The 72,089-nt window shown below is 39.3% G+C and overlaps 1 protein-coding gene and 1 non-coding gene across 2 annotated transcripts; both read left to right on the top strand.

Moving 5' to 3' along the window:
* Positions 1-2,541: 2,541 nt before the first annotated feature.
* DKK1 (dickkopf WNT signaling pathway inhibitor 1) lies at positions 2,542-5,884 on the top strand. The gene is made up of 4 exons (XM_069567248.1): positions 2,542-3,098; positions 3,330-3,486; positions 4,640-4,783; positions 4,901-5,884. The coding sequence occupies exons 1-4, from the start codon at positions 2,865-2,867 to the stop codon at positions 5,152-5,154; spliced, it is 789 nt and encodes a 262-aa protein (XP_069423349.1). The 5' UTR covers positions 2,542-2,864; the 3' UTR covers positions 5,155-5,884.
* Positions 5,885-29,294: 23,410 nt separating this feature from the next.
* Positions 29,295-29,366, top strand: TRNAW-CCA (transfer RNA tryptophan (anticodon CCA)). The gene has a single exon. It is a non-coding gene; the product is annotated as a tRNA-Trp (tRNA).
* Positions 29,367-72,089: the final 42,723 nt, after the last annotated feature.

Below are 72,089 nucleotides of genomic sequence, written 5' to 3'. Positions count from 1 at the left end.
TCATCTCTTTTCAACAGTGTCACATACAGTGCTCAGCTCATAGCAGGAACTCAGATATTGACCAGATCACTATTATTAGCTTTCAAATCATGATTACAGGAGGAATGTGGGAGGTAGGGAAGGATTTGATCATGAAACCGAACTCTTGACTTACCTCCCCAAACTCAACGAATCAGGCTCTGTCCAAGTTTAATGAGTATCAGACCATATCAGATGGACATGGTCAAGGATCAAGACTGAATTGATGAAACATGGCTTTTTGTTAAAGTTTTCCTTTTACTCATGAAACTGTTCCATGTTTTTCTTTCTTTCTTTCTTTTTTTGTCTCTAGACAATGGCTTCATTTGTGAATTCAAGCTCTTAATGGACTAAGTCCTTTAAATGGATTCACATGTACCATCTCTTCCAAAAAAAGAGGAAAAGAAAATTGGCTTTCAGTGTGGCAAAGCATATTTTGTATTTAAACATTTAAATAGGAGAATGGGTCTAGGAAGAAACATTTTAAACCCATCCCAAGGGCATGGGATTCTTTCTCCACATTTTTGCACTGTAAGAATTTAAGATAGACTCTAGATTTTCTACCACAAGGAAGGGCTCAACACACTGATTACTGGCATTATTGTCAATATTCTGCAAGTGATAATATAGCACCTAAAATCCCCTATGCCTTTACCTTTTTATGCTAGAATACCTCTCCACCTATAAACATGTAAACTGCATCTTGGCTGAGGGTGATCGTGTATCTGCCCAGGGGAGACCTGGTTCATTGCTGATTCTCAAAAGGTGTACTGACTTGTTCATTTCTTAAGCTTATTTTTCAAAAGCCAATATAAACAACCTCCCCTTTGTTTCCAAATTTCAATTTGTTCCAAAATTTTTTAGGGTAGTAGCCAAGTCTGGGTCATTGTACATGTTCTTAACAAAATCTGAAGAAATAGGTGAGAGTTAATCCATGTTGGAATCTTGAGGAAGAATTATCAGTAAGCCAGAGGAGATTTCATAGGATAGATAGAGTTTGGGATAGGAGGGAAGGGCACCAGTGGCAGTAGAGGCATTATTAAATAATTGTTTGGAAGATAATCTTAATATGACCTCTGAAACCCAAGGAATTAGAGCATAGACCACTGCAAACTTTTTAAAATCACCCCTTTCCCTCTCAACTTTTGGATTATTATACTACTTTAAGACCACTAAGGGTTACCCTTGGGAGTGGTCTCAGTAATGAATATTGTAGGTAATTATGCAAAGTGATTATAAATACCCTGGAGGTTAGGGAGCACAAAATAAATATATCCTAATCTTTTTTACTCAGCAGTGATTATTCAATCATCTTTTTCTAAATTCACATAGTAGTTGTCTATCTTCTGATACTTATAACATCAACCTGCTTTAAAAAGAACTGTGTACGTTTATTAACTTTCACTATTACTTTAGTCAGAGTATTGGTATTCAGTATACCTCCACCCCCTCCTCCAGAGGGCAACAAAGCGAAGTTCAGACCACTGCCAGGGCACTAGGCTTCCAATATGTTTTTGTTGAATCAATTACTTGCAATGCATCAGCAGGACGACATTCTTATACACTAGACTTGCTTTATTATTTTTAAAAACTGCTTTAAATGATGATAAATTCACTTTCAGCTTCCCCTTTCCTGAAGCTAGTCTCTTATCTCCCTAGAGCGGGTCCCAGGAACAGGCTGACTTGGGATCAAACACAGGCGTTCTCAAGCTTTGCAATATGAAACACTGCTGAAGGAAGTCAGGCGCTAAGCCTTAAGGGTTTCTTATCTCCTTGAGTTAACCCACCATTGAGAAGGGAGAATCAGGGAAGGACCACTGACCCAGTCGTTGGACCCTGTCCGCTTTCGCTCCGGCCACTTTGATCTTGCGTGTCTGCCTAATCAAGTTCATCTACAGCCGCGACTGCTCAGATTCAAAGGACATTAAATAGCTTGATTATCGGATGGTCATTTCCCTCTTCCCTCCGCCCCTGATCTAATTTCCAAACACCAGTCTCTCGCCTCCCTCTCTAAACTTCCCATCAAAAGAGCGTTCGTTCTTCTTCCTTCTCACCCTCGTTTGATGTGCAAATGCTCTTCTCTTTGCACATTTTTCTCGTGGGGGCGGGGGAAGGGGAAGGAGGAGGGAGGACTGGAATTAAACGAACTTAAAGCCAAAGGTCTCACCCCAAATCTGCAAATCGTGACTCTAAAGGGTTAATCAGCAACTCGCAGCAGCCACCTGGCCCTCTCGCTGAAACGTTTTCATAGGGACTTTCAATTACTGATTGGGTTGTATTTAATATTAAACATTACGTGCACAATAAAAAAATGGTACTAGCGTGATGAAGAGAGAAAAGTGGCTTTAGAGAGAATATCACAACGCCTGTCGGAAAGTGTTTCAGATCCCAGTACTCCTACTCCAAGGCAAGGGCACCCGAGCTCCCGAGGTTCCTCCCACTTCCCGCATTTATTAAAGTTGTCTCCTCTAGTGCTCGCTGATTACAGTCACCCCAAGGCGAGCTGGACAGGGGCAGGACTTCGCAAGGGAGGGGTGGGGTGAAGAGTGTCAAAGGCTCCCCTTCATGTACACAAACACACCTCCTTCCAGCCCCTCCCAACGCTTTGAAATCCCAATCCGGCTTTGTTGTCTTCTCCGGAGGGGCCGGAACGCTCGACGCCCGCAGTATAAAGGCAGCCGCGGCGGCGGTGGCGGCGCAGAGCCCTGCACTCAGGGTCAGGACTCTGGGACCGGTGGGGGCGCTCCGAGTCCTGTCTCTGCAGCGGCGCCAGCACAGCTCCGCGGGGACTAGGCGTGCAAAGCGACACTCCTCCTTTCTCTTTTTCTCCCTTGAGTCCTTCTGAGATGACGGCTCTGGGCACAGCGGGTGCTGCCCGGGTCTTGGTCGCCCTGGTGGCTGCGGCTCTTTGCGGTCACCCTCTGCTGGGAGTGAGCGCCACCTTGAACTTCGTTCTCAACTCCAACGCCATCAAGAACACCCCGCAGATGAGCGGCGCTGCCGGGCACCCAGGCTCCGCAGTCAGCGCGGCTCCCGGGATTCCGTTTGAGGGAGTCAACAAGTACCACGACAAACACCAGGTGAGAAGGGTCTTGCGGATCGGGAATGCTACGAGCCCAAACGGGTCCCATTTGGGGAAGAGGGCGCAGAACGGGCTGTGTAAGAGTAGTTCAAGGTGCGTTTGGCAACTGCCTTTGGGAGCAGTGAGCGGCAAGGTTTTGCAGAGGTGGGCTGAAAGGGACTGTGAGGCGTCCAGGAGTGCGGAACTGGGTGCCCAAGCGCCTCACCCTCTCCCGGCCCCCTTCCCGCAGCCATACCCGTGCGCTGAGGACGCGGAGTGCAGCGCGGACGAGTACTGCGCCAGTCCCACCCGCGGGGCCGGCGCGCAAATCTGCCAAGCCTGTCGGAAGCTGCGCAAACGCTGCATGCGTCACGCTATGTGCTGCCCTGGGAATCACTGCAAAAACGGTGAGTCGGGCAGCTCTCTTCGGACTCAAACCGTCCTCTGCTTCCGCGCCTACAGCTGAGAGCAAATCCTCTCAGCTGAGAACACTTTGGCACTACCTTGCCAATGGGAGTTCAACGTGCGAGGTTCCCCAGAAAAGATTTCAGGCTACTATTTAACCTGGGAGCAAAGATAAGTATGGAGGTCTTGGAGCTTCTTATATCCCTTTGTGCCCCTCGATTACTTAAGAGGGCGCCTTACCTCAGAGTGGACACTTCCATAAGAATTTGTCTAGAGAGCCTTGATACAATTTGAAAATGAAGATGGGCAGGGAGGTGGAACTTACAGAGACCCCAAGGACATCAGAACGGGCATGCAGTTGCCTGTTCCATTTTTCTTACCGTGCTTCTCCCAGCTCTGCCAGGTAGCCTCTTTCACGATCTGCGTGCAAGCTGCTGTCATTTCGAGCGATTTATCTGTGCAGATCATTCTTAAAGGAGATCTCGATGCCCTCACATCCTGGCTTCTCCATCTTTATCTGCTTCTACCTCCTGCTATCTTAAAATAAGTACTCTTCCCCTCAACCACAGATCTACGTAATTTTAATGTCTCAGAGAGGTAGATTCAGCCCAAGAAGGCTCCAGAAATAAACTTAAGCGTGGCGATCCTCCTTAGGACCCAATAATACTCTGGGATGAACTAACTCAATCTCTCTGTAATATAGACATTATACAGTAAAGTAATTGGTGGAAAAGATTGTAATCTTCCAGGCAGCAGGCATTGCATTTGCTTAACTTAGGCTGACAGAATCCTTATAGCACAGAGGGCAGGAAAGTTATTTTTAAATACAATTTTTTAAGTGACTGATTGATTTTATTTTTCTTACCCCAAGGGTGATATTAAAATGGGCAGAAATTTCACGGCCACTACCATGGCTGCTGAGAAAGTATTTTAAGTGTCTAGATTGGGGCTTTTATGTATGAGTGCGCAGTGCACACACTGATGCTTCTGTCCATTAGGGAGTTTTGCTTTAACACTAGGAAGTCTGGCTCCTGTTTAATGTCACTACAAGGAGGTAGCTCAAGTTGGCATAGGCATAGCAGACTGCCACAGTCACAGCTATTAGCAGGAACATATTACAGCTCTGGAGTTAATCACTATCTCCTGCTTCCTTAGGGATATGCATGCCTTCTGATCAAAATCATTTCCATCGAGGGGAAATCGAGGAAACCATTATTGAAAGCTTTGGTAATGAACACAGTACCTTGGATGGGTACTCGAGAAGAACTACACTGTCTTCAAGAACGTATCATACCAAAGGTAGGTGAAAGGATCTAAAGACGTTTTTGTTAGCACCTTTATAGTGTCTTTTGGATTACCTGAATGAAATAATGCAGGCTTAGCAGTGACCAAGTACTTTTCCTATTGTCTCCCTAGCACAAGAAGGTACTGTCTGTCTTCGCTCATCGGACTGCGCTGCAGGGTTGTGTTGTGCTAGACATTTCTGGTCCAAGATCTGTAAACCTGTTCTCAAGGAAGGTCAAGTGTGCACCAAGCACAGGAGAAAAGGCTCCCACGGGCTGGAGATATTCCAGCGTTGTTACTGTGGAGAAGGCCTGTCTTGCCGGATGCAGAAAGATCACCATCAAGCCAGCAATTCTTCCAGGCTTCACACCTGTCAGAGACACTAAGCCAGCTGTCCGAACACAGTGGACTCCGTTTACATAATATATGTTGTGAAAACCGTTTGTGACTTTTGTGAGCTCAGTCCTTAAGGATGTACAAATTCTGTGGTTACAGTTAAGCATTCCAATAATACCTTCCGAAAATCTGGGGTGTAAGAGCTTTGTTTCTTTGTGGAACTCTCCTGTCATTGATTGCAGTAAATTACTGTGTTGTAAATTTTCCATGTGGCACTTACCTGTAAATGCAACAAATCTTTTAATTATTTTTCTAAAGGTGCTACGTTGTCTATTGTTCCTCTTGTCATGTAAATTTTTGTACACATTGATTGTTATCTTGACTCTGATAAATACTCTATATTGAATTGAAATAAATACTTTCAGCTTATTCTATATTGAATTGAAATACTTTTAGCTTATACTTCCTAAATGTAAAACCTTTCCCCCTTTTAATTCTAGAATCTAGAGTATACGGAGCTTTTGGAATGATGATAGGTATGTAAGATTTATCATAAAAATATTATTTTCCAAAATGTATTATCTCAGTACTTGGATCCTATTTATCTCTAGGTTGTGACAGTCCTTGAAATAAAATTTAACTTAATACCACGAAATATTAAAAGTATAGATACATTTTGGCAGTGTGATCTTAGAGGGCTGTATGTACCAGGGTATGTGGGAGTGTGTTTGTGTGGGTGTATAAATACAGTTGACAAATACATGCAAATTTTGTACCAAATTAGCGCGTCTGAACTATCTTAAATACTACTTCATGCCAGGAAGACTTGTTTCAACTACTTTGCTTTGTAAATAATTATTACCTAAAAATCACAAATCCTCTCTCATTTTGTTCTTTGCTTCTCTTGCTAGGTGAATTGACTATTTCAATTTTTGTTCAACCAGACATCTGTTCACTGGAAAAGGATAGGCTATACTGTTTAAAAGAAAACCCACAGAAATGAAGCCTGAACTGGCTTTGTATTTTCATTTGCCAACTTTGATACTGACAAATCTGATACTCTCTCTGAAGAAGAGAGCAATTGCCCCAATTCACACCTATTCTGTAATATTCAAAAAGTCTACATCAAACCCACAAAATGTTGGGTCCAAGGCATTCCAAAGGAAAGTCACTGATCAATTTGTCTAAAAAGTTTCATTAAATAACACAGATGTCCTAGAATGTTTGTTGTTTTTGTATTCCTGGAAGTGGTTCAATTTCAAGGGGTTTTGCCAACAGGACACAAGGGTTGGTTGGTTCTTGCCTGAGAAGGGAACTGGCAGGATGTCTGCTATTACATTCCTTTTGTTTGGAAGCTTCGGTGTCCTTACCCTGGAGAAACTTTCTTTTTCTACCTGTTCTAGTTGGCTGATGTGCCAAGAAGGCCAAATCTAAGGCCTGCCATCTCCAATAAAGCACAGGAGAGGAAAGGAAACATGAAGCCCTTTCTTCAAAAAGAAGAAAGAAGGGCCTCTGTTTCCAGAAGGGAGAGGAGCAATCATTTAAAAGGCCTTGGTGATGGGATCCCTTCATTTATACAGGAACCAGCTGCAGCCAGACTTCACCTCTGCATGTATCAGCTCATCAGCCCTGGTTTTAGCCCTCCTTGCTTCCCATACCATAATGGGGATGGGAGAATGAGAAAGCCACCGAGGAGGCATGCCTCTTCCTTCTGCCCAACTGAGTACCTAGGAAGGGAATATCACAAAGAGACTCTGCACATTAAAAAATGTGAAAAAAGAATTTATCAAAACCATAGACACTTTTATTAGTAATGGAGACTAGAAACTGGAAGTCAGATACAATACAAAATCAAAAGGATCATTTAAAGAATCTCAAATATTTGAGACAATGGCTGCTGAAACTTGAATTTCTAAACAATTTATTTGAATGGAAAATACATGAACTTGGGAATGCATTTCCAAGGTATTTTATCAAATGAGTTTAGCGTACTGTACACTGCCCTGTACCTTGCACTTTTATTTAATGTGCCTTGCAGATTTTCCTGTGTAATTCATAGAGAGGTGTCTTATTCCTTTCAACAGTTGCCTTAAGAGTGTAGCCTATTGGAAAAGCTATACCTTAGAGTCATTATTGAGAGACATTGAAATTGTCTCCAGTGTTTTTGTTATGACAAATGTTGTGCCATCAGTATAGATTTTTTCTGTGCGTTTTCCTGTGCTGATATATTTGTAGGATAAGACAATGACTCATTTTTGAAGGAAAATTCAAATTTAAAAAGCATGCTTGCTGTAGCTACTCATAAGGTATGGTGTGGGCAAAATGACAAGATGTCTGCTTATCAAGGATCTAGTGATGATTAAACTCTTGCTAAACTGCATAAAGAGAGGAAGAGAGAAGAGGTGTATCTTATCAGTTTCTCAGTAAATGGTAATCTGTGACATTCAGTTAAAGGTAGCCTTGTTCTATTGCTTTGATTTTGAAATAATTATTAAATAAAAGTGCAAACAAGTCATTTCCCTATCCTCTTTTCTTATTTTGCTAGGAGAATTCAATAGTACAAATTTTGCTCTACTTGAAATCTATTGATAGGAATGAACATGGGAATATATTGTTTAAAAGAAAAATACAGACATGCAGGCTAAATATTGTTATTCATATTTGGCAGCAGATCAAAATGCTTTATGGACTCTTCCCATGGTAAATCAAATTGTACTAATTCAATCCTGGCATTAGAAACAAAATTATAGAATTAGAAACTGTGTCAGTTTCAGGATTTCTAATTGCATAGTCCTACTAGTACTCATTGCCACTTATGGAAATATCAGCTAAAATCATTAAAATTTCCTTCACTTCAAACCTGACTGTTGTACTTAACTTGATCATGTTACTAGCTTTTGGACTTCAAGGAGATCCAGCCAGTCCATTCTAAAGATCAGCCCTGGGTATTCTCTGGAAGGAATGATGCTAAAGCTGAAACTCCAGGACTTTGGCCACTTCATGCGAAGAGTTGACTCATTGGAAAAGATTCTGATGCTGGGAGGGATTGGGGGCAGGAGGAAAAGGGGACGACAGAGGATGAGATGGCTGGATGGCATCACTGACTCGATGGATGTGAGTTTGAGCGAACTCCAGGAGATGGTGATGGACAGGGAGGCCTGGCGTGCTGCGATTCATGGGGTTGCAAAGAGTCAGACACGACTGAGTGAGTGAACTGAATGAAAAATGGACATTGCTACCATTAGGTTTATTAAATATGTTCCACTGAGTTTTATATTACAATCTTCATACTTTCTAAAATACGACTGAGTACAGTATACAGTGTGAAAAAAAGTAGCTACTCTGAAGAAAGTACGGAAAAAAGGCCATGGCACCCCGCTCCAGTACTCTTGCCTGGAAAATCCCATGGACGGAGGAGCCTGAAAGGCTGCAGTCCATGGGGTCACTGAGGGTCAGACACGACTGAGCGACTTCACTTTCACTTTTCACATTTATGTATTGGAGAAGGAAATGGCAACCCACTCCAGTATTCTTGCCTGGAGAATCCCAGGGGCGGGGGCCCTGTGGGCTGACGTCTATGGGGTCGCATAGAGTCGGCCACAACTGAAGTGACTTAGCAGTAGCAGCAGGGAAAACCACTAGGTCATTAAGGTATGACTATATCAAATCCCTTACCATTTATACAGTGGAAGTGAAAATTAAATTCAAGAGATCAGATCTGGTAGATAGAGTGCCTGAAGAACTATGGATGGAGGTTTGTAACACTGTACAGGAGGTGGTGACCAAAACCATCCCCAAGAAAAAGAAACGCAACAAGGCAAAATGGTTGTTTGAGGAGGCCTTACAAACAGCTGAGAAAAGAGAAGTGAAAGGCAAAGGAGAAAGGAAAAGAAAATACCTATATGAATGCAGGGTTCCAAAGAATAGCAAGGAGAGATAAGAAAGTCTTCTTCAGTGAACAATGCAAAGGAATACAAGAAAATATAGAATGAGAAAAACGAGAGATCTCTTCAAGAAAATTAAAAACACCAAGGGAATGTTTCAAGTCAAGATGAACACAATAAAGGAGAGACCTAAAGGTATGGACCCAATAGAAGCAGAAGAAATTAAGAACAGGTGGCAAGAATACACAAAAGAACTATACAAAAAAGGTCTTAATGACCCAGATAACCACGATGGTGTAATCACTTACCTAAAGCCAGACATCATGGACTGTGAAGTCAAGTGGGACTTAGGAAGCATTACTATGAACAAAGCTAGTGGAGGTGATGGAATTCAGCTGAGCTATTTCAAATCCTAAAAGATGATGCTGTGAAAGTGCTGCACTCAATATGCCAGTAAATTTGGAAAACTCAGCAGTGGCCATAGGAATGGAAAAGTTCAGTTTTCATTCCAATCCCAAAGAAGGGCAACGCCAAAGAATATTCAAACAATTGCACAATTGTGCTCACCTCACATGCTAGCAAGGTAATGCTCAAAATCCTTCAAGCTAGGCTTCAAAAGTATGTGCACCAAGAACTTCCAGATGCACAAGCTGGATTCAGAAAAGACAGTGAAATCAGAGATCAAATTGGCAACACCCACTGGATTATAGAGAAAGCAATACAATTTCAGAAAAACATCTACTTCTGTTTCATTGACTATGCCAAAGTCCTTGACTGTGTGGATCACAATAAACTGTGGAAAATTCTTCAAGAGATGGGAATACCAGACCACCTGACCTGCCTCCTGAGAAAACCGTATGCAGGTCAGGAAGCAACAGTGAGAAACGGACTGGTTCCAAATCGGGAAAGGAGTACGTCAAGGCTGTATACTGGCACCCTACTTATTTAACGTATACACCAATACATCATGCAAAATGCTGGGCTGGATGAAGCACAAGCTGGAATCAAGATTTCTGGGAGAAACATCAATAACCTCAGATATGCAGATGACACCATCCTAAGGCAGAAAAGGAAGAGGAACTAAAGAGCCTGTTGATGAAGGTGAATGAGGAGAGTGAAAAAGCTGGCTTAAAATTCAACGCTCATAAAATGAGGATCATGGCATCTGGTCCCATCACTTCATGGCAAATAGATGGGGAAATAATGTAAACAGTGACAGACTTTATTTTCTTGGACTCCCAAATCACTGCAGATGGTGACTGCAGCCATAAAATTAAAAGATGCCTGTTCCTTGGAAGAAAAGCTATGACAAACCTAGACAGTGTATTAAAACACAGACATTACTTTGTCAACAAAGGTCCATATAGTCAAAGCTATGGTTTTTCCAGTGGTCATGTATGGACCAAAAATAAGGCTGAGCATTGACGAATTGATGCTTTCAAACTGTGGTGTTGGAGAAGACTCTTGAGAGTCCCTTGGACTGCAAGGAGATCAAATCAGTCAATCCTAAAGGAAATCAACCCTGAATATTCATTGGAAAGACTGATGTTGAAGTTCCAATACTTTAGCCACCTGATGCAAAGAGCTGACTCACTGGTAAGGACCGTGGTGCTGGGAAAGATTGAGGGCAGGACGATACGGGGGTGACAAAGGATGGATGGATGATATCATTGACTCAATGGACATGAGTTTGGGCAAACTCCGGGAGACAGTGAAGGACAGGGAAGCCTGGCATGCTGCAGGCCATGGGGTCACTGAACAACAACAGTACAAAAATATAAAAGAAATACGTTATTTATCTCCACACCGAGAAAACAGAAAATTAAGAATCTCCATAATTTGGGCACCTGCTGTTTGTTGTTTAGTTGCTTAGTCATGTCTGACTTATTTGTGACCCAAATGGACTGTAATCCACCAGGCTCCTATGTCCCTGGGATTTCCTAGCCAGGAATACTAGAGTGGGTTGCCATCTCTTTCTCCAGGGTATCATTCTCATCCAGTAACTGAACCCATGTCTCCTGTACTGGCAGGTGGAGTCGTTACCACTGAGACATCAGGGAAGCTCTTGGGCATCTGATGTTTGTACAAGTGCTCATATATATGTGGGACTTTATATGTTTGTCATAATATTAATGGCTTAGACAGAAACAGATCAGTAACCAGAGATTACAATCTGGGTAATGCTAGAGAATTTTAATTCAATGTTAACCTATATTGAGCATTTGGTGCTCAATAGGTACTATACCAACATTTGAAACAACGTACACGGTACACTAACTTCAAGGAGCTCACCATTTAGCAAGAGAGATTATAAACAACTATTAGTGCTGGGGGTTGGTTTAATATAGTGGTTTGAGATGCGCTGCTTGAACTTAGGCAGATTTGATTTGCAATCATGGCTCCTTGTGTTTCCAACAATGATGTTGGGCAAAGGATAAAACCTCATTAATAATAATGGAGTGAATGCCACCTTTATAGAGAGTTGATGTGAGAATAACACATGCATTATAATACTACTTAACATTATGTATAGCTTATAGTGAGCACTCAATTTTAGGTCTTCACTTGAAAGAACAAATTGACAAGATATTGCATCATGTGTACAAATACCTAACAGATTAAAAGTGATTTAACTGGTCTACGGGTACTCAGTAAAAGCTTCAAGAAAGCAGTGATATTTGATCTACCTTCTTTTCAACATCCTTTTATTTCAAGGGCGAGAAATGGTTTAAACTGGTAGAAAGTATGGATGGATTGGAATGCTACCTCTTATGAAAAGTCAGTTGTGGAAACTATTCTGCAGACTGGCTATGATTTCTGCTCTACTTTAACTGTACATGCTAAGGATTGACACAGTGGCTTCTATTCTGTCCCCAGTGCAAGTCACCCTTCAGTTTCAGCTCTGCTCAGCCTCTCAGAGACCATCCCAAATTCCTCAGCACGTGTTTGGTTCAGCTCAGCTTTGTTCAGTGGTTAACCTCTGGTGCACTTGGCTAGCCTGGTTACCCAGAATCCTACAGTAGAAACACTGCTGACTATGTGCAGTCCACTTTTAATGGGAAGGAACTTCAGTAGTTCTACAAGGACCGTGTAGGAATAGGCATCATGTATCATATCTACTACATAGAGTTTTTGGAATGTATTTATTTTAATTGAAGGATAATTTCTTTACAATATTGTGGTGGGTTTTGCCATACATCAACACGAATCAGCTGCGGGTGCACGTGTCCCTCGATCCTGAAACACCCGCCCACCTCCCTCCCCACCCCATCCCTCTGGGTGTCCCAGAGCATGGACTTTGAGTGCACTGCTTCATGCATTGAATTTGCACTGGTCATCTATTTTACATATATTTCTGAAGAATGAGAAGAAGCTCACCAAAACACAGGGTATTGGAGGCAGAGGAAGCAGTCTGAGCCAGACAACAAAGGGATAAAACTGCATACTGCGTTTTTCTAAAAAGCGCAATAATCCAGTGGCTAGAACATGAATATACCTGGGAGAAGCAGGATTTTGCTCTGATTTTTTTTTTCCTGTAATTTGTTACCCAGGAAAGAAAAAAGGTTAAAACTCTTCATTTTTGGCAACAGTTACCACATTAGGTAAAAGTGGAGTTGAAGACAATACATTTGAGACATATCTTGTCTCAAAAGATTAACTAAACTGTCTGTCTTGGTGATTATTTTGCCAAAACAAAGTTACAAAATAGGGATACTATTAATTCATTTCCAGAATGAGTTGTTATATTAGATAGACTTGAAGTTCAGGAAATTATATTTGAGACAATTCTGTTTTTGACTCAAGTACTTAATATGTGTGTCTGCTTGTCGCTCAGTCATGTCTGACTCTTTGTGACCCCATGGATTGTACCCATAAGGCTTCTCCATCCATGAGAATTCTCCAGGCAAGAATACTGGAATGAGTTGCCATGCCCTCCTCCAGAGGGTCTTCCCCATCCAGGCATTGAACCTGGACCTCCTATATAGCTTTCACAAATCATGTTTGTTTGTTTGTTTCCAAGTTTGAAATTAAAATCATGACAATTTTAGAAATGTAAAATTAATTTGAAGGCCAATGATAATCAACCCCCTAAAATTATAAGGTAATAAATTCTAATAGAAAAGTCAAATTGTAGCAGACATGAAGCATGTCTGAACATAGTAATTGCATATTACATTTCACAAAATTACAAACTAACTTTATCCTGATAAGAGAAATTTCCTTTTTTAGAAAAGTGATATTTTTGCAACATTTCAAATATCTGTGAGATTCTGAAGTTCGAATTAAAAGGGGATGGGTAGTACTTAGTCTCAGCACAGGGGCAAAAAACGGGACATTCTCATACATCATTAGTAGGAACTGCAGTCAGCATTAACTTCCTGAAAGGCAATTTGGCAAGTGTTTTTAAAATAAATTATTTTAGTTTAGAGCAATTTTAAGAAAAGAATCATGAATGTATACAGTCTAACTGCAGTGATATCATAGCACAAATTAAAAATGAATTGTATCCAATGGAAGAAATGTTACACAAATTATGATATGTCCTGAAAATTACCTGCAATCAAATTTATCTGGATAAATGTTCATAATTCTACATGTAAGATTTTAAAAAATCATATTACAGAACAAATATATTGAGTTGGCCCAAAGTTTGTTCATTCATGCTATCTTATGGAAAAACTTGAATGAACCTTTGGGCCAACCCAATATTTTATCACTTACCCATAGCAACATCAAATATGTTCATCTAGACAACCATATCTGGAAGATATGATTATGAGAACTATTGATATTTAATATTACTTTTCATTTCAGGCAAGAGATTATTAGCAGAAAATCTAAACTAAAACTTGGTTTCTTATAAACTTATAGGATTAAGCTGCTGCTAAGTCACTTCAGTCGTGTTGTGTCCGACTCTGCGCGACCCCATAGATGGCAGCCCACCAGGCTCTCCCGTCGCTGGGATTCTCCAAGCAATAACACTGGAGTGGGTTGCCGTTTCCTTCTCCAATGCATAAAAATGAAAGTGAAGTTGCTCAGTTGTGCCCGACTCTCAGTGACCCCATGGACCGCAGCCCACCAGGCTCCTCCATCCATGGGATTTTCCAAGCAAAAGTACTGGAGTGGGGTGCCATTGCCTTCGTCTATAGGATTATGAGAACTATTGATATTTAATCTTACTTTTCATTTCAGGCAAGAGGTTACTATTAGCAGAAAATCTAAACTAAAACTTGGATTCTTATAAACTTTTGGATATATTAGGCAGATATCTTGATACACTTCATTCTAGTTAGGAATGTTACTGGCAGTGCAGAGTTTCTCCTCCCTGAATTGCCCAGAAAGTACAGAAAAAAATACCCTCCAAATACTGACAAAATTATTTTTCATACAAGGAGTACTAACTGGGAGACCCTTATCTGGTACAGAGAAGACCCTCAGCAAGTATTTGCAGAATGAAGATCAATGAATAAGGGGAACAGAGGAGTTTTTGTACAAATTGCAGTAAAATTACAAAACATACTAACACTCTTAAAAGCAGGGGTCTCCAAATTTTTGACACCAGGACCCAGTTTCATGGCAGACAATTTTTCCACTGTCAGGGGTGGGAGATGGTTTTGGGATTATTCAAGCACATTACATATATTATGCAACTATTTTCTACTATTATTACTTCAGTTCTACCTCAGATCATCAGCCATTAGACCCTGGAGACTGAGGACCCCTGCTTTATGAACGAAAAGGACAGGGGACTAGACAAAAGGAATAAAAGAGCAGTTCCATCTTAACAGCACTGTTTCCTGTGAGCTTCCAATTTAACTCGGATGACCATTACATTTACTATTGTGGGCAGGAATCCCTTAGAAGAACTGGAGTAGCCATCATGGTCAACAAAAGAGTCCGAAATGCAGTACTTGGATGCAATCTCAAAAACGACAGAATGATCTCTGTTCGATTCCAAGGTAAATCATTCAATATTACAGTAATCCAAGTCTATGCCCCAACCAGTAATGCTGAAGAAGCTGAAGTTGAACGGTTCTGTGAAGACCTACAAGGCCTCTTAGAACTAACACCCAAAAAAGATGTCCTTTTCATTATAGGGGACTGGAATGCAAAAGTAGAAAGTCAAGAAACACCTGGAGTAACAGGCAAATATGGCCTTGGAATACAGAATGAAGCAGGGCAAAAGCTAATAGAGTTTTGCCAAGAGAACGCACTGGTCATAGCAAACACTCTCTTCCAACAACACAAGAGGAGACTCTACACATGGACATCACCAGATGGTCAACACCAAAATCAGATTGATTATATTCTTTTCAGGCAAAGATGGAGAAGCTCTAGACAGTCAACAAAAACAAGACCAGAAGCTGACTGTGGCTCAGATCATGAGCTCCTTATTGCCAAATTCAGACTTAAATTGAAAAAAGTAGGGAAAACCGCTGAACTATTCAGGTATGACCTAAATCAAATCCCTTATGATTATACACTGGAAGTGAGAAATAGATTTAAGGGACTAGATCTGATAGAGTGCCTGATGAACTAAGGATGGAGGTTCGTGATGTTATACAGGAGACAGGGATCAAGACCATCCCCATGGAAAAGAAATGCAAAAAAGAAAAATGGCTGTCTGGGGAGGACTTACAAATAGCTGTGAAAAGAAGAGAAGCAGAAAACAAAGGAGAAAAGGAAAGATATAAGGATCTGAATGCAGAGTTCCAAAGAATAGCAAGGAGAGATAAGAAAGCCTTCCTCAGTGATCACTGCAAAGAAATAGAGGAAAACAACAGAATGGGAAAGACTAGCGATCTCTTCAAGAAAATCAGAGATACCAAGGGAACATTTCATGCAAAGATGGGCTCGATAAAGGACAGAAATGGTCTGAACCTAACAGAAGCAGAAGATGTTAAGAAGAGGTGGCAAGAATACACAGAAGAACTGTACAAAAAAGATCTTCACGACCAAGATAATCATGATGGTGTGATCACTCTCCTAGAACCAGACATTCGGGAATGAGAAGTCAAGTCGGCCTTAGAAAGAAAGCATCATACAAACAAAGCTAGTGGAGGTGATGGCATTCCAGTTGAGCTCTTTCAAATCCTGAAAGATGATGCTTTGAAAGTGTTGCACTCAATATGCCAGCAAATTTGGAAAACTCAGCAGTGGCCACAAGACTGGCAAAGGTCAGTTTTCATTCCAGTCCTAAAGAAAGGCAATGCCAAAGAATGCTCAAACTACCGCACAATTGCACTCATCTCACACACTAGTAAAGTAATGCTCAACATTCTCCAAGCCAGGCTTCAGCAATACGTGAACTGTGAACTTCCTGATGGTCAAGCTGGTTTTAGAAAAGGCAGAGGAAACAGAGATCAAATCGCCAACATCTGCTGGATCATGGAAAAAGTGAGTATTCCAGAAAAACATCTATTTCTGCTTTATTGGCTATGCCAAAGTCTTTGACTGTGTGGATCACTATAAACTGTGGAGAATTCTGAAAGAGATGGGAATACCAGACCACCTCATCTGGCTCTTGAGAAACTTATATGCAGGTCAGGAGGCAACAGTTAGAACTGGACATGGAACAACAGACTGGTTCCAAATAGGAAAAGGAGTACGTCAAGGCTGTATTGCCACCCTGCTTATTTAACTTCTATGCAGAGTACATCATGAGAAACACTGGGCTGGAAGAAGCCCAAGCTGGAATCAAGATTGCCAGAAGAAATATCAATAACCTCAGATATGCAGATTACAGCACCGTTATGGCAGAAAGTGAGGAGAAACTAAAAAGCCTCTTGATGAAAGTGAAAGAGGAGAGTGAAAAAGTTGGCTTAAAGCTCAACATTCAGAAAACTAAGATCATGGCATTTGGTCCCATCACTTCATGGGAAATAGATGGGGAAACAGTGGAAACAGTGTCAGACTTTATTTTGGGGGGCTCCAAAATCACTGCAGATGGTGACTGTAGCCATGAAATTAAAAGACGCTTACTCCTTGGAAGGAAAGTTATGACCAACCTAGATAGCATATTGAAAAGCAGAGATGTTACTTTGCCAACAAAGGTCCGTCTAGTCAAGGCTATGGTTTTTCCAGTGGTCACATATGGATGTGAGAGTTGGACTATGAAGAAAGCTGAGCACCGAAGAATTGATGCTTTTGAACTGTGGTGTTGGAGAAGACTCTTGAGAGTCCCTTGGACTGCAAGGAAATCCAACTAGTCCATCCTAAAGGAGATCAGGCCTGGGTGTCCTTTGGAAGGAATGGTGCTATAGCTGAAACTCCAGTTCTTTGGCCACCTCATGCGAAGAGTTGACTCATTGGAAAAGACTCTGATGCTGGGAGCGATTGAGGGCAGGAGGAAAAGGGGACGACAGAGGATGAGATGGCTGGATGGCATCACTGACTTGATGGACTGGAGTTTGAGTGAACTCCGGGAGATGGTGATGGACAGGGAGGCCTGGTGTGCTGCAGTTCATGGGGTCCCATAAAGTCAGACACGACTGAGTGACTGAACTGAACGGAAACATTGTGATAGACTGTTTGACATGATACATAAATCATACAAATACATAAACTACCATAGCAGGACATGGTCTTCAGTTTTGACATGTTTTTTGGTGAGAAAAATCTCACCTTCCTGACAATATAGTTAGCCTTCTCAGGCTGGTTTTTAATCTCACAGGCAAGGGCGCTGGATTTTATAACTAACCTAAACAGAAAGCTAGAGACAAGGAAGATGGGAATTCTTTATTCAGTGATCTCTACACATTTCACTGTTTTCTCACCAGTCTTAATCATATTTATGATCAAGTAGGACTAAGTACTATGTTTGACACTCAGGAGTCATATTGCAGAATATGTTTAAAAGAAACAAAAAAGCCAAAACTTCCACTTTTCTACACATGGGCCACTGCCTGGCAAAATTCAGAAACTATCCAATGTTTTCTGATAGTAACACTTCATTCAGCAACTTTCTCCTCACTGCTCTTCACACCATCATCCCTCTCCCTTTAAGAAACACTATTCCTATTTATAGTTTCATTCATCCCTTCTCATCTACTCCCTTACTCTTTCCCATAAGACTGTCAATGTCTTCATTTTTTTTTCCATTCTGTATTAATACTAAACTTTTTTGTGGCTGCATGCTCTCAGGTGCGTCCTTTCAGACCCTGTGGCTGAAACTGTTATCTATTTACCAAACTAGTTTCCCTTTCCTCCTAAACGTGTTTCCCAGCCTTCGTCGCAGTCACGTGACCGAACTTGGCCAAGGGGATATTTGCTTAGAGACACCTCACTAGCTTTTCCTCCATCTGTGAATCTCCAGGGAGACAATTACAGCCCTGCAATTTAGTGAAAGAGCCAACCACTCTCAGCCTGCATTTCTAAATAGCAGCAGAAACAGATTCTCCTGTCCCCATTCTCCATTTATATGAACAAGAAATACACTTTAACTGTGACATGCCACTGAGATTTAGGACTTTCGTTTTACTTTAACCAATACACGGATTTACGTTTCTCCTTCCCTTTCTTCTCCAAAACTCTACCACCCTGCCACTGATAACAATAAGGGCATGAAAATGTGGGGTGCAAATGAATTCATATTGTTACTATTCATATGAAAATATGAAAGCAGGCACCAATGTGCTGATCAGTAATAGGAATTCAATTAATTACTTTTTCATAACTGGGGCCTGTATAAATAAAACCTCCTCCCAACTAAGGAATATAAGTGGCAGGAAATGATCATAGTAATTTTTGAGAGCATCTTTCAGGTACCAAAGATGATATATATGTATTTGCTTCATTCTCACAGGACCTCTATGAGGGAGGTAGGTTTATTACTCCTATTTTAAAGATGAGGAGACAGAAACTAAGAAAACTTATGGCATTTACCTGAGATTGTGTAGCTATTAAGTGACAGCCAGAATTTGAAAACAGAGTCTGCTCCAAATTCTAGGTTCTTAACACTATGAGTATGGATGGGTATTCAAGCATCTGAAGTTTTTGCATCCCTTAAGTTACTTAATGTAACTCTCTGTGTGCTCAGTTGCTTCCAACTCTTTGTGACCCCACAGGCTGCAGCCCACCAGGGTCCTCTCTCCATGAAATTTTCCAGCAAGAATACTAGAGTAGGTTGCCATTTCCTCTTCCATGAGATCTTCCCAATGCAAAGATCAAACCTGCATCTCTTATCTGGGAAGCCCAAGTTACTTAACAGTATACTTAAAATAGGCTAAAGATTTATCTGGTGACTTGGAAAATGCAGCATGTCAAGTTTCTGAATTGAAAAACTTGGAATTCTATATAAAGATATATTTGAAATGTAACACCCTATATGGTCTTTGTGTGTTTAGAAGAAAAAAGAAGTCAAAGATTAAATTAATAAAATTGTTAAACTGTTTTAAATTTAAAAATTATCTTTCATTAGATAAAAAGTTTAATAAATTAATTCCCAGAAAAGTTGAAAGTCACTATTATATTTTTATGCTATTTCTCCCATCTAGAAGAATGCTTTCTACACAGTAATATAACTACATTATGCCAAAATACTTGCATTTAAGTCCACTTATCAAGTCACCTATACACTATGTGTACAATTTCACAAATGTTCTTGCATTCTGGACTTTTCCTTTAAGTCCACCCTTCAAATTATACCTTGTGTAGTGACAGCGAATGATAACCATAGATGTAGTTATTAACAAATGAGGGCTGACTGGTTTCAACTTCCAGAAGAAAAATAACCTGGCATAATTATATAATGGACTGAAGAGCTAAAAATTGCTGATACACACATACACACCTAAGTTCAGTGTTTAACAGACTGTTTTTCTTAGAGCCCAAAATTGATGAACTCACAGCTTTGAGGTAGAACTTGGAGCCAAGGTTGAAGTTTTACAGTTTTAGATCTTAGGACAGTGCCTGGCAGAAGCATGAGAGTGATGAGTGGTTGTTGTTCTACAACCATGCATCAACTTCACTGTGGGAGTTTCCAGTGTATCCTTGGATGAAAACCATTTCAGCTGACATGTTAATTCAAGACTCTGTAACTACATCACAATGTGATGTGTCTCCTGTTATCAGCAATGGATTTTCTCTGCCAGTTTAGGTTCAATTAGAAGTTAAGGTACTGAATTTTACTCCTATATATGCTCTTGATTACATTTCAAAAGGGACGATAATTTTATAACTTTCTTAGGTAAGTGGTTTCTAAACTCAGCTCACCATCTGAAACACATGATAACTCTGGGCCCCTTATAAGAGCTACTGTGTTAAAATCTCTTGGGATTAGGCTACACACTTTTAAGCTTTGCCATTGATTGGTATTGTACATCTAATTTTAGAACCCACTGCTATGCGTCCTTTAATTAAAATGCTTTACTTTCAACACAATAGCCATCTGTGTAAAAGGGTTCTGCGTAAAGAAGGAGCTCACGGTTGAGCACTCATATACCAGTACTTGAACTTGGGGTGTCTCACTGCATATGATTCATTAGAAAACCCTAGCACGTGTAAATGCACATGTTCCCTGTAATCAACAAGGCAATGAGACAAGGAGGTGTTTAGAGATAAACTGGTATCACTCATGTCACAGAGCTGGGAAGTGGCTGAGTGATGACTGAGAATTCTATGCTTTTGGTCCCAAACTCACTTAATGCCAATGGTGACAAAAATGGTAACTCCAGGTGCTAATTTTTTATGTTTGCAGACACTTCTTTGAGAAAACTCATTTCTATTCAATTTCAAATTTGGATGAAACAAACAAAAATGAAAAGCCCTCACTGGAGTCACCCCCCATTTTCTCCTAATACCAATTTTGTCTCATGAAGTCCCAGATTCCTTTTATTTGGAAAGTGAAAATGAAGTCGCTGATTTGTGTCCGACTCTTTGCGACCCGTGGACTGTAGCCCGCTAAGCTCCTCCATCCATGGGATTCTCCAGGCAAGAATACTGGAGTGGGTTGCCATTTCCTTCTCCAGGGGACCTTCCCAACCCAGGGAATCAAACCTCCCACATTGCAGGCAGATGCTTTAACCTCTGCACCACCAGGGAAGCCCCTTTCTTTAACTCACCACACTTACTACAGGTCAAGTCAGATATTTCATGCTCTATCATAAGTTATTTTTCATAGTTCTTATTCCAATACTAACAAGTTGTTTTTATATTTATTAAAGTGAATTTCCTCCTCATTAAACTATAGACTTCATGAGTACAAGGATCTTGCCCATCATTCTACCCACAGCACCCAGTTCTGGGTTTCACCTATAGTATTTAAGGATAAGTTCAGTTCAGTTACTCAGTCAAATCTAACTCGCTGAGACTGCATGGACTGCATCACGCCAGGCTTCCCTGTCCGTCCCCAACTCCTGGAGCTTGCTCAAACTCATGTCCATGGAGTCGGTGATGCCATCCAACCATCGCATCCTCTGACATCCCCTTCTCCTCCTGCCTTCAATCTTACCCAGCATCAGGGTCTTTACAAATGGGTCAGTTCTTTACATCAGGTGGCCAAAAGATCAGTGTTTTAGCTTTAGCATCAGTCCTTCCAATGAGTGTTCAGGACTGATTTCCCTTATGATTGACTGTTTGAACTCCTTGCAGTCCAAGGGACTCTCAAGAGTCTTCTCCAAACCACAGTTCAAAAGCAACAATTCTTTGGTGTTCAACTTTCTTTATAATCCAACTCTCACATCCATACTTGACTGCTGGAAAAACCATAGCTTTGACTAGATGGGCTTTGTTGGCAAAGTAATGTCTCTGATTTTTAACATGCCCTCTAAGTTGGTCATAGCTTTTCTTCCAAGGAGCAAGAGTCTTTTAATTTCTTGGCTACAGTCACCATCTGCAGTGATTTTGGAGCCCAACAAAATAAAATCTCTTACAGTTCCCATTGTTTCCCCATCTATTTGCCATGAATGATGGGACAAGGTGCCATGATCTTAGTTTTCTGAATGTTGAGTTTTAAGCCAACTTTTTCATTCTCCTCTTTCACTTTCATCAAGAGCCTCTTTAGTTCCTCTTCCTACTCAGCCTTAAGGGTGGTGTCATCTGAATATCTGAGATTATTGATATTTCTTCTGGCAATCTTGATTCCAGCTTGTGCTTCATCCAGCCCAGATTATGCATGATGTACTCTGCACATAAGTTAAATAAACAGTGTGACAATATACAGCCCTGATGTACTCATTTCCTGATTTGAAACCAGTCTGTTGTTCCATTTCCGGTTCTAACTGCTGCTTCCTGACCTGCATACAGGTTTCTCAGAAGGCAGGTAAAGTGGTCTGGTATTTCCATCTCTTTCAGAATTTTCCACAGTTTGTTGTGACCCACAGTCAAAGGCTTTGGCGTAGTCAATAAAGCAAAAGATGTTTTTCTGGAACTCTGTTGCTTTTTTGATGATCTAACGGATGTCGGCAGTTTGATCTCTGGTTCCTCTGCCTTTCCTAAGACCAACTTCAACATCTGGAAGTTCATGTACTGTTGAAGCCTGGCTTGAAGAATTTTGAGCATTACTTTGCTAGCATGTGGGATGAGTGCAAATGTGTAGTATTTGAACATTCTTTGGCATTGTCTTTCTTTGGGATTGGAATGAAAACTGACCTTTTCCAGTCCTCTGGCCACTGCTGAGTTTTCCAAATTTGCTGGCATATTGAGTGCAGGACTGCAACATCATCATCTTTTAGGATTTGAAATGGCTCAACTGGAATTCCATCACCTCCACTACTTTGTTCGTGGTGACGCTTCCTAAGAACCAGTTGACTTCACATTCCAGGATGTCTGGCTTTAGGTGAGTGATCACAGCGTCGTGATTATCTTGGTCGTGAAGATCTTTTTGTACAGTTCTTCTGTGTATTCTTGCCACCTCTTCTTAACATCTTCTGCTTCTGTTAGGTCCAGACCATTTCTGTCCTTTATCGAGCCCATCTTTGCATGAAATGTTCCCTTGGTATCTCTAATTTTCTTGAAGAGATCTCTAGTCTTTCCCATTCTATTGTTTTCTTCTATTTCTTTGCATTGATCATTGAGGTAGGCTTTCATATCTCTCTTTGCTATTCTTTGGAACTCTGTATTTAAATGGGAATATCTTTCCTTTTCTCCTTTGCCTTTAGCTTCTCTTCTTTTCTCAGCTATTTGTAAGGCTTCCTCAAACAACCATTTGCCATTTTGCATTTATTTTTCTTGGGGATGGTCTTGATAACTGCCTCCCATACAAAGTCACAAATCTCCATCCATAGTTCTCAGGTACTCTATCAGATCTAATCCCTTGAATCTATCTGTCACTTCCGCTATATAACTGTAAGGGATTTGATTTTGGTCATACCTTTATAGTATAGTTTATTGTGATCCACACAGTCAAAGGCTTTGGCATAGTCAATAAAGCAGAAATAGATGTTTTTCTGGAATGCTCTTGCTTTTTCCATGATCCAGTGGATGTTGGCAATTTGATCTCTGGTTCCCCTGCCTTTTCTAAAATCAGCTTGAACATCAGGAAGTTCATGGTTCACGTATTGCTGAAGCCTGGCTTGGAGAATTTTGAGCATTACTTTACTGGCATGTGAGAAGAATGCAATTGTGCAGTAGTCTGAGCATTCTTTGGCATTGCCTTTCTTTGGGATTGGAATGAAAACTGACCTTTTCCAGTCCTGTGGCCACTGCTGAGTTTTCCAAATTTGCTGGCATATTGAGTGCAGCACTTTCACAGCATCATCTTTCAGGATTTGAAACAGCTCCACTGGAATTCTATCACCTCCACTAGCTTTGTTCGTAGTGATACTTTCTAAGGCCCACTTGACTTCACATTCCAGGATGTCTGGCTCTAGATTAGTGATCACACCATCGTGATTATCTGGGTTGTGAAGATCTTTTTTGCACAGTTCTTCTGTGTATTCTTGCCACCTCTTCCTAATATCTTCTGCTTCTGTTAGGTCCATACCATTTCTGTCCTTTATCGAGCCCATCTTTGCATGAAATGTTCCCTTAGTATCTCTAATTTTCTTGAAGAGATTTCTAGTCTTTCCCATTCTGTTCTTTTCCTCTATTTCTTTGCATTGATCACTGAAGAAGGCTTTATCTCTTCTTGCTATTCTCTGGAACTCTGCATTCAGATGCTTATATCTTTCCTTTTCTCATTTGCTTTTCACCTCTCTTCTTTTCACAGCTATTTGTAAGGCCTCCTCAGACAGCCATTTTGCTTTTTTGCATTTCTTTTCCATGGGGATGGTCTTGATCCCTGTCTCCTATACAATGTCATAAACCTTATTCCATAGTTCATCAGGCACTCTATCTATCAGATCTAGGCCCTTATTCTGAAAGAGATGGGAATACCAGATCACCTGACCTGCCTCTTGAGAAATCTGCATGCAGGTCAGGAAGCAACACTTAGAACTGGACATGGAACAACAGACTGGTTCCAAATAGGAAAGGGAGTATGTAAAGGCTGTATATTGGCACCCTGCTTATTTAACTTATATGCAGAGTACATCATGAGAAACGCTGGGCTGGAAGAATCACAAGCTGGAATCAAAATTGCCGGGAGAAATATCAATAACCTCAGATACGCAGATGACACCACCCTTATGGCAGAAAGTGAAGAGGAGCTAAAAAGCCTCTTGATGAAAGTGAAAGAGGAGAGCGAAAAAGTTGGCCTAAAGCTCAACATTCAGAAAACGAAGATCATGGCATCTGGTCCCATCACTTCATGGGAAATAGTTGGGGAAACAGTGGAAACAGTGTCAGATTTTATTTTGGGGGGCTCCAAAATCACCGCAGACAGTGATTGTAGCCATGAAATTAAAAGACGCTTCCTCCTTGGAAGAAAAGTTATGACCAACCTGGATAGCATATTGAAAAGCAGAGACATTACTTTGCCAACTAAGGTCCGTCTAGTCAAGGCTATGGTTTTTCCAGTGGTCATGTATGGGTGTGAGAGTTGGACCGTGAAGAAGGCGGAGCGCCGAAGAATTGATGCTTTTGAACTGTGGTGTTGGAGAAGACTCTTGAGAGTCCCTTGGACTGCAAGGAGGTCCAACCAGTCCATTCTGAAGGAGATCAGCCCTGGGATTTCTTTGGAAGGAATGATGCTATAGCTGAAACTCCAGTACTCTGGCCACCTCATGCAAAGAGTTGACTCATTGGAAAAGACTCTGATGCTGGGAGGGATTGGGGGCAGGAGGAGAAGGGGAGGACAGAGGATGAGATGGCTGGATGGTATCACTGAGTTGATGGATGTGAGTCTGAGTGAACTCTGGGAGTTGGTGATGGACAGGAAGGCCTGGCATGCTGTGATTCATGGGGTTGCAAAGAGTCGGACATGACTGAGCAACTGAACTGAACTGAACTTAGTGGTTAGTTAGTGGTTTCCCTACTTTCTTTAAGTCTGAATTTTACAATAAGGAGTTCATGATCTTAGCCACAGTCAGCCCTGGGTCTTGTTTTTGCTGACTGTATAGGGTTTCTCCAACTTTGGCTGCAAAGAATATCATCAATCTGATTTTGGTATTGACCATCTGGTGATGTCCATGTGTAGAATCTTCTCTTGTGTTGTTTGAAGAGGGTGTTTTCTACGGCCAGTGTGTTCTCTTGGCAAAACTCTGTTATCCTTGGCCCTGCTTTATTTTGTACTCCCAAGCCAAACTGGCTGTTACTCCAGTTCTCTATTGACATCCTACTTTTGCATTCCAGTCCCCTATAATGAAAAGGAATCCTTTTTGGGTGTTAGTTCTAAAAGGTCTTGTAGGTCTTCATAGAACTGTTCAACTTCAGCTTCTTCAGCGTTACTGGTTGGGGCATAGGCTTGGATTACTGTGGTAGTGAATGGTTTGCCTTGGAAACAAACAGAGATCATTCTGTTGTTTTTGAGATTGTGTCCAAGTACTGAATTTTGGACTCTTTTGTTAAGTATGAGGGCTACTCCATTTCTTCTAAGGGATTCTTGCCCACAGTAGTAGATACAATATTCACCTGAGTTAAATTCATCCATTCCAGTCCATTTTAGTTCACTGATAACTAAAATATTGATGTTCACTCTTGCCATCTCCTGTTTGACCACTTCCAATTTACCTTGATTCATGGACCTAGCATTGAAGGCTCCTATGCAATATTGCTCTTTACAGCACTGGACTTTACTTCCATCAGCAGTCACATACACAGCTGGTATTGTTGTTGCTTTGGCTCTGTCTCTTCATTCTTTCTGGAATTATTTTTACACTGTTGTCCAGTTGCATATTCTGCATCTACTGACCTGGGAGTTCACCTTTCAGTGTCCTATTTTTTTGCTTTTTCATATTTTTCATGAGGTTCTCAAGGCAAGAACAAGGAAGTGGCTTGCCATTCCCTTCTCTCGTGGACCACGTTTTATCAGAACTCTCCACCATGACTCTTCCATCATGGGTAGTCCTCATGGTTTCATTGAGTTAGACAAGGCTATGGTTCATGTGATCAGATTGGTTAAGCTTTCTGGATTGTGGTTTTCATTCTTTCTGCCCTCTGATGGACATGCCAAAGCCTTTGACTGTGTGGATCACAATCAAGTGTGGAAAATTCTGAAAGAGATGGGAATACCAGACCACCTGACCTGCCTCTTGAGAAACCTGTATGCAGGTCAGGAAGCAACAGTTAGAACTGGACATGGAACAAAAGACTGGTTCCAAATAGGAAAAGGACTACATCAAGGCTGTATATTGTCACCCTGCTTATTTAACTTATTTGCAGAGTACATCATGAGAAATGCTGGGCTGGATGAAGCACAAGCTGGAATCAAGATGGCTGGGAGAAATATCCATAACCTCAGATATGCAGATGATACCACCCTTAAGGCAGAAAGTGAAGAAGAACTAAAAAGCCTCTTGATGAAAGTGAAAGAGGAGAGTGAAAAAGTTGGCTGAAAGCTCAACATTCAGAAAACGAAGATCATGGCATCTGGTCCCATCACTTCATGGCAAATAAATGGGGAAACAGTGGAAACAATGGCAGACTACTATTTTGGGCTTCAACATCACTGCAGATGATGACTGCAGCCATGAAATAAAAAGATGCTAACTCCTTGGAAGAAAAGTTATGACCAATCTACAGAGCATATTAAAAATCAGAGACATTACTTTGCCAACAAAAGGTCCGTCTAGTCAAGGCTATAGTTTTTCCAGTAGTCATGTGTGGATGTGAGAGTTGGGCTATAAGGAAAGCTGAGCACTGAAGAATTGATGCTTTGGAATTGTGGTGTTGGAAAAGACTCTTGAGAGTCCCTTGGACTGCAAGGAGATCCGACCAGTCCATTCTAAAGGAAATCAGTCTTGAATATTCATTGGAAGGCCTGATGTTGAAGCTGAAACTCCAACACTTTGGCCACCTGATGGGAAGAGCTGACTCATTTGAAAAGACACTGATGCTGGCAAAGATTGAAGGTGGGAGGAAAAGGGGACAACAGAGGATGAGATGGTTGGATGGCATCATCAACTCAATGGACATGAGTAAGCTCTGGGAGTTGGTGATGGACAGGCGCCTCGCATGCTGCAGTTCATGGGTTTGCAAAGAGTCAGACATGACTGAGAAACTGTTCTGAACTGATGGATAAGGATAAGAGGCTTATGGAAGCTTATGGGAGAGACTAAGGGGAAACTGGGTCTTATTCTGATGGGCAGGGCCATACTCAGTGAATCTTTAATCCAATTTTCTGTTGATGGGCAGGGCTGTGTTCTCTCCTTGTTGTTTGACCTGAGGCCAAACTATGGTGGAGGTAATGAAGATAATGGTGACCTCCTTCACAGGTCCCCTGCAGGCACTGCTGCACTCATGCCTCCCCACAGACTTCTGGACACTCATGAGCAAGTCTGGGTCAGTCTCTTGTGGGGTCATTGCTCCTCTCTCCTCGGTTCTGATGAGCCCAAGGTTTTGTTTATGCCCTCCAAGAGTCTGTTTCCCAGTCCTGTGTAAGTTCTGGTGGCGTTATGGGGGCGTTAATGGTGCCCTTCTCCAAGAGGGCTTATGCCGTACCCTGGTCTGCTGCACCCAGAGCCCCTGCAGCATGTGACTGCTGACCTGTATATCTGCAGGAGACACTGGAACACTCAAAGACAGGTCTGGCTCAGTCTCTGTGGGGTCTGCTGGTGCACACAGGTTTTGTTTGAGCCCTCTGAACATCTCTGGTGGGTATGGGGTTTGATTCTGAATGTGAGTTTGCCCCTCCTGCCATCTTGCTGGGGCTTCTCCTTTGCCCTTGGACATGGGGTAACTTTTTTTGTTGGGACCCAACATTTTCCTGTTGGTGGTTGATCAGCAGCCAGTCGTAATTTTGAAGTTCTTGCAGGAGAAGATGAGTGCATGCCCTTCTACGCTGCCATCTTGGAGAGCATTTAATCATAAAGGCCTTGTTAAATAAATCAATAAACTTCTGTGTTCTTTCAACCCGGAACAGATATGTCTATTATTTGTAATATATGTAAGTATAAAAAGGCTCAGTAACTACATCATTTTTTTTCTATAACAGGACCATTTAAGAGCATTAAAAAAGTTTTAATTACCCAGTTACAAATGATTAGGTAATTAATAAAGTTGGGTAATAAAGCTAACTCAAATAAAATTATTAAATCATAATTATAATTTAGACAAAAATTACTTCCTGATTTACTTTATTTGTCATTGCTTTGGTACTTATTACAGACATAATCTGATCAAAAACAAAAATCAATCACAAAACATTAAAATAGGTACTAATTTTTCTGCTATAAAATAACCTCATGTGTTTTGCTTATATAATAATGATTAGATGGTTTTGAGAAGAACTTGATGGATGGCTTGACTTTTCCTGGCTTTCAAAGAAGAAATTTTACTTTCCGCTTCAATTTACATTCATTGAGATAAAGTAACCACAGAGAGTCCTCTGGCCTCACTTGTTCCTGTAGGTTGACCATAAAAAGATATTTTCATTATTATAGACTCTACCATTCAAGAGGCAGAATGGTAGATTCAACACCTGGGATGAAACTAAAGAATTTTGTGGATGCCATTAATTCACAGGTCCCCATTTTTTTTTTGTCACATGGGGTCACCTGGAAAGCTGTAAAAGTTACAGATGCCTGTGATCCTTGCCCAGAGATTATGATTGACTGGTCTGAGGTTTAACAGGTTTGGAATTTTGACAGGTGATTCTAATGGAAACAAGTTTGGGAACCACTATCACTAGTTTCTGTCGTCCTCTTCAGGCAAAGACGCAGAAGTATTGATGTTTCCACCTTAATTCTGAAATAGACTTGTAGAATGCCATGTTAACTCTGAAACAAATTTAGATCTGATTTTTTAGACCTAAGCTTGCCTCCAGGGCTTCCCTGGTGGCTCAGAGGTTAAAGCGTCTGCCTCCAATGCAGGAGACCCGGGTTCGATCCCTGGGTTGGGAAGATCCCTTGGAGAAGGAAATGGCAATCCACTCCAATATTCTTGCCTGGAGAATCCCATGGATGGAGAAGCCTAGTAGGTTACAGTGCATGGGGTCACAAAGAGTCGGACACGACTGAGCAACTTCACCTTCACCTTCAAGCTTGCCTCCATAGGATTGCAGCTAGCACTGAGAATGCTTAGAGCATTTCCTAATTTGAGAATCTTTCATAACCTGTGTGTTAAAACCTGAGACTGGGACCAATACAAGGTTTGTTTTTTAATATAAATTTATTTAATTGAAGGTTAATTACAATATTGTATTGGTTTTGCCATAGATCAACATGAATCTGCCACAGGTATACACGTGTTCCCTATCCTGAACCCCCCTCCTCCCACCCTCCCCATACCATCCCTCTGGGTCATCCCAGTGTACAGGCCCCAAGCATCCAGTATCATGCATTGAACCTGGACTGGTGATTCGTTTCATATATGATATACATGTTTCAATGCCATTATCCCAAATCATCCCTCCCTCTCCCTCTCCCACAGAGTCCAAAAGATTGTTCTATACATCTGTGTCTCTTTTGCTGTCTTGCATACAGGGTTATTGTTACCATCTTTCTAAATTCCATATATACGCATTAGCATACTGTACTGGTGTTTTTCTTTCTGGCTTACTTCACTCTACATAATCAGCTCCAGTTTCATCCACCTCATTAGAACTGATTCAAATGTATTCTTTTTAATGGCTGAGTAATACTCCATTGTGCATATGTACCACAGCTTTCTTCTCCATTCATCTGCTGATGGACATCTAGGTTGCTTCCAGGTCCTGGCTATTATAAACAGTGCTGCGATGAACATTGGGGTACACGTGTCTCTTTCCATTCTGGTTTCCTCGGTGTATCTGCCCAGCAGCCGAATGGGACAGTTGGAGTAAGAATAATATATGGATATTTTAATGCCTCCTATCCCTACTCATCAAAACATAGCTGAATTAAGCAGGATGAATTATAACTCTATTAGTTGAAAAGTAGGGATTTAAGTGAGTTTAACATGATATGATTTATTAGCTGAAGAGATTCATCATAGCATGCTCTGCTGAAGTACCAGTTAAATTATTTTAACAGAGCAATTTATGGTCTGAGAGGGGAATACACACATTAGCACTTTTATTACTATTGCTGTGTGCTGACTTCACAAAATGTTCTTTCCAAAGCATAGAAGGCAACTCAAATATCAGTTGTTTCTAAACCACAGAGACCACAAAGACAATTTTAAAAATCAGTGAAACTAAGCTGATTCATTTTTTTAAAGCTAAAAATTGGCAAACCTTTAGCTAGACTTATCAAAAAAAAAAAAGAGAGAGAGAGAGAGGACTCAAAAATCGGAAATGAAAGAGGAAATATTACAACCAATACCAATGAAATACAAAGGATCACAAGAGACTATTATGGGAAAATATGTTTAACATCACTAATCAGAAAAATGCAAATCAAAGCCACAATCAGCTATCATTTCACACCTGTCAGAATGGTTATAGCAAAAAAGACACCCCAGTCTACATACCAATAGAAAATTAAAAACAAAAGAAACACTGTAAAGCAACTATATTCCAATAAAAATTAATTAATAAAAGACAATACCAAGCATTGGGCAGGAACAAAGGGGACTCTTAATGCACTGTCAGTTTGAGTGTAAACTGGTGCAACCATTATGGAAAAGAAAATGGAGATTCTTCAAAAAATTTAAAAAGAACTATCACATGGCCTAGCAATTCCACTTCTGGGGATCTATCTGAAGACAACGAAAACACTCACTTAGAGTCATATGCGTGCACACACCCCTGCCCCAATGTTCACTGCAACTTTATTTACAAAGCCAAGATATAGAAGCAACTTAATTATCTATCAATTGATGAATGGCTAGCAAAAATGTGGTATGCACAGGAATATTATTCAGCCATAAAAAAGAATGAGATTTTGCCATTGATAACAACATGGATGAACCTTGAGGGCATTATGTTATGTGAAATATGTCAAAGAAAGAAATACTCTGTGATTTCACTTACAGGTGGAATCTAAAATATTAAACAAAGTTCAGTAATACAGAGAACAGATGGCTGATTGCCAGAGGCAGGAGTGGAGTGAAGGGGATTAAAAAGAATAAACTTTGAGCTACAAAATAAAGTCATAGGAATGTAAGGTATAGGATGGTGACTATACTTAATAATACTGTGTTGTGCATGTGAAAGTTTCTAAGAGTAGATCTTAAAAGTACTTATCAAAAAAAAAAATAATGTGTGATTGTGTGGTAATGGATGTTAACTAGACTTATTTAATAATTTTTCAATATACACAAATATCAAATCATTGTATTGTACACCTGAAGTTAATGTTATCTGTCAATTAAAAGAAAACGGGAAAGAAGCAGGTGGGGAGGAAAGGGAAGACTTGTCAGCTTAACTTGAGGCTTCAGGATTTATAATTATGGTGGTCATTGATTGAGTCTATTTAAATGTTTGTTTCTTAGGTGATGACAGGCTGCTTTTTCCAACTAGATTAATCTGGATTAACCAAAAGTTGCATGAACTGCTTAAGAGATTTGAACACAGATAACAAGCCTGAATATGAGCTATCACTCAATTTTTCTTAAACCAAACCAAAGCAACTTGTCTATAGTTATTGCCTTAATAGCAAAGACACCAAATTTAGTTAAAAAAATTTTTTAAATGAGCTATAAAACCAGACCCCAGTCATTTTCAGCAAAATTTTCAGAGAGTCCAAACCCACCTGAATCCCACTTTAGGTAAGAAGCCAAAGCCAGAAACAAAGCTTCGCTTTAACTACACCAGGCATTCCTGATGCCAAATTCTTTACACTGACTCAAAAAACTCACAGTATGATCTCTAAATCTCTAGATCTCCACCGGGGACGAATCAGCTCTGTTACACGATGCGGGGAGGGAGATTAGGTGAAGAACGGAGTTCGTGTTTTTGGTCATAGTCAACAGTCAATCGTAAGCAAAGGCAGAAGTGTGGCTCAAGTCCATTCAGAATATCTCATGCCACTACTGGTTATCACAGATGACTAGTTTCCAAAACCAGTTTACCAAGATTACCTAAATAAATCCATAGTAACGAAATCCCTGCCTCACTTTCCACTTCTCCAGACCAAACCCTAGCCAGCAGGCTACAGAGCTGTCTATTTTCCCTGACAGCAAATGTGGAAGACAGGCTTACCAGAGGTCCTGTAGTGGGGCGATGGCATATCTAGGGGACCAGAGGCTGGTTCTCCGGACTTGAGGTCGGAGCACCAGAAGGGCAAGAAGAGAAAGAGGAGCGGGGAACCCGCAACAAGAAAGCTGGCCTGGAGAGGAGGCGGGACAGGCACGAGGACAAGCCGGACTGGCTGGGCCGGATTGCGCCGCCCGCTCCTGGGTCTTTTCATTGGTGGACTTCCTGCCCCCCGCCAGGCAACTTGAATGTTTCTTGATCGCACTTCCAAGCCACATCAGGTTGTGGCCATTTACACAGTGGAACGGGGAAGGCAATGGCACCCCACCCCGGTACTCTTGCCTAGAAAATCCAATGGACGGAGAAGCCTGGTGGGCTGCAGTCCATGGGGTCGCGAAGAGTCGGACACGGCTGGGCGACTTCACTTTCACTTTTCACTTTCATGCATTGGAGAAGGACATGGCAACCCACTCCAGTGCTCTTGCCTGGAGAATCCCAGGGATGGGGGAGCCCGGTGGGCTGCCGTCTATGGGGTCGCGCAGAGTCGGACACGACTGAAGCGACTTAGCAGCAGCAGCAGCAGCACACAGTGGAAAATGAGGACTGAAAAAATTATATAAACCATTTTCTTAACCTCTACCGAAGACGCAGGTGTCCCCCACTGCTTCTGGAAAAGCATTCCCTCTTTTGAGAAAAAGAATCTCCCTCAGTGGGGCTCAAGGGTGAGCACACATTTCTAGGCTGCCCCTGGTCCCCAGCTCGCTCAGACCTCCTAGTTCGTTCTTCAGACACACATACACGAAACCAGAAAAAGCAAAACCTGTGGTTTCTGTGCCTAAATGGACATTTAAAAACCGTTAAACTTTCGAAAAGCTTGTGGTCTTAAAAACGGCTGAAATTAGTGTTCCAGCAGCATATATTCAAACATCTACTGTGGCCTTAAGGTGTTTTATGTTTTTTGGTTTTATTTTTAATGGATGAACAAACACATATTCCATCACCCTGAAAGCTTTGTTCAGCGGCTGCCAGGTGACACAGTCCTCTTGTATAGGCACAGAGAATGTGTAGAAAGTTGTTTAAGTACAAAAGGAAGAAAAACAGTAAACCACCTGCTTAAGCTGATCTCTACTATCTTCTAATTCTTTTGGCTCCACTCTCTAAATAATTGAACCTTGATCTCATTGAGGTGAGAAAATACACACAGGTGGCCTAACTTCTAATTATTTTATTTCCAATGAAAGGCACAGGTGTCAAAGTCTTAAGGACTGTGGTCCTTTATTTAGTGCTCTAAATCTTGTTTTTATCTTTTAAACAAAACACCAACTGCCCTGTTAATCCAGCATGATGTCTGTGGCTCTTTTTACCTTGCACTATTGCTTCTCCCACTTCCTCTGGCTCTTCTGATTTGCTGTGGCTGCTGCTGCTCTGAAAGTCTTTCATGTGCTCGACCATGCTGGTTTTCGGCCTTCGCTGTTTTTCAGATCACTTGGGATGCCTGAAAGACAACTGAGGCCCAGTGTTTCACCAATGGAGATTCCACTATAATTGATATGGAGTGAAGCCCAGCCACTGGGAGGTTTTAAATCTCCCCAGGTGATTCCATATGTTGCAAAGTTCCAGAATGACTCTTTCAGGATCTTTCTTCAGAGCTGACTTGGATCAGCTATGTTCGACCTCACATTCATGGATGTGATGAAATCACATTTAGTGATGAAATGCGCAATGCAAGTGCATAGTAGGACAGCATTGTCAACTTCGTAAACCTGTTGAGTGTGTATTAAGAAGTTACTGCATTTACTTTTAGCATAGACTAGACTTGGGGCTTGCAGAGTAGACATAGATGTGTGTTGCCACAGAGTACAGAACATATCAGAACATTATCTGACATGACAACTGTTTATCCAGTTATGCAAACAGATTAAAAGAAATGGAATAAGCATATACAGGGAGAGCTATACTTATTTCTGATTCTAAATCTAAGTAATATTAGGAAGTGAAAACCACCAATGAATGCATAATGAAAATAAAAGCTTGTCTCTTTCTGACAATAAGCAGTGACTTAAAATCAAAACTTTAATTTGGAATAATGATGCAAGGAATAGTGAAACCATACTAATCCAGATTTTACTGATTCAGGCTATGTAATTTGGAAATGGCCTAGCTAATTCTTTCTGCATTCAGAGTGACTTCTTTTCTCTCTCTTTTTTAAAAAAATAAATCTGTGAATTTCTTAAAGCAGGAAGAATTCAAATTAAAAGAATTGTTTTCAAATGGTTTTAATCAAATGACAATTCTGGGCTGAGCTATTCTTTTAGAGTATTTACTGGATCCGCACTATTATAGCAATAGAAACCAAGTTGAAAGAAAAAAAAATTAAAGGCAGCCATAATATCCCAACAGATATAGTATTTCCAAACCTGAAGTTTCATTTTCCATTTTTGTATCTATAAGCAAGTAATTTATCAACAATTCCTCTAGGCAAACATTTTCTTTCTGATACTGATACATTGTTATATAGATGGCCTTTCATGGATTAATTTTTTATTGACATGCTTCATTTTATTTATTAAACTTATACCTTAGTTTATAAGGGGGGGCTTCCCAGGTGGTTCGGTGGTAAAGAATCCACCTTCTAAGATCGCCTGGAGAAGGAAATATCAGTTCAGTTCAGTCGCTCACTCGTGTCTGATTCTTCACGACCCCATGGACTGCAGCATGCCAGGCCTCCCTGTCCATCACCAACTTCCAGAGTTTACTCAAACTCATGTCCATTGAGTCGGTGATGCCATACAACCATCTCATCCTCTATTGTCCCCTTCTCCTCTTGCCTTCAATCTTTCCCAACATCATGTTCTTTTCAATGAGTCAGTTCTTCACATCAGGTGGCCAAACTATTGGAGTTTCAGCTTCAGCATCAGTCCTTTCAATGAACATTCAGGACAGATTTCCTTTAGGATGGACTGGTTGGATCCGCTTGCTGTCCAATGGACTCTCAAGAGTCTTCTCCAACACCACACTTCAAAAGCATCGATTCTTCGGCACTCAGCTTTCTTTATAGTCCAGCTCTCACATCCATCCATGACTACTGGAAAAATCATAGCCTTGACTAGATGCACCTTTGGTGGCACAGTAATGTCTCTTCATTTTAATATGCTGTCTAGGTTGGTTGTAACTTTCCTTCCAAGGAGTAAGCCTCTTTTAATTTCATGGTTGCTGTCACCATCTGCAGTTATTTTGTAGCTCCCCCAAAATAAAGTCAGCTACTGTTTCCACTGTTTCCCCATCTATTTGCCATGAAGTGATAGGACCAGATGCCATGATCTTAGTTTTCTGAATGTTGAGCTACAAGTTGACTTTTTCACTCTCCTCTTTCACTTTCATCAAGAGTCTCTTTAGTTCTTCTTCACTTTCTGCCATAAGGGTGGTGTCATCTGCATATCTGAGGTTATTGATATTTCTCCCAGCAATCTTGATTCCAACTTGTGCTTCATCCAGCCCAGCGTTTCTTATGATGTACTCTGCATATAAGTTAAATAAGCACAGTGACAATATACAGCCCTGACATACTCCTTTTCCTATTTGGAACCAGTCTGTTGTTCCATGTCCAGTTCTAATCGTTGCATCCTGGGAAAGTTAAGTGGTGTTGGAGAAGACTCTTGAGAGTCCCTTGGACTGCAAGGAGATCCAACCAGTCCATTCTGAAGGAGATCAGTCCTGGGTGTTCTTTGGAATGAATGATACTGAAGCTGAAACTCCAATACTTTGGCCACCTGATGGGAAGAGTTGACTCATTGGAAAAGACTCTAATGCTGGGAGGGATTGGGGGCAGGAGGAGAAGGGGATGACAGAGGTTGAGATGGCTGGATGGCATCACCGACTCGATGGATGTAAGTTTGAGTGAACTCCGAGAGTTGGTGATGGACAGGGAGGCCTGGCGTGCTGCAATTCATGGGGTCGCAAAGAGTCGGACACGCCTGAGCAACTGAACTGAACTGAAGTGACCTGGATACAGATTTCTCAGGAGGCAGGTCAGGTGGTCTGGTATTCCCATCTCTTTCAGAATTTTCCACAGTTTATTGTGATCCACACAGTCAAAGGCTTTGGCATAGTCAATACAGCAGAAATAGATGTTTTTCTGGAACTCTCTTGCTTTTTTGATGATCCAGCAGATGTTGTCAATTTGATCTCTGGTTCCTCTGCCTTCTCTAAAGTCAGCTTGAACATCTGGAAGTTTACTGTTCATGTATTGCTGAAGTCTGGCTTGGAGAATTTCGATCATTATTTTACTAGAATGTGAGATGAGTGCAATTGTGCGGTAGTTTGAGCATTCTTGGCATTTCTTTTCTTTGGGATTAGAATGAAAACTGACCATTTCCAGTCCTATAGCCATTGCTGAGTTTTCCAAATTACTGGCATATTGAGTGCAGCACTTGCGCAGCATCATCTTTGAGGATTTGAAACAGCTCAACTGGAATCCCATCACCTCCACTAGCTTTTTTCATAGTGATGCTTCCTAAGGCCCACTTGACTTCACATTCCAGGATGTCTGGCTCTAGGTGAGTGATCACACCATTGTGATTATCTAGGTCATGAAGATCTTTTTGTACAGTTTTTCTGTGTATTCTTGCCACCTCTTAATATCTTCTGCTTCTGTTAGATCCATACCTATTCTATCCTGTACTGAGCCCATCATTGCATCAAGTGCTCCCTTGGTATCTCTAATTTTCTCAAAGAGATCTCTAGTCAACCCACTCCAATGTTCTTGCCTGGAGAATCTCATAAACAGGGGAGCCTGGTGTGTTATTGTTCATGGGGTTGCAACAGAGTCGGATACACCTCAGGGAATTAACAACAAAGTTTATAAGGGCAACTACTCTTGAAAAATGAAGATTAAGATGCATTTTTAAAAACAATGCCCCATAAGCAAACCTCTCCCAGTTCCTGAAAATGTCTGTGTATGCTTAGTTGTGCCTGACTCTTTGCAACTCCATGAACTGTAGGCCCTTCTGTCCATGGGGATTCTCCAAGAAATAATACTGGAGTGGGTTTCCATGCCCTCCCTCCAGGGGTTCTTCCGAACCCAGGAATTGAACCCAGGTCTCCCACATGTGCCCTGGATTCTTTACAATTTGAGCTGCCAGAGAAGCCCATGAATACTGGGGTGGGTCGCCTATCCATTTTCCATAGGATCTTCCTGACCAGGGAATCGAACCAGGGTCTCCTGCATTGCAGGCGGATTCTTCACCAGCTGAGCTACCAGGGAAGCCCCCAGATTAGTGACACTTTGCTGTATTAAAAAATCTGTTTATTTTTCAACTTTGGTGCTTATTTTCTCATTTCTTCTTTCAGTCTATATCTTTTAAAATGTTTTTACAATAAAAACACATTCATGTATCATTTCTGAATTACTTTTTCTTCTACCTCCTTTTAATTGTAATTGTGTTTTTATTGTAGAAACATTTTTAAAAATATAGGCTGAAAATCTTTCTTATGATTTTCTTTCCCTCTCCCAATCCTTCCCCTTGCCTAGTTATAATTATTAAATGTTTCAGATCGTCTGCCTGAAATGCAAGAGACCCGGGTTCAATCCCTGGGTCGGGAAGATCCCCTGGAGAAGGAAATGGCAACCCACTCCAGTACTCTTGCCTGGAGAATCCCATGGAGGGAGAAGCCTGGTAGGCTACAGTCCATGGGGTCACAAAGAGTCGGACACAACTGAGTGACTTCACTCACCTCCTTTCAATTGTAATTGTGTTTTTATTGTAAAAACATTTTTAAAAATATAGGCTGAAAGTCTTTCTTATGATTTTCTTTCCCTCTCCCAATCCTTCCCCTTGCCTAGTTACAATTATTAAATGTTTCAGATTTACCCTTCTTGAATAAATGGGACAGTTCTATATTAATTGGCTTTAAATTCTTTTTAACCCACTAAATGTGTCTTGGAGAGTTTTCAAAATGAAATATATGGATGCTTGCCACATTCTTCTACAAAGATTTTATACTATTCTGTAGCACACGTGTTCCTGGGGTCTTAATCATTTCCTTCTTGATTGACGATATGCTCCCAATTGTATATTTTTCCAAGCAAAGAAATGCTGAACATTCTTATACATTCATTTCTGCATATATATAAATTTTCCATAAAGAACCACCTTCTTTTATAGTTGATAGGTACTGCTAATTGCCTTCTAGTAGTCTCTGCCATATTATATTCCTACCATCAGTGTTTGTGAGGGGATTCAATCCCTTACATCTTTACTAGCAGTTCAGTTCAGTTAGGTTCAGTCCCTCAGTTGTGTCTGACTCTTTGTGACCCCAAGGACTGCAGCACGCCAGGCCTCCCTGTCCATTACCAACTCCCAGAGTTTACTCAAACTCATGTCCATTGAGTCGGTGATGCCATCCAACCATCTCATCCTCTGTTGTCCCCTTCTCCTCCTGCCCTCAATCTTTCCCAACATCAGGGTCTTTTCAGATGAGTCAGTTCTTCACATCAGGTGGCCAAAGTATTGGAGTTTCAGCTTCAGCATCAGTCCTTCCAATGAACATTCAGGACTGATCTCCTTTAGAATGGACTGGTTGTATCTCCTTGCAGTCCAAGGGATTCTAGAGTCTTCTCCAACACCACAGTTCAAAAGCATCAATTCTTTGGCGCTCAGCTCTCTTTATAGTCCAACTCTCACATTCATACATCAGTACTGGAAAAATCATAGCCTTGACTAGACAGACCTTTGTTGGCAAAGTAATGTCTCTGCTTTTTAATATGCTGTCTAGGTTGGTCGTAACTTTCCTTCCAAGGAGCAAGCGTCTTTTAATTTCATGGTTGCAGTCACCATCTGCAGTGATTTTGGAGCCCCCCAAAATAAAGTCAGCCACTGTTTCCACTGTTTCTCCATCTATTTGCCATGAAGTGATGGGACCGGATGCCATGATCTTAGTTTTCTGAATGTTGAGCTTTAAGCCAACTAGCAATAGATACTGCCAAACTTTAATTTTTAACAACCAAATGGGTGAAAGTAATTCACTTATTGCTTTAGGTTGCTTTTCACTATTTACTAATGAGATTAATTTTATTTAGAGTATTTATTGTCCATTCATATTTCTTTCCTAACTTTATTGCAGAATTAAACTCTTGAATCTCTTTTACGGCTATTGGTCCACACACCAGCATTCTAATTAACACCAATCTCCTGGGTAGAATTTTCATGTTACTACAAGGAACCAGTACACAGTGGTTTACTAAAGTACCACGTTGTCCCATGGCATTTCCCTTGATCTCACAAACCTGCTAATGATATGAGTGTTCCTTCACCCAGGCTGCCTTCTCAAAAATACTCAGGTGCTTACGTAAAATGTCAACTCCACAGTCTTTGGGTGACTCATGGTATCTGGGAAGGAAAACATGAAATCTGCATTTCAAATAAATTGCACAGAGAATTCTGAAGAACAGTAAATTCCTAAGGAATTAACTAGACATGTTTTGGACTTCATTTTTTTTTTAAAGTAAAGTGGGAAATAGGTTGGATTAAAGAGGGCACAATTTCTTAAAGTTCCTTGGGAAAAAATGACACAGATATTATTAATTCAATGACATTTGTAAGATATCTCAAAGTAGACAAAAAGTGTTAGAAACTTAAAAATGTACATTTACTTAAAATTATAATAGCTTGCTTCCTGTGAGAACTGATCAAGTAATTTCTATTCCTATAATTAATAGAAATATTCTAATCACAGAGACAATCTTTTTTTTTTTTTTTAAGTTGTCTCTGTGGCATGCTAATTGCTAGCAGGGTTTTCACCTATGGGAAAGAGGTCCTGGGAAAGAAGGGGAAGGGGCACTGAGATCTGAATTCAAGCCTGTGATGGAATGACATGCTGTGCTCCAGACAGACAGGAGAGGAAGGCTGGGGGACATCTGCCAAGCAGAGATGTCACTGAGGAGCAAGAGCCAGAGGGAGAGGACAGGGGAGAGATAGTGAAGCAGGAGGAACCCAAAATCTATCTTTACGAAAGAAACCTGGGAGCAGGGGCAAGGAAGTATAAGGAAAACACGTTAGGAACACAGAGAATTTTTTTAAATTAACAGTTAATTTCCAAGAAAATAATTATAATTTTCAGGCCTTCATTGTGACTGATGTATATGTGACTTTGAGCAACACTTTGGTAACTCATGAAGTTTATCTGCATATCTGTTTCACTTCTTTGCTGCGAGTTTCGTACAAACCACTGTTGATTGTTTTTTTCACTTGATTAATTATTCTAGAAATTAAACTCAGAAAATTTGAAAAGTAGGAGCAAGATTTTGAAACAAGAATGGCCTCTGATTAGTGATTACCGTCAGTGTTACCATAATCTAATCTTCTTCACTTCTCAGCCCTTTTACTTTGAAATGGATTTTCCTATGACCACAGATATATGATAAATGCCGTAATATATCAGAAAAATACATGCTGATTGTATTGAATAAAGTTCCAAGTCACCAAATTTAAGGCATTATATGAACTGTAAGGAGGTTTTGATTGCTATAATCAGTATTTTTAAAAATAATTGACATTGATGTCTTGGTAAACAATATAACGATTAGTGTATCCATCTCACCTTTAAGCCTGTCTTATCTCCCTTCCACAGTAGGAAGCAATATCTCTTCATATGATATAGAATGTTCAGTTCAGTTCAGTTGCTCAGTCGTGTCCGACTCTTTGGGACCCCAGGAATCGCAGCACGCCAGGCCTCCCTGTCCATCACCAACTCCCAGAGTTCACTCAGACCCACGTCCATCGAGTCGGTGATGCCATCCAGCCATCTCATCCTCTGTCGTCCCCTTCTCCTCCTGCCCCCAATCCCTCCCAGCATCAGAGTCTTTTCCAATGAGTCAACCCTTCGCATGAGGTGGCCAAAGTACTGGAGTTTCAGGTTTAGCATCATTCCTTCCAAAGAAATCCCAGGGTTGATCTCCTTCAGAATGGACTGGTTGGATCTTCTTGCCAGTCCAAGGGATATAGAATGTTAGAAGCAGGTTATAGAATTTTGCCATAAAAGCTAAAGGAGAAAAAAAAAGATTATACTATTTCCTGCTTGTTTTAGGAAAATCAAAATGAAACACTCATATTGAAAGAGTCTTCTGGATCAAGCTGCGCATATGCGCATAAACTCAAGCAAGTTCACTGATTCTCATTGCATGCGTTTATCACTTCGCAGGTAAAAGGACATCTCCAAAACGTGTATTGGTTCTGTTGCCATTTTTTGAATTTCAATGATGTAAGTATGTTTAGTGATAACCTGGAGCTTCTAATTATAGGCTCCAATCGTGACTGTTATTTGGCCTTAATTATGAAGTTTATAAAATAAATACTGCTAAATTGCCTTCAAATGCTTCTAAGTTAAAAGCACTTTAATGGATGCTGCATATTCCTGGATTTAAAGTCTAAACCAGAACAAGCTATTCTAAAAATTGTTAATTCCCACTGTAATTTTTACTTTATTAAAATATCACTCTAATTCCTATATTGCTGTGAAAGATAATTCTTTTGAACTAAAATCAAAAAGAGTGTTTATGGATAACCCTTTTCTATATAATAAAGAAAAGATAATATGAAGTATAACTGTAATGAATTCTTTTTGCTCCACCCTATTTTGCTAAATTATCTGAAGACTTAAAAAAAAAAAAACAACTTGGAGTATAATGCTTTACAGTGTTGTGTTAGTTCCTGCTGTAAACCAATATGAATTATATATATATATAATCCCTCTTAAGCTTTCCTCCAACTCAAAACATCCCTTTGCTAAATGAAAGAATAAAAATCAGATCTTAGAGGACCATGCAAGGGTGATGAAGTTCTAAGAGAGTCTTCTGTGGTGTAGCAAAAAAAGCATGGGTTTTGAAAGCATTACCGACCTAGGGTTAAATTTTGACTCTACTTATGATACATTGTCCATTTAGTAGCTATAAAAAAAGAGAAGAACCTATCTTGCATGATTATTTTTCAGAGTACATAAGAATGTAATAATATATGTGAAAACATGATCCTTGCAAACAGCTAATGTTATTAAGGCTTTATTACCACCAGATACTGTACTAAGGGTTTGTCATAGATTTAGCTCTTCTGAACTAATCCACAGTATAAATATGATTATGATGCTTTTTTAGGTAACTACTCCAAGATCAGACAACTGGTCAGTTGTAGACAGAAGCAGCTCAGTAGAGAATCTACAGTCTGGACTTTAACCAGCCTTTCTCATCTGTTAGTCAAGGGAATGAGCGCTTCAAGACTGTAGACTGGCATCTGAATCAAGCTTTATCATAGACAAAGTCTGGGCCTTAGGCAAAGTACTTTAATTCTCTCAATCTAATTTTCCTCCTACTCACAACAGGAATGATAGTACCTACCACATAGGAATGCTACCAAGTTTAGGCAGCCTGAACACTAACTCTGCATATCAAGTACTTATTATAGTTCTAGAGCAAAATAAGCTATAATATGTGATTTTCAAAATGTTAATCTAAAAAGAAGTATTAATCTCTTTCCTTGTAGTTCTGTGTGAGGTTTTTTATTTTTATTTATTTATTTTTGTGGAATCAATTACAAAATGTTGCTAATGCTCCAAGCTGACTGATTCTCACAAATTTCCTCTATTTTAAAGTATTCACCCTGACTCTCTGTACTTTCCCTCCAACTTTTTTTTTTTTTTTTTTGGTCGGGGGGAAGGTTGAAAGACTAGTACAGTGAAAATCCTTCCCCTAGATTAGTAACTGTAAACCTTTTTACCATTTCATTTCTCTCTTTCCTATGTATATATTGCTGAAGCATTTTAAAATAGATTGAAGATATTATGCCGTTTCCACACCCCCAACCTGAATATTCCACGGTTATTTCAGAAAGAGGATATGATTCTGTTGTTGTTTAGTCACTCAATCTATCTGACTCTTTGCGACCTCATGGACTGTAGCCCACCGGGCTCTTCTATCCATGGGATTATCTAGGCAAGAATACTGGAGTGGGTTTCCATTTCTTCTTCCAGGGGTTCCTCCTGACTCAGGGATCAAACCCATATTTCCTGTATTGCAGGAGGTTTCTTTACCACTGAGTCACCTGGGAAGCCTCAAATATGCTTCTACATAACCAAATTAACATTATCAAACCCAATAAATTTAACCTCGGTAAATAATATTATCTAATATGCTTTATTTGAGTACAGTCAGATTTCGTCACTCGCCCCCACAATGCCCTTTATCACTTTTATTCCTAAATCTAATTTAAAACATCGCATGTTTGATTTGGCTATCATTATCTCTTTGATGGAGAAGTTGACCCATCTTTGTTTTTTCATGACACTTGGAGGAAAAGCTTAAGACAAGACCAGGCCAGTTGCCACATGTACCACAGTTTGTATTAACGTGGTCATTTACTCTGATCAAACATTTTTGGCAAGTTCACCACTATCACATCTGGAGCCCCAGAGGATCAGTTTGTTCCGTTACTCACGATGTGAAGTTTAGTTATTTGATGAAGGTGGTGTCCACTAGATCTTTGCGTTGTAAAATCACCCTTTTTCTTTTACGCTCAATATACAAGTAGCTTGAGGGGTGATAGTTTGAGACCACGTGCGCATTCTGTTTCAGCAACTTCTCAGACAATAGGCTTTGTGTCCACTGATGAGCTTCACCAGAGGCATTCGTAGGAATTCATTTTTTGAAAAATATCTCTTTTTTTTCTAGCTCTATTGAAATAATCTCGAAGCCATGACATTAGTAGTAACAAGCATAACTCGTGTACAGATCTTGATTGCCAAACATAAATTATCTCTTGGGGGGAAAAAAAAAACAAACACTGATTGGGGGAGGAAACTCTTTTAAGAAATTTCTAATTTCAAGTCTGGGACAGGCAAAAAACAAAGTAAACCCCCAAAACCCAGGAGATGCTCCAATGCTAGTGGGGACATGTAAGAAAGACACCATGATCAGACTTAAGGGGCTCTCACTGGCCAAATCTGAGCATCTGAACAAAAAAATTACCACATTATTCAATAATGGCACAATGTATATAAAAATATATTATGACTCTAAGAAGATACATAACTCTAAATTCATTTAGAGTTTAGAGGAAGTGAATTTAGAATTATAGGGAGCTTAATTAGCTACTGTTTTTTTGAAACTTCACCTGATGATTTAATAGTGTTCTATAGGTCACAGATTGGAGTGCAGCTTCTGGTTTGTCTTTTTACCTTACTTTTTACCTTTTTACCTTGTCTTTTTACGTTTTTACCTTTACTCTGCAGAAAAGAAAATAAGAAGGAAGTTTCATGGTTAATATTTGGTCTTAACACTTCCGAACTGATTTACTGAGCAGGAATGTGTTCCAAATTCTAAAGCAAGGTAGTCGAACAGCTTTTCTATACCTGGAACCAATCTTCTGAGTTGACTGTGGAAACTTTGAGGATGCTGGATTTTAAAATATATTACAAGTTGGGAGAAAAGGTAAAATAACAAAGCCTGTATACTTCAAAAAATATGACAGCTGGAAACAGAATTCCATTCCGAGGGGTTTTATTGAAAAGAATTTAATGAAGGGACTAGTTATCAACATGTGAGCAGAACCGAGGAATAACTAGAAATTCTGAGAACTATCCCTAGTAGGAAGGAATGGCAAGAAATCATTGTGACCTCTTGGCTTGATGAGGGGATGCTGAGAAGAAAAACAGAGACAGGGAGAGGGGAAGGGGAAGAGATACGCATAGAGAAATATAAAGTTTGGGAAACTAATTAAAGGTGAGTGTATGTGTGAGAGAGAAAACAATGGTAAATAAGAAAGGTTCTGCTTGCAAAGCATTTGCTATCTACTGGGAGGTGAAGAGCTGATATAGAGGAACAATCCAACATGATAAATGCTAGAGGGGAGGGGTATGAACAGGACGGTCAAGATGATTTTCACACTGTCTGAGGATAAGGGAATAGAAAAATACAAGGTGACCATAAAGTCCACACGCATAGGTTATTTTATGAGATATTAGAATGCATTAACAAATCATGTACTATATATCCACCTGTCTTTTCAGACTTAGTAGCTACCCTATTGATTCCAACCAAATACAACATACAAATTGTCTTGGGACAATATAAGAGATGATAATGAATGTTGTTGAAAACACTGTGGTATGTCATGCCATTAAAACTGATTGGTTGTCTAAAATCTAGAATGTCTACATCCAGGTAAGTGGCGTTTAGGGTTTCCATTACAATCTTAACTTCTACATAATGCAAATATTTCCATTTCTTAGAATAAATGCATAAAGTACTAATATAACTTCACTTAAATTTCACTCCATGGGTATACATGGGCCACAAATTAAGCTTACTTTACCTTCAATTTCTCTCATAAATAATTTTGGCAACCAAGGGTTATAGTCTCATGTCTTGCTCCCAAATGAATTAACTACCATGTGATCCCTACCTAGGCTACAATGCTATATTTTTTAGATACTTCATCTCCCATAGGGCCCAGAAGCTGTTGCTGAATGTGACTTCTTCTGAGTATTTTGACATCTACTGAGCAAACCAGGCTGTCTCCTCCAGTTCTAGTTGTAGTCGTCCACTGAGCAGTAACGCCCTTCAGATAAACACCACCACAATTGTTGACAAGTTCCCAAGGTGCTTCAGCCATGGGCACTCTGAGCACCATTCAGGAGAATGTGAACAGAGTCCTTGCACTTTTTAAAATTTTGGTTCTTGCCCCTCTTTGAGAATTGAGTTCTGAGAGGCACTTCTAACATCCTATGATAAAAAAGCCACCTTCTCTCATTTAAATTTAATTTTTTGTCTGTAATGAATGTCCTAATTAATACCAAGAATTAGACAAAATATTCTTTTGTGACTCTATTTTAGAATCAGAAAAATAAAATTTTGAATAGCATGACTCAATATCCATTCCCACTATTTACAGATATTTAATAAGGGGTATTTGAGGAAAAGTATATGTAATAACATAATGAATTTTTCAGTTCAGTTCAGTTGCTCAGTCATGTCCGACTCTTTGCGACCCCATGAACTGCAGCACGCCAGGCCTCCCTGTCCATCACCAACTCCCATAGTCCCCCCAAACCCATGTCCATCGAGTCTGTGATGCCATCCAACCATCTCATCTTCTGTCATCCCCTTCTCCTCCTGCCCTCAATCTTTCCCAACATCAGGGTCTTTTCAAATGAGTCAGTTCTTCACATCAGGTAGCCAAACTATTGGAGTTTCAGCTTCAACATCAGTCCTTCCAATGAACACCCAGGACTGATTAGTGATTATAAATTACTTTCATACTATTTCCCCCCTGCTTCCCAAACATTGTTCTATAAAGGAGGGAAAAATCTCATCCACTTGGAAAGATGTGACATGGTCTCTTAGAGATATGGTGTTCTTGCTAGGGTTTTGGATAAACTGAGATGGGGGCTAAGAAAGGGATCTGGACACAGGCAATCAAAAAATATATGAGGAAGAAAAACAAGTGTTGGTCTTCTTGAGGGATCTCCAAAATGATTGCATTAGACTGGATTTTCAGGGTTGATTACAAGAGTGTTTCAAATATAAATTTGGTTACTATCAGCATAATGATGCTGGTAGTGATGATGAACACAGATCAATATAGGTTTCTTATGAACAAGATACTATAGAACAGTGCTTGAATTAATAGACATTTTCACACTGAATTCTCACAAAACTGTCCTAAGGAGGTACTGCTATTAGCTTCATTTTACAGATGAGCAAATTGAATTCCAAAAATATTAAGCAACTTGCTTAAGTCTCCCAACGGGTAAATGATAGAACCAGGATTCAATCATAATCATTTCAAGTCCAGAGCTTGTGCTTTTAAGAGTTAAGCTACACTGCCTGCCACATCCTACTGTAGAGATCACAAATTTGTACTTAAGACAGCAGCTGAGGGGAGACCTTGATCCAGTAACAAGCTTTAGAAGGTACATTGACTGCAGTGTCTAAGGGGAGTGGATTAAAGTGAAAATTACCCAACAGGTAAAGGACCTCCCAGGAGGCCTTCCTAATGCTAGGAGGAACATGCCTGAGCTGGAAGACATAGTGAGTTTTACAGAAAGTTTACAGGGACAAGTATTGTCTTCAAGTTGGTTAGCTGACTATGTCACAGGACCTGTGCAGATGCGTGTTACAGCCTGTGCAGTGCTATAAAGTACTTATACCCAGCCCTATTCCATACATTGGAGAGTGCAGGTAGGGAAGCCGGAGAAGGTGGGGAGAAGAAAGGAATGGAGAGAGATTCCAAAAGCTTAGAAAATAAAGTTCTTGTCCTTCACAGGGTTTAGGGTTTTATTGAAGAGCTTAATGGAGACAGATTGGAACTTATGAAAAGACTGGAGAACAATTGAAGATCACTGGCAATTGTGTGAAGTGAATTCCAGTGACGCAGAGCTTGGTGAGAGGAGAAAACAAAGGGACAGGTGAAGGGTGGGAGGCCTCAGAATCATGGAGTGAGGACACTGGAAACCCTTAAAGTGTAATCTCGGAGTGGACTAGGAGAGGTCCCTGAGGTGGGTTACCAGGCTCTAGGGCTCCGAAGCTTCCACTCCCCTAGGCTCTAGTACATGCTCTTCTCTGCTTTGCTTTCTGACAGTATAGTATTTACAAGCACCAGTCCATTTTGTCACTGTTTGAAGAAATCTCTGGGTGAGATCAGTTTGTTGTTAAAGATTGACTCAGCTGTTCGGCATTTCTAGGGGTTACTGCAGTATTTTTCAATTGCTCACAGTGTTTACAGCCTTCTCTGTGTTGAGCCTGATTGGAGTCACTTGAAAAGCTTGGTTAAGATGTAGATTCCTGGTCCTTAGACTTAGAACACTCTGCCTTGGGCTGGCTGTGTGACCTCGTTCTGCATCAGTTTCCTCACTAGTTAACAGGAATAATAATATATAGTGGATGACTAATGAGAACCTACTGTATAGAACAGGGGGAAAAAAAAAAGAAGGTATAGTCTGTTTGTAGGACATATATTAAGTTAACCTTAAAATGCATTCCAATATACAAGTGCAGAAAAATACTGTTTGATTCCACTTATACAAAGTACCTAGAATAGTCAAATTCATAGAGTCAGAGAATATATTGGTAGCTGCTGAAGGCCAAGGGGTGATGGGGAGATGGGGAGGGGGAGTGGGGAGTTAGTGATTAACGGGGGCAGAGTTTCAGTTTAGGAAAGTGAAAAATTCAAGAGACGGGTGATGGTGAGAGTTGCCCAACAATGTGACTGTACTTCGTGCCACTGAAATGTACAGTTAAATATGGTTAAAATAGTATGTTTTATATTAAGTGACTTTTACCACAATAAAAAACATTAAAAAAAAATCTCTCCACCCATAGAATTGAAACTACAAAAAAAAAAAAGAGAGAGAGAGAGAGAGAGAGAGAGAGAGAGAGAGAAATAATACCTACCTTTACAGGATTTTTGGACAGGACAAAATGAAACTACAGCTACATACAACAGGTTTAGTACAATGCGTGGGATATAGGCTTCCCAAGTGGCACTAGTGGTAAAGAACTTGCCTGCCAATTAGGATGATGTAAGAAACCAGGGTTTGATTCCTGGGTCAGAAGATCCCCTGGAGGGGGAGATAGCAACCCACTTCAGCATTCTTGGCTGAAGAATCCCATGGACAGGGAAGCCTGGCGGGCTACAGTCCATAGAATCACAAGAGTTGGACATGACTAAAGCGGCTTAGCATGGCACACAGTTAAGATCACTAATTATTATAATTAATTCTTAATGTGTCGTTTATTTTAAGTAACATACTTCATATTTTAAAATTTCTAGTGGGACTTCTGGAAAAAAGAAGAAAGGGAACTGCTGCCGCACGCAGTACTCCTTTCCACAGACCACCTTCAGGGCTCCTGGGCCCCAGGTTTTCTCACTCTAAACTTGACAGAGTCTCCTCTGCAGCCTACATGCTCTCTGTGAGCTGTCCTGGTGTCCTATCGAACCTACAGGCTCCAGCTTGATGCATGTCCTGGAGCCATGGTGGTATTCTTGAGAACATTATGCCACATGACCATTTAGTTTATTTGAGATAGCATTTATACAACTGACCTGGCTTTAATGGCTTCAATGATATGTCACAGAAAATTACAAATACTTCTCAGATTTACAATAACTAAGTCTGTCAAACATGTTTTGCTAAAACGTTGCATCAGTGATCCGTGAGAATAAAACAACTTCTAAGTTGTTCTTTGATGCCTCTTGTGACTGATTTCTGCAGCAGAGGTTGGCAAACGTTTTCTGTACAGGGACCAGTAATGAATATTCAGGCTTTGCAGGCCATACTCTCTCTGTTGCAGCCATACTATTCTGCTGTCTTTTGCAAAAGCAGTTGTTGGTAGTATGTAAACTATAATATCTGTATTTCAATAAAACTTTACGCATGGACATTGAAATTTGAATTTCATGGAATTTTCATGTCATAGTCTTCTTTTTCATCTTTTTGGATGGTCTAAAAATATGAAAGGAATTCTTAAGTTGTAAGCTGAACAAAAATAGGAAGTGAGTTGGATTTGGCCCACAGATCATAGTTTGCCAATTCGTGTGCTTTGTGTTTTGTAATAGGAGAGAAACTGCCTTAATGGCCACAAATGGCACAGTCTATCCACAATGTGATTTTAAGAACAAGGCAGTTTGTATACTCTTGTCCATATCGGCATTATTCATAATAGTCAAAATATGGAAGCAACTCTAATATCTGTCAACAGTTGAATACGGTCTGTGCATACAATAGAGTACTATTCAGCCTTAGAAAAAGAAGAAACTCTGATACATGAGTGAACAACAACGTGGATGGACCTTGAGAACAAAAAGACATGTACTGTATGATTCTACCCGTAAACGTTCCCTAAAGTAGTTAAGTTCATAGAAATAAAAAACAGAGCGGTGGATGTCAGGGGTTGGGGGAGGGGGAATGGGGAGTTGTTTAATGGGTACAGAGTTTCAGTTTAGAAAATGAAAAGAGTCCTTGAAATTGATTGCACAGCAATATGAATGTACCTAACGCTACTGAAAAACACCATCCGTTTGAAAAATGGTTAAGATGGCAGATTTTATGTTATATGTGTATATAAATCTTTAATTAAGAATAAAAAGATTCAGTAACTTAAGATTTTACAAATAAATTCTGAGATGCAAACTGAATATCAGTATGCACGGTTTGCAATGAATATCTCTGGCTCATGTGCTATTTTCATGGTGCTTCTCACCATTTCCTTTTAGCCACATTGATGAAAGCAACAACTATGCTGTTCAGTTCAAAAACACTTTTTAAAATCACCACTATGTGCCAAAGAATCACTTGGAAAGTATGAATACAAGCATGATTGAAACAGTCCCCAGCTGTTGTAATTGACTTTTGGGTCCTAAGTTATCATTCCTTTCTAGTGGTATTGTGAATTCATACCTTTGCATGGCTTTATGGCAAGGGGAGTACAGTTTCTTTGAGCTTTGAGCTTGCTTATGTGATTCATTCTAACCAATGGGGTGTGGGTATTAGTGGACTTGAAAGGTGCTTGCACTTCTGCCATTTCCATAAAAACATTTCAGAATGAGATGTATGGAACTGACTTGACTGGACCAGAACCCAAAAGCCCTGTCCAGCCCAACCCAGCCCAAATTTGTCAAACCCTAATCCGTCCAAATGGAGAAGGCAATGGCACCCCACTCCAGTACTCTCGCCTGGAAAATCCCATGGACGGAGGAATGGGAGGCTGCAGTCCATGGGGTCGCTAAGAGTCGGATATGACTGAGCAACTTCACTTTCACTTTTCACTTTCATGCTTTGGAGAAGGAAATGGCAACCCACTCCAGTGTTCTTGCCTGGAGAATCCCAGGGATGGGGGAGCCTGGTGGGCTGCCGTCTATGGGGTCGCACAGAGTCGGACACGACTGAAGCGACTTAGCAGCAGCAGCAGCACCTGTGAAAATGCTCAATGATTCGTTTTTTCAAGCAGGACAAAATTATTGTGGCATGGTTTGTTCTTTCAAGCAATACAAAATTATTGTGTCTAGAGCAAGGGATCTATTGTCTTTGAGATGCCTACAGCCTTACACAGGTGCACAGACGTGGTTTGTTCCTCTTCTAAACTTACCCCCACAAAGCAGTAGATGTCAAATCCGGCATGTATAAGAATAACTTGAAGAACATGATACAACTTTGTATTCTCAGAGACCACTGGCAGAGATTTTGGCCTGGTAGACATGGTGTAGTGCCCAGAATTACACAGTTTTTGGAAGCAACTCAAACAATTCTGATGCAGGTGAGTCAGAATCAGAATCACTTTCCAAGTGATTCTTTGGCAGCCTAGTTGTTACTTTCCAGGCTCGTAATAGCTTCACCCTAGCGTGGAGTATTAGTGATGGCAAAAGATTCTTGCTTGCAAAAGCTCACAGGGCTGAGAGAGAATTGATAGCAGAAAAACGAAACTAATATCTGCATATTCAAAAAGTCTATATACTAACTGTGCCAGCAGTCACCTCCTCAGAGAGATCGGAGGTAACTCTACAGGGCAAAATAGCACCACAGCTGAGCCGGCTTTGCCTTCTTCCAGCCTGAAATTCACCAGATAGGGTCATTCCTACAGGTCAAGTCAGAAACCTAATACATCTCAATTTCTTCCGTCACCGTCATAGTACCAGGCTCTCATCAAATCAGAGCTGATTTTTCGGAACCTCCTAAACCAATGTTTCTCTCACTAGACTTCCCTTCCTATGGAGCCTGCCTTTCTGTCACCAGTTTTTCTCATATCACTCCTCAGCTCCTCTATCTACAGTTATTATTCACCAACACTTTGATGTGATATCCAATATTACTCATAGTTTTTAAAGATTTTTTTTTTTTTTAGTGACAAAATAGTTGTATGGTTAAGTTCATCACCTGGCTATCACTCAAGAAGCTAGCAGCTTTTCCCATCTTAAGACTGATCACTTCAATAACACCTTTTGTGATAGCATCTCATCCTTGACAACTCATCACCTTTACTATATTTAGCTTGTGTTCAATTTAGTGGTTACCCAAATACCATCTTTAGAATGCCCTTTAATTATTTCTTTAAATACCCGTTTGTTGTGTTTCCAAAATGGAAAAGCACTTTTATATTTGTTTAATATCTACCCTTAGAACTGGGATACTATTGATCCCATAGTACTGGGTGAACCAGACTGAATTGTGGGATTGAACATTTTGAAATGTATAATGATGGTAATAATAATAGCAAATCAAAATAAGGGCATTTGAAATTTGATTGAAGACTTTTTATGCCCCGGGTATGCTATTTAATTACGCTTTCTGTTTAATTTACTGTTTACAACAACCCAGAAGGCAAGTGCTCATAGTATTGTCCTTTGTCAGATGACAAAAGTGAAGGATGAGATTTGTCTAAGGTAACAGTGCTTCCTGGTGAGGATTTGACCTAAGACAGAGCAATGGGCTATTTCTTTACCCTGCCTACATTTAAACTAAGGTTAGAAGGACTGATGCTGAAGCTGAAACTCCAATACTTTGGTCACCTCATGCGAAGAGTTGACTCATTGGAAAAGACCCTGATGCTGGGAGGGATTGGGGGCAGGAGGAGAAGGGGATGACAGAGGATGAGATGGCTGGGTGGCATCACTGACTCGATGGACATGAGTTTGAGTGAACTTCAGGAGTTGGTGATGAACAGGGAGGCCTGGCGTGCTGCGATTCATGGGGTCGCAAAGAGTCGGACTCAACTGAGTGACTGAACTGAAGCAGCAATATGAGGGCTTCCCTGATAGCTCAGTTGGTAAAGAATCTGCCTGCAATACAGGAGACCTGGGTTTGATTCCTGGGTTAGGAAGATCCCCTGGAGAAGGAAATGGTAACCCACTCCAGTTTGTTATTTTGATTTTCTTTACATCATTAAAATGATGAGATTTGCTAGAGTTAAAGCTTTGCCAATTTACATTAATAAAAGGCATATTTTAGCTACTTAAAACCCATTTCACCTATTAGTAAAAAGAAATAGAAATTGTAATATCACCTAACGCATAGAGTTGCTCTGACCAATAAAGAGCAAAATTCAGATAAAGGGCATAATTCAGAGGCTGGACAGAGTAATCAGTTAAGTAACGTTTGCTAGTACAGTGATGGTGGTGGCGATGAGTTTCTGCAGAGACCCTCTTTCTGAATGGGCAAACACTTCTAGGCTGTAGTCCTTTCTCTCAGGGGGGAAAAAAAAAGATATAATAAAGGATCGTCATTCATATTTACTTTATCTGTATGTTTTTGTTTAAAAAAAAAAACAACCAGTTTTAGACATGGTGACTCTCTAGAATGATTTGCAAAATAAAATAGCATCTTCAGCACTTTACGGACTCAACTTTCTGAAAGTAAAAATCTTGGATAACTTTTTAAATCGAGATAGATATACATATTCATGCCATTATGCAAAGGAAATCCTTTCAGACATGGAGGCCTAGGACTCAGCTGAAATATCTGTACAGTAATTTGAAGGAAATCATAAACTGAAAAATATACTAAATGTACTACTCATCTCCCTATTTTCCTCTGTTCAGTACAGCAGTTCTGGTAGGTTTTTATTTTCTCACTGAGGACTGCACTGCTCTTAAATAAACATGATTATAGCCTAGAAGAGCTACAGACTGCTTCAGATGCTAAAAATAAAATAGTTAAAATGGAGAGACTTCAATTAGATGCAGGCTGCTCAACAATTTAACTTCTAATTGTCTTGTGGTTATTCCACAACTAGGAATTGACCATATTCCGTTTAAAGGAGATTGAAGGTCTCAGAAAAAAATAAGAAATGAAGTGGAAGTTTTTTCTTCCCAAATCCTAATCCCCAGAAACATGAGTAAAAATAATCATATATCTCCTCTAAAACAAAAATATGGATTCCAGTCACATCTTAGAATTGTCTATTCTCAAAAGAGCTTAGTATTATCCCAGTTATGGAGATTCAAGCAAATTGTTTATGAGTAATGGTGTTTCAGTGAAAACATTCACTTCTTATTGACAATGACAGTAACAAATAGTTCTTAATAAAGTAAAATTTAGTTCTTTTCTCAGTTTCCACTTCATTCCATGAAAATTCTCAATGCCATATGCATTAATTGGATATTTTCTAACTTGTTTTCTTAACTTTAGAAACTGTTACTTTATAAAGTCTGACTATTTGTATTTCTTTTGGCTTGTGATATTGAATTGAAAAGAAGCAATTTGATAATTCAGTGTGAAGGCAAGTATATAATTTTTCATATTATGTTGGTGAAAAGGCTATTTTAAAAGCATGTGAAGAGTATAGAAAAAATATACAGATATAGGAAAAAATGTAATTATATATATTTATAGTCTTGCCACCCCCAGACCTAAATCCATAGTTATTTAGATATATATAACATTTAGATATTATTAGTATCCCAATCTCATGCACACTGAAATAAAGTCTCGATTATTGGGTGGGTGAAGTGAGTTTTAAGCAACTCAAGTGGACAATCTAGTTCGCAACACAGCATATTTTACTGACTGGATCTTCTAGGATTATGTGGATATTTTTTCTCTCTGTACCTTGCCTTCTGGGCTTCACCCATGTCTGTATTCTCAATTATCACTTCACCTACTTTCTTTGAGCAATTCTAACTTTGCATTCTGTTTTAACCACCATTTACACACTGATGATTTCAGTGTGTGTATGTATTCAAAATATATGCATATATCTAAATATACATATATGTATGTTATGTATGTGTGTATGTGTATTAAAGTTACCCATAAGCTATAGAATCTTTACAACCAGATCCTGGCTGCACATGTCTCTCCACCCTGAAGACCCACAGATGTTCCAAGTCAATATACCTAAAACCAAACTTGAACGTAAATGTCTAAATTGCTATTCTTTCTACCTCAGTTTTTCAATTGGTGGCATCCTTTCTATCACCAAATGAAAAAAAAAAGGGGGGGGGGAATTTATTCAATACTTTTTCTTAATTCTTCCTTCTCTAGCCATTCAACCCATTTCTAACATGATTCAAGGTTTTAAACTACTTAATCTTTATTTTCATTGGTGTATTTAGGTCTTTTAAATCTTTCTTTGGATTATTGGAACACCCTCCTAACCATTTCCTATAAAAAATATGCCTGATATAAAAAGATTAGCATGTGAGTGTTTTGGGGGAGGAGGGAAGAATATAGTTTTATGTAACCTAATCCTCAGTCACCTCCATTTATTCCTCTTCTCTGCTATTCAAAATACTGAGAAATTCTAATATACCAAACTCTTTCAAATTCCTCTGAGTTCTCTCACATTTTCCATCAACTGGAGTGCTTTTTCTCCATTAGTTGCCTAGGTAATCCCCGTGTTTACCCTTACAAACCATACTCAGATTTCACTTCATTTGAAGACTCTTTTCTGAATCAGAAAAAATTAATCACTTCCTGCGTTCTGATTATATATTTCTGTGTAGCAAACAACCCCAAAACTTAGTAGTTTAAACTGACATCCATTTTATGATGTTTCCTTATTTTGTGGGTCAGGAAGTTGGGCAGTGCTCAATTGGCTGGCTCATTACACAATACATGGTTACTTGGTGAGATTCAGCTGGTAGCTGGGCAGGTTTGAGTATTTAATATGGTTTCACTCACAAGCTGAGCACCTGGATGCTATTGTCCTTAAGTCGCTAAGTCATGTATGACTCTTTGGGGACACCACAGACTGAAGCCCTCCAGGCTTCTCTGTCCATGGAATGTCCCAGGCAACAATACTGGAGTGGGTTGCAATTTCCTTCTCCAGAGGATCTTCCTGACCCAGGTATCAAACCTGTGTCTCCTGCATTGGTGGGCAGGTTCTTTACCACTGAGCCACTGGGGACGCCTTTGCATTTTGATGGGAATGATTGAAAAGCAAGGCTCAAATGAACCCCCTATTTTTCTCCCTGTAGTCTCAATAGCTCTCCGTGTGATGTCTCCAGCAGAGCAATAGAGCTTCTTACATGACAGCGTAACCTCCCAGAGACCAAGGAAGCAAGCAGCCAGTCCTCTTAAAACTAGGTAGGTATAGCCTAAATCACTGCATTTCTTTGGTCTATTAATCTTTTCTACAATAAACATTCATCTGAACTTTGAGATCTCATTTTCAAAACACTGTTCAGTATGTATTTATTTGGTTCAAATGTGAGATATAAATTTCATACAGGATGCAAACAGTATATTCCTGAAAAATCTTAGCAATTGATCATCTCTGTGATCCACTAAAAATCAAGGAAAGTTCCTACTGTCTGTTTATAACATGCCCACATGCCAGTTCAGGGATTGATGTATAAACCTCTTTTTTTTCTTTTATAAAGATGGTGTCAGGAATTGATAGAAAAGCAGAATAGAGTTGAGCATAGGAGTATGTATCAGGAGGTCCAGTCACTGAGTGACCTCAGCTAACTATCCAGTCTATGAATTCAGAATGTCAATAGCTCACTATTTGGGATCACTCCAATTCTGTTATTAATTTATCATTTCCCCATATTGAAATCTGTGTATTGTCAAATGCAAAATACATTTGGTCCTTAAACAACATGGATTTAAACTGTGTAGGTCTGCTTACATGCAGATTTTTTTGAATAAATATATTGGAAAAATTTTGGAAGATTTGCAACAATTTAAAAAACTTGTAATCAACTTCCTAGCCTAGAAATGTTTTAAAAAATTAAGAATCTATGTATGTAGATGATAGTCTATCCTTATGCAGACATAAAGTGATGTTTAATATAAAATTAGTGTGTTAGTTTTCTTACAACTTTATAACTTTACTTTCAAAGAATTATATTAGCATACATAGTCTGGTTTGACTAAAGGGCACAGAAAGCCAAAGTTGTTGGAATAACTAAGGAAATGAATGAATAAAGGAATATTTTGTGAGTATAATTCCCTAATAAGTTCATTCCCTTGTAACTGAAGAAACTATGTATCAGCCTATCATCATAGGTAAGCGTTTTTTTAAAAAAAAATGTAGCAGTGTTTTAAACACTGTCTTATGAACATGACTGTAATATTGCATACCAGAAAAATCTTACAACCATTCATAATGTAAAAGCAAGGTTATTTTGAAGCAATTGTATCAATTACACTAGGTACCATATCGCAATCAGAGTGTAGCTTCTTCATTATCATTGCCTGAACTGTTATAACTGTAAACAATATGAATTACTTTTTCACATTATCTTTTTATTTTTTATGTCTAGTGTTAGTAATATGCATAACATCTAGAGTGTTTTGTTTTCATATAAAACAATATTGATGTAGGTACAGACAGACAGTATATCTTGTAGACAGATGACAAACTAATGATATAGATAAATACTGTACAGTATTATCAATAAGTTTTCTCTTCATTATGATTTTCTTAATAACATTTTACTTTCTCTAGCTTCCTTTATTGTAAAAACACTGTGTGCAATGCATATAACATAATAAAACGTGTTAACCGTCTGTGTTATTGGTAAGGCTTCTGGTCAACAGTATGCTATTAAGCAGTTCAGTTTTAAGAAAGTCAAAATTTATACATATTTTTGACCTCACACACTCTGTGTCCCTAACTCCTTCATGGTTTAAGGGTCAATTCTAATGATACTTTTTGTTTAAAAACACCCTGCACATGTATCTCTACTGATGATTCTGTGTTGACTCTTCTCAGGGGCCCGTTATCTCTCCAGGGGTTTGGAGAGCTTCTGGACTGGTGAACAAACACCCATCCACATGCAGGGGGAGTGACGTCCTCAAACTCCACAGGGACAGAAGCTCCTTATCTTGGGACTCCTTGAGACCTCACCTTTTGAATTTCTTCATTGACTGTTTATTCCTATCCTTTAATATCCTTTATGATATACTGATAATCTGGTAGGTAAACTTTTCCTGAGTTCTGTGAGTCACCCTAGAAAAATAATCCACCCAAGGAGTCAGTCATGGGAAATCTGTGATTCGCATTCGTCAGTCAGAAGTACAGGTAACGACCTGGATTTTCAGTGTCTAACTGATTGTAGGGCTCCCAGCTGGAGTTGCAGAATAGCTTAGTGTGGGAAACCTCCACACACATTTGGAATACAGAGTATCGGGTGAGTAGTGAGTAAAGGAAAATGACAATGTTTCCATAACACTTCGTATGAAGTTTTACAGCAAAAATCCTTACAATCATTTGAACTATTTCCAATCTTTCTACTCTAATCTATCCACACTTGCTACTGATTCAGTCTCCATGAAACAAGGCTATATAGCTTCAATCTGACTTTGACAATTGACCCTAATTTTTTTCCAGATTATACCTTATTATTTTAATCCAACGAGTCTTACCACTCACTGTTCTCCAGGAATATTTTGGATATTTCTCACTTTTGCTCTAGATTTTGCTTTTGCTTGTATTTCAAATACATGCCTCACCTCGTTTGCATATCCACGAGTATTTCACAAATATCCATCTTCTATGAAGCTTAATTGAATCCCCGTATCCACATTTGAGCTGACATAATGCTTTGCTCACGCTTCTGCTCCTCTTTATTGTTTCTTTAATGTGAGGAATAGAGGCTTTAGGGGGAAATAAACATTGATCTCCTTACTATGTGAATGTAGGCAAGTATCCTAACTTCACAGCATCATAAACTCACCTGTAAAATAGGGTGGAAGGGAAGAGCCATTCTTACCTTGTGAAAATTACTGTGAGGATAAAATGCAACAAAATTTATGAAGAGACCAGTGCAGAGCTGGTCCAAGAATGAATGACAACTATCATTCTCATTAAGTTAGATATAAATTTAAAAATATATAATTAATACAATATAAAATGGCAGAGGCTCAATAACTGACTTGAATTTAAAAACTAGAGAAATCAGGAATTCCCTGGCATTCCAGTGGCCAGTACTCCACACTTTCACTGCCAAGGGCCTGAGTTCAATATGATTGGGGAACTGAGATCTCAGAAGCCACATGGTATGCCTTAAAAAAAAAAAAAAAAGACTAGAAAAATCATCACTTGAAAATTTTTTCTTCCGCTTGTAGGTAAGCCACCTACTGCCATGATGAGGATGACCGCATTACACAGTTTTAGAGGTTTTACTGCACAAATAACCAATGGGATATCAGTCACTACAAATCTACCATCGTAACAAATTTAAAGTGGCTGAAAAAATTAGAGCAGGCAATAAATACCTAAGGCTTTCCAGCTGTCAGCAAAATGCTAAACTGCTTGAATATTTTCTCGGTGTCTGTTTTGAAAACATGAGGGCTGAGGTACTGAAATTTGTGATCCCAAACTACACTTAGTAAGACACAAATAATGGTGTAAATATTTTGGTTGTGTTACCCATCCTACTTTGGTTGATGGGACTTTGGGAAACAGACAGTGATGTCCATGACTGATCACTGACACATCCTGTATTAATCAACTATGGATTGTGCTTGTCAGAAAAATTTGACCTCTGTGCTATTCGTGGCTCAGAATGTGATATTGATATGGCAAATGACATGGCGCTCAAAAGAGACCATAGTCCTTAATCTGAGTACTTTACCAGCAAAGCTAATTCTAATATCACTACATTTCCATGAGGCCTTTGGCCAACATCTCAAACATCTCTATTCAGTCAATGAATAGGAAAGGGAATTTGGGTATAATATGGGAGCAAGTGGGAAGAGAAACCTTTTTGATTTCACAGTGTGTATGATCCTAAAAAGAACTAGAAAAATTACAGTTGAGGATTTACCTAGTAGTTCTTCCCTCGGTTTGATCCTAAACACTTTCATCTTCAGCTCCTGGGGTGAAGTATTCCCTCTGTAAACTTCTATTCCACCCACTCTCTTTACTCCTAACCTTTTAAATTTAAGATGAAGACTAAGCTCTTTCTACAAGTATTCAACATTAGCCATTTGCAATAGGTGAGGCAGCATTTGGCTTGATATATTCCAGGAAATAATTTATTATAGCATACCCAATGTATTCTAATTTGCAATATTTTATAGAAAATATATTCAGACTCAACAGAATTCTACTCTTCCCCTTTCTTCCTAGTTTATAAAAATTTCCTCACTCATAAAATGGAGATAATAGTATACTCCTTTGAAAGGTTTTGAAAATATTAAATAAGAAAATTCACACACAGTTCCTGGTATCTAATAAGCATTTTATAAATTATGTGTGCATGTGCTAAGTCGCTTCAGTTGTGTCTGACTCTTTGTGACCGCATGGACTATAGCCCACCAGGCTCCTCTGCACTCTATAAAGTGTCGTTATCTTTAATTATATTACCTGGCAAGTATTTGTTGAACATCTATTTTGCACAATGCCCAGGGATTAAAAAGATCATAATTCCTGCCCTCAAGGTATTCTCCTGCTAGAAGAAGTAGCATGGTTTCTTACAAAATAAGATGGAAATACGTAGATGCTATGAGAGCTCTGAGGTGGATGACCTGACTCAGTCTGGGATGGAGGAAGATGTCCGGGAAGGCTGCACAGGAGAGGTGAAGTCTTAAACAACTTGGTAAGTATAGAATTGACTTGGTAATAAGGGCTTCCCTGGTGGCTCAGTGGTAAAGAATCAGCCTGCCAAAGTTTGAGCCCTGGATCAGGAAGATCCCCTGGAGGGGGATGGCAACCCACTCCAGTATTCTTGCTTGGGAAATCCCATGGAGAGAGGAGCCTGGTGGGATACAGTCCACGGGGTCTCAAAGAGTCAGACATGACTGAGCGACTATACAATGAAGAAGGTGAAGGAAAACATTGAAAAGGCCCAGAAATCAGAGAAAGCCTAGTGTATCTGAAAAACTGAAAGGGGCTAAGCAAAATGGTTTAGAATGTGTTGGGGGTGGGAAAAGACAGGGAGAAAGGAGGCTTTGGAGAAAGAAGGCTGGCATGAGCAAAGAGCTGGGGCCAAGAGCCTTGTGTGCCAGGGCTAGGAGGTTGAATTTAAAGCTGAAGGAAATTGGTAGGCACAGAAAATTTTAAGGGAGGGCTTGGGAATGACAGGATTAAATCCACGTTTCAGAAGATTGCTGACAGTAGCCAGGATGGATTAGAGAGGATTATACCAAAGAAAGGAGGCCAGTTCGGGAGCTATTCCAACAGCCCACACTCAAAGAGGTAAACCAGGCAGGAGGGGAAAATGGAAGGTTTAGACTGAGTGCTTGGTGATAGTCCATTGTTTTTCACTCAGTCAATGTGATCTTATTTATTTAGTTTTGAAATTTTGGTACTTAAAAATTTAAAAATTTTGTTCCTTGAGAGTACACATTTCTAAAATTATTCTTCTGTCTTATTCTTAGTTAGAAACTGCAAAACAGTGTGAATTAACTGAAGAGCTTTCCAGGTAGCTGAGTGTAAAAAAATAAAAGTGAGCAAGCAGAAATAATCAGAAGTGACTACACTGTAATTTTTGCTTGCTCTGTACCGGTCATATTGCCCATATGCCTCACAAGCAACAAAAAGAAAAAGTGAAGTATATCAAACTAAAATGCTGCTGCGCAACAAAGGAGGCCAACAAAGTGAAAAGGCAGCCTATGGAATGGGAGGAAATACTTGCGAATCATACATCTGATAAAGGGTTAATATCTAAAATAGTTAGAGAACTCAGGCAACTCAACAGTAACAGCCAATTAAATAAATAAATAAATAATTTAAAAATGGGCAAAGGACCCGACTAGACATTTTTGCAAAGAAGACACATAAATGGTCTATATGAAAAGATGCTCAACATTACTAATCATCAAACAAATGGGAATCCAAACCACGATGAGATATTACCTCATACCTGTCAGGATGGCTATTATGAAAAAGGAAAAAGAAAAACCAAGAGAGAAGGGTTGGTGACAGTGTGGAGAAAAGGGAATGCTCGTGCACTCTTGATGGGAATGAAAATTGATACAGCCAATACAGGATGAAGTTTCCTCAATAAATTTAAAAATAGAATTATCATATAATCCAGCCATCTCACTTCTGGGAATATATCCAAAGAAAATGAAAACATTATCTCTAAGAGATATCTGCATTCCCAGGTTCATTGTGGCATTGTTTACAATAGCCAAGGTATGGAAACAGTCTTAATGTCCATTAGGGATGAATGGATAGAGAAGATGATATATATATATACAACAAAATATTATTCAGCTATTTAGAAAAGGAAATTTGACGTTTGTGACAACATGGGGATGAACATTGATGACGTTATGCTAAAAAAATAAGTCAAAGAAAGGTACTGTATGATCTCACTTTCATGTGTTATCTGAAAAAGTTGAACTCATGAAAACAGAGATTAGAGTGATGGTTGCCAGGGACTCAGTGGGGAGGGCAATGGAGGTATTAGTCAAAGGATACAGACTTCCAGTTATAAGGTGAATAAGTTCTGGGAATTTAACATTTGACATGGTGATTATAGTTAACAATACCACTGTATACTGGAAATTGGCTAAAAGATTAAATCTTAAATGTATTCATCACAAAAGAAAAAAAAATGTATGTGAGGTGATTGATGTGTTAACCAATTTTATTGTGGCAATCACTTTACAATATGTATGTATATCAAATTGCCATATATTTTAAATGTATATGATTTTGCTTTTCAATTATACTTCAATGGAGCTGGGGGAGGAGTGCAGAAAAAAATGCCTCAAGGCAAGTACTAAGGAGGCAGGTAGCATATCTTCATTTTACCTAGCAGATTCTGCCTTTGAGAGAGGGCTAGAATTTGCCAAAGCCACCCACCTCATTAGAAGTGGAGCTGGGCCACCATGCCTGCCATATCTCCAGATCACATTAGAAGGAATTTGGACATTTACCTCCTGGGGAGGAGTAGCTTGAATTCTTCAGGGAAAGATGGGAGTGGTGATTAACTTCCTGCTCCAAAGACATTATGCAGAATATTTCTAAACCCTAGGAACTTATTACACACACACACACACACACACACACACACGCACACACACACCTTTCATGTGGGTTGGGGTGAAAAATCTTTTAGAAGGAACCTAGAGATAAGAGAGGTGGAGTTCACGTTCTATCACTTTCTATCTAAGGGACAAACTTTCTCAGTCTTTCAGTAACACTTTCCCTAAGTCACACATACAGACATCCTCTTCACACTCTCCGCATTTACCTCCAAAGAAAATTAACAGAATTTCTTATAGCATACAGGGAACATAGCCAATGAATCCTTTGATGCTGGGTTTTAACCTCAGGAGAGAGCTGGACTGGGATTCTAGCACCAGACCACATCAAGTAACATGGGTGATAAAGATAAGGGTTGATCAAAATGTAAAAGGAACAGCAATAAATTCCATCCAAACCAGGATTCATCCTGGGCTTTTACAGGTAAAGGCTGTTAACACTACTACTTGTTTCTCTCCATTCAGTTATATTTTCCAAGTACATTGTATGATGCCTGACTAAAGAGTTAAATTCTTCCGCTTTTAATCTTTGGTATGCTCTTGATAACCTTTACAAGCAGGTTAGATAATGTATTTAGTGCTCTATGTTTCTGGGTTTTGATCTTTGTCTTGCTGATATCCTACTATGCCTTCTTTTTTCCTCTTTTCCTTAACAAAGGAGACTAGCAATATATTAGACATTTATTTACCAAAAATTAGTTGTTAGTGGATTAAGATAATATTTTTATCCCATCAAGGCTAGGAATAATGACATCACAACGGTGTTTGAAGCACTTCTTCAGTTTACACATTTATCTAATTCCTTTTCTTTTTCTTTTCCTTTCCCCACCCCTAATCAGCCCTGTAGAGACTTTAAGGACAGGTTTAATCAAGATGAGAAAATACAAATAAAGATAAGTCATATAACTTGCCAGTCAATAGGTACTATATATGTTCTTTTGGATTGCATACCAAGGCTCTGACTGCCAGCCAGTAGGTCAGTGAAATTTAGAACAATTAATAATTAGATGTACATATATGGGATGGGAGTGAGTAGCAAAATCAAACACTTTCAATTGTGTAAACAAAAGAGTTGAGCAAATTTTTAATGTTTGTAGAGTGATAAACAGTGATATTTAACTGACTTTTATATTACCTTTCATAAAGACTGGAAACTGCAAAAGTTTGGAATCCAATCAAAGATTGGGTCTTCTATCCTTCTCTTCTATAATGCTTTTCCCTTTGAAATGGTCTTGCTATTTAAATAGAAAAAAATTTCAGCAAGCAAATATCTTATGCTATCTTAGCCACTTATAAATCACCTATTATTTTATAGAAAGAAATAAAAAGCTTTAACCTTTCCTTGGCTATTCATATTGAGAATATTTTCTTTACTGTTGTAAATTGACTTAACCCTTAGCTGAACTGAGATTATATAGGATTTTAAAACGTGAGACAATGCATATTAAAGACTACTTCTACTACTCTAGGAGTCAATCTTTGTCTTCATTTGCCACAAATTCCTCCCACACTCCTGGCTTTTCCAAGACAACATTAACAATTACTGAAGAGGTAAAGAAAATAATATCTGCTTTTAAAAACAATTAAAATCAGTATAGAGTGAAAATTAGACTAATTAATCCATTATTCAAATCAAACATTATATAGCTACTATTAAGTGAGCCAAATCTGAATACTCTGCTGTAATTTTTTCCTACCAATCACATGCAAATTATACATTTTTCCTCCTCTCTCCCCAAATTTCTGCTCTTTTCATTTGAGCAGCATTGAGATGCATTGAATAAATATTAATTAGCTTGATGTAGATCAAATTTATTTTCATTCTAAAGAAAAAAATCACTTGCTCAGCTTCTCTATCCTGACTGGGGACTTTGTTATCACCCATATCTTTTAAACACACAGCATCCCCTTCTTCCTTCTTATCCAGACTGTCATCAAACCTTTTTACTTCTTGCCCAACAGTCTCTTAAACCATATCTCCTCTTAGGTCTCTTTTGTCAAAGCCCGTATGTTGATTAGGTCTTCTCTTGTTTGCTTTAAACTCCTTGATTTTCCTTTCCCTGCTTGCCATCTCTTTTCTAGAACTAGCTTTTGTTTCTGAGATTTCTATTAAAGCATTAAAAAATTTTTTTTCTTTCTAAATGAAATTTTAAATGTCTCCCTAATAAGCATCCCACTGTTGCCAGGAATAAGGAATAGAGATATCCATTTGGCTTACCATGTGTTTATCCTATTATTTTCAGGGAAGGCTGTTATATATTTTTTAAAATGCATGCTAGTATTTAGAAATATAGAACATTAATATTTCTTATATTTATCAGTTACCTACTATATACCAGCCATTTCATAAAAATGATATTTACCTGTAACAACTTTTCAGGCAATAAGCACTATCTCCATTTTCCAACTGAAGGGACTGAATGCAGATAATTGACTTGTACTTTGTTGCATATCATACAGCCCCCTCATTAACGACCACTCATCTTTCATCTGCACATTGCTCATTTATTTCTTCTGTGATAAACTTCGTTATGTCAGCTTCAGTCTCTTCAAGATTTTCTAAAAGAACTGAGCTGACCAGAAATATGGTTCTCGGCTCAAGAGTGATTTTTTACACCCCCTGCAGCAAAGCTCTGGACTTGAACTATGAGGAAATGAGCATTGTTTTGCTTCTCAGCTAGACATTAAAGGTGTGGTTTTGTCTACTTTCCATTAGTAAAAATGAACTGTTCCTTTAAATTTAAAGGCAGAGGATGCGATTTAAGATAAAGACATTTTTGAAAGGAAGTAGAAAAAAATTTGAAGACATCTGAAGAGGTAGGTCTAGGGAGTGAGTACCCAAGACAAGAAAGAAATTGACTAGGCCTTCAGGAAAGGACAGAAGTTCAAGAACAGCAAAATCTTAATTTATAAAGATATAGAAAGAGTCAAATATTCTTACTTTCTAGGATCGCCTATCTAAAAATGTGTCCCTTTTCATGCTTATTCATAATTTGATCATTTATTGAGCCTAGAGAAAATTATTTCCATTTAATCTTTATAATAATCACATGAGTTTGATAGTTATTTCCATTTTTATGTGTGTAATAAATAAGTCTTAGAGAAGTTAAGTGATTTTCCTAACATTACTTGTTAGCAGTAGGTAAAAGGGGGAGAATTTGAACCCAAGTTACCCTGACCTCGAAAGTTAGGGCTATTAAACATTACCCTCAACTGCTTTTTCTAAAGGTTTTCATATATCTACTTTGTGCCACTGAGTATAAGAGGATGAATTAGAAGTTATCCCTAACACACAAAAAAGTAAAAAGTTAGGGTTATTAATCATTACCCTCAACTGCTTTTTCCAAAGGCTTCTGTGTATCTACTCTGTGTCACAGAGGATAAGAGACTGAGTTAGAGGTTATCCCTGATGTCAAAAAATTGATTGCTCAAAAAAGGAAGGTTGACAAGAGAAAGAGTATTTTGTTATGTGGTAAGGAGTTATTGCAGAGAAATTAGCTGCTGGTTGTAAATCTACTGGGTGATAGAAAGCAATTTTTTTTCCTATACCCTGCTCCCATCACCATTCTGTAAAAGCAGATTGGCCAAAGCTTTCTTCTCTAGAAGATTATTTAGGAATAATTCACATAATTACATAAGCAGGAGGTGAGAGCAAAAGGCAACACTGGTTGAAAGGCAGAGAAAGAAAGAAAATTATGTTGTTGTCTTCATCTTAAGAATGTTAAGTAAACATTGTAAAAAATTCATAATATTTTAAGCTTAAAATGTTAATGATATGTTTTGAACCATTGTCTTTCCCAAAGAACCCTTATTATTATTATTACTTAAGGGGAAGGGAATGATAAGGAAGAGGAAAGAAATAACATCTATTTGAAGGTATTTGACTAAGTGTTAGACTTTGTGTTCAGAACTTTATAAAATGACCTCGTGTATTCGATGCTGTCAACACCCCAAAAAGGCAGGCATTATCATTTCCATCTTACAGATAAGAAAACAGAGGAGTATAGATGGCTGTGTCTTGCCCACGGTCACACTGTTAGTTATTAGAGTCAAAAGTCAAATCTAGACCCATGAGACATCAAAGTTCATGTCTTTTTCTAATACCACCACCATGGAACTTGACCATGTGCATTTATTACACTGGAAGCATGTACTCACAATCCATTTTCCTTTTCCTGAGTGGGAACCCTTACCGGGTGAAATCAAATCTGATATTGCCACCTATACTGGGCTTTATTTTTGGCTTTAAAAGGGCACAGAGAGTGTAGGAAAATACTAATGGAAGAGGAAGAAATAGCTCCAACTTGATTGTTGATCTTGGGTCAGGAAATTTGTCCTTGTTTTGACTCAGCAAAGTCACATACTCTCAATATTACTAACTAAAGAACATATTGCAGTGTATGATTTTAACAACTGATATTTATTAAGCATTTCCTACAAGCCCAACACTTCAATCACCTGCAGTTCTGACCACAACTCAGGAGAACAGGTATTATCAGCCACTGCTTACCAATGAGAAAAACGGAGACTGGACAATGAATAAATCGCCAGAAGTGCTAAGCCTAAGACTCTAGCACCAGCACGCGTGGCTTTAGAGCTGGTCTATAGGACTGAGAAGAAAAAATAAAAAGACTAGAGTGTTCCAGAATTCCAGACCTGCAGACGTGACCAGGGGAACTGTCTGCATTCTGACCCTCTGAAAAGGGATTATGATTTTGTTTTTTTTCAGTAATGATGACAAAGTCTTCCTCACAAACAATTCCATGAACAAGCTTTTTTTACTTAACTCTTCCACAGAAGAAAATATTTTTGCCCTGATATAGAAAAAAGGTAAGTATGTCTCAACAAAGATTGCAAAGATGTGTAAGCATTTCCTTGGTATATCCAACATTATCTTCTTCTGGCTACATAGCAATAGGTCAATATAAAATAGTTAAAAATAATATTTAGCTATACAAATAATCCATGTGTGGTAAAAATAAATTATATAAAAGTATGATAAAAATACTCCCCAATCCACCTATTGTTAATCTCTATCCTCCAGAAAATAATAATTTACTGTATATCTGATTCAATATTTCATTTGGAATACAGATTAGGTATTGTAAGGGAAATATGAAGCAGGCTAGATATTAAAGAATTATTATTTAGCTAGCAACACTTGCACAGAGCAAGGGGGAGCTTCAGTTCAGTTCAGTTCAGTTCAGTTCAGTCACTCAGTTGTCTTCAACTCTTTGCGACCCCATGAATCACAGCACGCTAGGCCTCCCTGTCCATCACCAACTCCCGGAGTTCATTCAGACTCATGTGCATTGAGTGGGTGATGCCACCCAGCCGTCTCATCCTCTGTCATCCCCTTCTCCTCCTGCCCCCAATCCCTCCCAGCATCAGGGTCTTTTCCAATGGGTCAACTCTTTGCATGAGGTGGCCAGAGTATCGGAGTTTCAGCCTCAGCGTCAGTCCTTCCAATGAACACCCAGGACTGGTCTCCTTCAGAATGGACTGGTTGGGTCTCCTTGCAGTCCAAGGGACCCTCAAGAGTCTCCTCCAACACCACAGTTCAAAAGCATCAATGCTTCGGCACTCAGCTCTCTTTATAGTTCGACTCTCGCATCCATACGTGACCACTGGAAAAACCATAGCCTTGACTAGATGGACCTTTGTTGGCAAAGTAATATCTCTGCTTTCTAATATGCTGTCTAGATTGGTCTTAACTTTCCTTCCAAGGAGTAAGTGTCTTTTAATTTCATGGCTGCAATCACCATCTGCAGTGATTTTGAAGCCCAAAAAAGTAAAGTCTGATACTGTTTCCACTGTTTCCCCATCTATTTGTTATAAAACATTAAAAACATTAAGAACACATAATTTTTTTCTGTTTTTTCCCTCTTCAAGAAACAGATTATTCCAAGATATTCTACTCTCATACCACCTCATCCAGTTCTTTGTGATGTCTTCCCAATTCTACTTTCTTGGACAATGTCTCCTTTTAGACTTCCTTTTTCCTTCCTGTTCCTCCTCTCCTAGTTCAGACCTCCATTTCTCCTGCTTGGACAGTTGTGAGAGATTTCTCATAGAGCTCTCTCCACCTGACTCTTTCCTGCTCCCATAGTGCTACAAAAATCATTGTTGTTGTTGTTGTTCAGTCGCTAAGTTGTGTCTGCCTTATGTTTATGACCCCATGGACTGCAGCATGTCAGACTTCCCTGTCTTTCATTATCTCCTAGAGTTTGCTCAAACCCATGTCCACTGAGTTGGTGATGCCATCCAACCATCTCATCCTGTGTCACCTCCTTCTCCTCCTGCCCTCAATCTTTCACAGCATCAGGGTCTTTACCACATCAGGTAGCCAAAGTATTGGAGCTTCAGCTTCAGCATCAGTCCTTCCAGTGAACATTCAGGGTTGATTTCCTTTAGGATTAAATGGTTTGATCTCCTTGCTTTCCAAGGGAATCTCAAGTCTTCTCCAGCACCAAAGTTCGAAAGCATCAATTCTTTGGCACTCAGCCTTTTTAACGGTCCAACTTCCATCGGTGCTGCAAATATACTGCCAGATTAATTTCCTAGAATACAGCTGTTTCTCTCATACACTTTTAAAAGCAGGTTTACTGAAGTATAATGCACACACAATAAAATTCACCTGTTTTAAATGTACAATTTGATAATTTTCAGTAATTTATGAAGTTATACAATAATCGTCAAATTCAGTTTTAGAACATTTCTGTGATGTCTAGAAACCCTCTATGCATGTTGATATTCAATCTTTCTTCTCTCTCTGCTGCCTCTGGCAAGTACTAATCTATATCTGTCTCTATAGATTTGCCTTTTCTGCACATGTTATATAAGTAGAATTTTACAATATATGATCATTTCAGTCTGGCTTCTTTCACTTAGTAAAATATTTTAAAAATTTAGTCATGTGGTAGAAGTTATCAGTAGTTAATATTATTTCATTGTACATATACACCACATGTTGTTTATTCAGTAGTTGATAGATATCTGAATTGCTTCCAGTTTAAGGCTATTGTGAATAAGCCCGCTATGGAAATATATTAACAAGATTTTGGGTAGGTTTATGTTTTCTTTTCCTTTGAGTATATACTATGAATTGGAATTGTTAGATCATAGAGGAACTCTATTGAGGAACCATCAGACTATTTTCCAAAGTGGTTTCCCCATCTTACATTCCCTACAGTAGTGTGATAAGAGTTTCAGTTTCTTTATATTTTCATCATTGCTTATTACAATTTTTTAAATTACATCATTCTAGTAGGTGTGAAGCTGTGTCTTGTTCTAATTTCCTTTTCTCTAATGACTAATGAGGCTGAGTATCTTTACTTGTGATTATTAGCCATCAGTGTATCCTCTTTGGTGAAATGTCTATTCAAATCCCCACCCCCTTAAAAAAATGAGTTGTATTATTATTGAGTTGTAAATGCATATTATTTATTCTGCATATGAGTCCCTTATTGAAGTGATGATTTGCAAATGTTTTCTCCCAATCCTTGTCTTGTCTTTATACTTTCCTACTAGTGTTTTCAACTTTAAATTATAAAGTTTCAATTATGTCCAACTGCAAAATTTTTCATTTAGGTATCATATATTTTGTGTCCTATCTAAAAATTCTTTGCCTAACCTAAGGTTATGAAAATTTTCTACTGTTTTCTTCTAGAAGGTTTGTAGACTCTTACATATAGGTCTGTAATCCACTTTGAGCCAACTTTTGAGTATGGAGTGAAATAATGATTTAAATTCATCTTTTTACACATGGATATTCAACATTTTAACTGTTGGTTTAAAAAAATTCCTTTCCTCAACTATTGAAAATTGATTGAAAAATCACTGTACTCTGATAAATTTTAATGGCTCCATATTGCCTACTGAATCACTTCAAACTTTTGAGCCTGAGACTAAAGCTCTCCCACCCCCAAACTCAGAGATCCATCACAACTTATTCATAACCAATATAATGTTTCGCTCTCTTCTTTCCATCCATACTCTGTGTACCAATTAACCTAAATTACTTGATTTAAGCCTGTGTGGTGCTCTTCAGTTCATATTGGCAGTGCTGGCGACTTAGTTTACAGCATTTTTCTCCCTAGACACTCCTAGATATTTAAATCCTATCCATTCATTCAAAATCCAGCTTCAATGCACCTCTTCTGAGAGATTTTCTCCACTAGATGTGATCTCTGTTTCTGTATGTGCTCCCGGCTCTCATTCTGTCCCTGTCTTAGGATATGTCCGCTTTCCATTCTGCATTATAATTGTTTCTGAAAATGCTTTATCCCCATTATATGGGTAAAAGTTTTTGAAGAGCATTTGATATGTATTTAATTGATCCTCAATCAATATTTATTTAATGTATGTGAATAATGTGAATGAATAATATTCACATATAACTGCCCTTACAGGTTTAATGGGAAGCAGTTTACTGATTGTCAAACAGACTGCACTATCGGAATCCAAATCCTAGGACCTTTGCTGATTGTTTAGGAGAACAGTACAACTACGTTTTATCAAGACAGAGAGTGACGGTGTCTGATTAAAATGTGTTTCCTTTTATCGGAAGGGTAAGACT

Source organism: Ovis canadensis, chromosome 22 (assembly GCF_042477335.2).
Source record: "Ovis canadensis isolate MfBH-ARS-UI-01 breed Bighorn chromosome 22, ARS-UI_OviCan_v2, whole genome shotgun sequence".
NCBI classification, from domain to species: Eukaryota; Metazoa; Chordata; class Mammalia; order Artiodactyla; family Bovidae; genus Ovis; species Ovis canadensis.
Note: the sequence above shows the minus strand (reverse complement) of the source record. Positions and strands in the feature narration are given on the sequence as shown.

Coding starts and splice junctions, on each gene's coding strand:
- DKK1 (XM_069567248.1), top strand. CDS start 2,865: ATGACGGCTCTGGGCACAGCGGGTGCTGCCCGGGTCTTGGTCGCCCTG. Junction 3,487..4,639: donor TGGGAATCACTGCAAAAACG/GTGAGTCGGGCA, acceptor CTGCTTCCTTAG/GGATATGCATGCCTTCTGAT. Junction 4,784..4,900: donor AAGAACGTATCATACCAAAG/GTAGGTGAAAGG, acceptor TTGTCTCCCTAG/CACAAGAAGGTACTGTCTGT.